Here is a 72,089-nt window from a genome sequence, read left to right as displayed (position 1 = left end):
CAAAGAAGAGTTAGTTTTTCTGTTCCATCTACAAAGAAAGGAAATTTGGTCGATCTTGTTTATTCAGATGTGTGTGGCCCCATGGAAGTCGAGTCACTTGGAAGAAATAAATATTTTGTTACTTATAGTGATGATGCTTCACAAAGTATCTGGGTGTTTTTATTGAAATCCAAAGACCAGGTGTTTCAGACATTCCAAGAGTTTCATGCCATGGTGGAGAGGGAAACCGGGAAACCTCTCAAGTGCCTTCGTAGCGACAACGGCGGCGAGTACACATCTCACCAGTTTAGAGAGTATTGTGTGAAACATGGCATACGTCATCAGAAGATAGTTCTTGGAACTCCATTACATAACGGTGTTGTTGAAAGAATAAACCAAACCATCATGAAGAAAGTCAGGTGTATACTGAGGACTACAAAGTTATTTAAACAGTTCTGGGGTGAAGCTGTAAGGACAACCTGCTATTTGATCAATCGATCTCTATCAATACCATTAGGTCTTAATGTTCCAGAGAGAGTATGAACTGGTAATGATGTGTCTTACTCTCATCTAAAGGTGTTTGGCTTCAAAGCTTTTGTGCATTTTCCTAAAGAGCAAGGATCGAAGTTAGACTACAAAGCTACACCGTGCATCTTTCTTGGTTATGGCAGTGAAGATTATGGTTACAGATTATGGGACCCATACCAGAAGAAGTTTATCAAAAGTAGAGATGTGATCTTTTATAAAGATCAAACAATTAGGGATTCGGATAAATAGGCACAACCATATGGCGTAGTCAGAGGAGTTGATCCATTAGCTTCAGATGAAAAAAGTCACGGTGACTTCCCTAAAGCAGCTGCCAATGAAGTGCCTGCAGAACCATATATTGTTGATAAAGGGGAGCCTGATTAAGATGAGCCAGACCATGAAATTGCTAATCAGGGGGGAGCTTGAATAGCAAATTCAAAGAGAACCCAATCAAGGGGAACCTCCAACCCCGCAAAAGAATGAAGACCAAGTCAGAAGATCCAACAGAAGTCAAAGACTGTCTACCAAGTATTCTTTATCAGAGTATATCATGTTCACTAATTATGGAGAACCCGAAACTTATGAGGATGCAAGAGCTCATAACGACAGTGACAGATGGATTATGGCAATGGAGTCAGAAATGGATTCCTTATTAAAGAATGATACCTATGAGCTGGTAGAGCTTCCAAAGGGTAGAAAAGCATTGAAAAACAAGTGGGTGTTCAAATTTAAAAGAGACGACAACATGACAAGGTACAAGGCTCGTTTGGTTGTCAAAGGTTTTGGTCAAACGAAAGGAGTTGACTTTGATGAGATTTTCTCACCGGTGGTGAAGATGACTTCTATTCAAGTTATCCTTGGTAAGGCAGCAAGCATGGATCTTGAGCTCGAGCAGTTAGACGTTAAAACTGCATTTCTCCATGAAAATTTAGAAGATGAGATATACATGGAGCAACCCAAAGGCTTTGAAGTCAAAGGTAAAGAAAATTTGGTGTGCAAGCTGAAGAAAAGCTTATATGGTCTTAAGCAGACTCAAAGACAGTGGAATAAGAAGTTTAACTCATTCATAGTGAGTAATGGGTACAAGAGAACTCATGCTGACTCTTGTGTCCATATCAAACAATTTTTTGGAGGTAAATTCATCATTTTATTGCTTTATGTTGATAACATGTTGATTGTCGGTCAAGATGCTTTTATGATTAAAAACTTAAAGAAGAGTTATCTAAGTCATTTGACATGAAAGACTTAGGGCCAGCAAAACAAATTTTGGGCATAGAGATAATTCGTGACAGAAAATCCAAGAAGTTATGGTTGTCATAAGAAAAGTATGTTGAACGGGTGCTTGAAAGGTTCAACATGAAAGCAGTCAAACCAGTAAGCTCACTTTAGCCAATCTTATCAAGTTAAGCAAAGAGTCGTGTCCGTATCATGTATGCAATGGTGTGCACACGACCAGATATTACTCATGCAGTAGGTGTGGTGAGCATGTTTCTCTCTAATCTAGGGAAAGACCACTGGAATCTATTAAGTGGATTCTCAGATATTTGAAGGAGACTTCTAAGATGTGCTTGTGCTCTAGCGGTTCCAAACCAATCTTGGAAGGATTTACAGATGTTGACATGGGAGGTGACTTCGACAGTAGAAAATCTAAGTCTGGGTACTTGTTTACTTTTGCAGGGGGAGCCGTCTCATGGCAATCCAAGCTGCAAAAGTGTGTTGCTTTGTCCACAACCGAGGTTGAATATATAGCCGTTACAGAAGCATGCAAGGAGTTGTTGTGGCTGAAGCGGTTTCTCCAAGAGTTGGGTTTGAAGCAAAGTAACTATGGCGTTTATTGTGATAGTCAAAGTGCTCTGAAGCAAGAACACTGCAGATCATTCATGCACCAAGCACATTGATATTCGTTATCACTCAATTAGAGATGTTATCGAGAACAAGTTGCTACAGCTGAAGAAGATTCATACAGATAATAATTCCTCAGACATGTTGATAAAGGCAGTTACAAAATCAAAGTTGGAATTTTGCATTAAAGCTGCTGGGATGGACTCCAAGTAACTTAAAGTCATGATCGGAATTCCTCCCTTATGGACTGGAGGGGGAGATTATTGGTATACCATGGGTCCAGCCCATGATGAAGGACATTAAAGGTCCAGCCCATTATAAAGGATGGATGCTAGAAAATTCTAGCATCTTATATAAGCAAACCAAGTGCCAAGGAAATTTGGTCAAAATATGCATGTCGGTGGAGTGCATGCTATGCTAGAAAGTTCTAGCAGTTTGTATAATTGTGTGGCTATCATTTCTAGTCAAAGTCGGTGTGCAATGGGTATGACGGCAAAAACCCACGTACAATTAGGTGTGTTGGTGTTGCTAGCAAATAAGAGAGTAGAAAAGGATCAAGTCCAAAGCTAGAGTTCCACTCCAAGAGTGAGAGTGAAAGTGTTCCACTACACATTATGTGAGTGAAGTTTAGAGTGATAGAAAGTGTGTGTTATACTTTCTTGTATCCATCAAGTCTACCTTTGGCTTGGTAAGACTACTCTTGTTGTACTCATCATTTTCATATAGTGAAGATTGATCGTTGTTCCATGGACGTAGGCATAAATTGCCGAACTATGTAAATTCTTGGTGTCCATTTTCTACTTTACTTTGTGTATTCTCTATCTTGTAGTATTGACATTCCTAACAATAACTGCTGGCGAGTATGGATTCTTGGCGAGCTGGGAGATTTTTATCGGGGAGCCGAGAGAGATCAGATGAGTGAGAGAATGAAGATCCAGTTAGGAAAAAAAAGAAGAGGGAGAGAAGGGTGAATATGTGAGCAAGAAATGAAGAAAGAAGAGGGAGAAAAGAACAAGAAAGAATAAGGATAGAATAGTGAGGCAGTTGGGGTGAAAGAAAAGAAGAGGGAGAAAGATGTTAGGTTTAAATTTGTTAAAGGTTTCCAACACATTAATCTAGCTTAAAAGTTTGGCAACATTGGGCTTATAAGTTAGGTTTAGAAAATAATATCCAAAACAAATAAATAAATAAAAATACTATATTATTTTAATATAATTAATTCAGTTTGATTTGGTTTACAAACTATTGAATCTGAAACTGGACCAAAAGTTTTTGTACTAACATTTTTTAATATCAAACTCAATAAAATAAAAATCAAATAAATGTTCTTGAAACAAAAATAAAAATAAAAGGAGACAATTATGATTGGAAAAATGTAGGAACCATTTCAACAATGTAATATATCAATTTCAATTTGGTTAATCTAGTGGTATGGGCGAGTAGGGTCATGTGTTGAAATAGGCTAAAGATTCGGAGTTTGAACTCCACTTTTGGAACCTAAAAAAGCAATATTTCAACTTAAGGAGAAATAGAGCCAATGTCTCCCCTCAAATGTAGGATGTCAAAATAGGGTTTTGTTCTTACCTCTCGGAGCTGAAATTTTCCATAAGCACTCTATTTTTGCCAAGGAACACCCATTACGGAAATACACTTAAATTTTCATACCAACTCTATATAAGGATCTTCAATGTTTATTCTTTGAATCGACAGCTCTCTTTTGATTTCATTTGTTTCACACTCGTGCACAACCAAACACACACTCACAAAATCAAGATGGAACATTCTAGGCGTTTGTTTTCAACTGTCTTCATCCTCCTCCTCCTTCTGGTGACTATTGGTATCTTTCTCTTTCCTCATCTTAACTTCATCTTTATGCCTAACAAAGAAATAAAATTTATATATATTGAAAGAAGTTTTGAGTTTGAATACTCATTCTCCCGGTGATGAAAAAGAAAACCAAGATTTTATGGGTTGATATAGAGATGCATGTTTTGGCAGGAACGGGTCCAATGGTTGCTGAGGGGAAGACAAAAGAAAAGTCATCGAAGAATGAGAAGTCGTCGAAGATCTGTGAGTCTCCAAGCCATAAATTCCATGGAATTTGCTTCAGGTCAAGCAATTGTGCAACTACATGCAAAAAAGAGGGATTTATGGGAGGCAAATGTACTGGCTTTCGGATGAGATGTGTATGCACTAAAAAATGTTAAGTCATACAAAAATTAACATACGTATTTGGATGCATGCATGTGAACAAATGACCTTTTTTTTGTTTTGTTTTTTTGAAAAAGAATAAATGAATGAACTCTAATCTACTATAAGGGTTTCTATCCTTGTCTTGTTTTTGTGCGTTAACCGCACATGAGTTGTTTTGCAATATAAAATATCTTCGTAATAAAAAGATCATTGCATTAGTGAATGCATTGCACTGGTACCTTTTTTTTAAATATAAAATCTGCTTTTTAGTTCATATTTTTAGAATAAATATAGTTAAATCATATTTTAACTAATTCTATAAAATCTTAAGTTAATTAAATAAAATATTTGTTAACGAAAAAATAGTATAACAACTTCTAAACTTTAAAATACGATTCCAATTCCAACTTCAACCAGAGACAAGTTTAAGTTGATTGTGATTTTAAACATAAGGGTGTATATAATGATAAAATTGACATATTGTGGCCAATTTTGAAAACCACGTTTACACTTTGCAGAGATATTTTTCCAAGTGACGAGTATTCAAGTGGTATTTAACATGTCATAATACAAGAAAATGATATACTATTATGTCTTTCCACTTATTTATAACACGTGAAGTGACTGCTTAAATACCAGACACTTGAAGGCAAAAATAATTAACAATTTTCATATTAAAAATAAGGGTTAATCTCAGTTTACTATCCTAGAGTTTCTTGGTTTTGAACATTCGGTACATGAAGTTTTTTTCGTCCCAGAGTGGTACCTAAAGTCATAATTTTGGGACACTTTCATACATCCGTTAAGGTTTCTATTAAATATGTCGTTAAATGGTGACGTGACATCCATGTGGACAATGATTGGGCGCCACGAGTCAATATGGGCCCACCTAAATATTAAAAAAAAAATTAAATAGAAAAAATTAAAAAATAATTGGCTAATCTTTATCCTGCCCCTCACCCACTCCACCTTCCTCATCCTTGATACCCACCCGCCACCATCCCTTTTCCCTGTCCCCTTCCACAAAAACCCCCAAACAACCCTCCATCCCTTCTCTCTTTGTGGCCAACACCCAGAATGCGAACCTGGATCAGGAAACCCGGTTTGCCACAAGCTCTTGTTCGAGCCATCACTTACGCCGCTGTCTCTCCAGAGAAGATGATGGAGTTTCTCGATCTGGATGAGAGCTTGGCGCACGCACAGGCCGACCCATCGTTAGAGAAGTTGATTTCATAATGCAGCCAATGATCGACGAAATCGAGAGGCTGTTTGATCCCTATTCTTCCACGTGCTCATCTGGGTTCAAGATTGCAATTTTTTCTACAGAGATTTCTTTCTGGTGTTCGTGCATCCCACCTATTTGATCCAATGTATAAGTCAAGATCTTTTCCTGAGGATATAAGTTTCTCTGAAGATTTTCTTGTCTCTTTTCTGCTTATTTGGTGATTTGGTGAAATGGGTTATAGTGGAATTTTTGTTGAGAATAATGATTGTTACAGTGAAATGGGTTATGGTGGTTCGGCAAAAAAAAAAGGTTATGGTGGAATTTTGAATGGAGAGAGAATGGAGGGAGGATTGTTTGGGGGTTTTGGGGAAGGGGACAAGGAAAAGGGATGGTGGCGGGTGGGTATCAGGGAAGGGGAATCCCACCATCTTCCTTTTCATTTTAAATGGACAACTTCTTTAATTCTTTTAATATGGTCCCACCATCGTTATTTTAGTTTTTGCATGGTTTCTTTTCAATGGTCCCGCTATCGTTTCTTTTATTTTTATATTCCCTCATATCTTTTCTCTCTTAACCCATATTTTATCTAATTTTTGCTTTGTCTTATTATTCTTTTTTTATATAATTATGTATTTACACCTTTAACAATACACACACACATACAAATTATTTTTTCCAAAAATAACATATTATTTAGTTAACGTATATAATATATAATAAATTTATTTAAATCCATCTAGTCTACCTAAGACCTCCTCGTCTAGTCCACCCAGACCCCGTCTAGGCGCTAGGCCCCAGTATACCGCCAAACTAGCGCCTAGTATCATTTAGAACCTTGATCGTAAACAACTAGATCTTAAGCAACAAGAAGTTGCTTCCCATTCATTAACTTCTCATTTGAGGGAAACACAAATCCTTCTTCAAAAAAATTTCACTGAGTGTGGGATTTAAAGATTGCCTTCATCTTGATGCACCAAATCTCATAGTTGATGTCATTGAAGACTAAAGCTCGAAACTCAGCACCAAATCCAGACATCTTGCAGCTCGATTCACTTGAGTTCTTCATTTAAAACTCAGAGAACCTTTCACAAATCCACCCCTTTATATTCAACTTAAACCAAGTTGTGAAGCCATATTAGTGTTTGTAGTGATTTTTGGGTTAACTTGGTATAGTTTTTGTATGAATTTCACCAAGAAATTGAAAAGCTCAGTGAGCTGAGATTTTGCACATAACTCAAAGAACCAAAAATGGAGTACATTGTTCCTTAGTGGTGCGTTTGGTACGCGGGACGGGACGGAACAGAGTGGAACGAGGCGTTCCGTCCCACGTTTGGTGCGCTAAAATGAGTGGAGTGCCTCGTTCCACGGGACAAGTTTTTGATGATTTTTTGTTCCAGCTCCCCCCCCCCCGTGGAACGGCTTGTTCCACGTCCGTGGGACAGATATTTACAACATTTTAAGACAAAAATGCCCCTTGTCTTTTTCAAAATTTACATCATCAAAATCATACAACAAACCCTAAAAACTATCTTATCTTCTTCTCAGCCGTTGTGAACCTACCTCTGCATCTCCCCTTCGTAACCTTCTTCCTCATCTTCTTATGTGTATTCTTCCGTCTAGCCTCTTCACCTCTGCATCTTCCTTTTGCAACCTTCCTCCTCGTCCTCTTCCATGTAGCAACTATGAATCTCCCTTTTGCAACTCTTCCGTGTAGCAGCTCTGCGAACCTTCCTCCTCATCCTCTTCCGTAGCATCTTCAGCTTTGCATTTAGACTTTTGGGTATTCATTGCATATCAATAATTCTTCAAATTTGCAGCCCTTAATATTTTAAACATGTGGTTTGCAATGTTTGTTGGTGTCATGGAATTGTTTTCATTTGATGTTATTATCTTTTGTATCAAGAGGTAGTTCGTTCTCTGTTTCATTGTTTATGTGCGAACTTCTGACTTTAACATTGTCTAGGGATATATGTGAGTTGAGAACACATTACTAATGGGGGTTTTTTAGAGGTTGGTTCTCTTTTGTTTGATGATTGTCCGATATTTCTTTACTTTATGTGGAAATTGATGCTAAATTGAGAGAGGGTGCGTGCTATGGATTGCTGTCATTGGCATTTTTGCATTGTAGAATGTTTCATTATGAGGTTGCAGATGCATGAAGGTCTGGTGTTAGGCACTTTTAGGGTAGAAATTCTAGTAATACTTGATGAGTGATGCAAGGGAATCTATATTTTGAGGATGTTTAGCAAGTTAATATAATTTGATTGGGAATATAATGTTTTGTGTGGTTTTATGTTGATGGTAGATTACATGCTTATTGAAACAGAAACAGAAATTGGGTTTGGTCTAGAAATTATGAAAATGCATGCAAGTCTTTACCAAGTTGCTTCAAAACAACAGTTATTTATGAGCTACTTGGATAAACTCGAGCACAATGGCATAAGTGATGATGCTAGAATTGTGTGTTATGGAATTGTCATATGCTTTTGATGTTCTCTGTGTAGTCTTGTATCTTGCTTCTGCATTGTATTTGGATCCGGTTGAGCAAAAACGCAATAACTTTTTGAGATAAACACCCATGTAACATTTTTGTAAACCTTTCTCTATCTCTCTCATTACATGATATGGGAGAGACGAGCATACATGGGATTTGCAAGTTTTTTCCCAACTTTTTGTCACTTGGAATCCTGTCATTACTTCCCAGGAGACCCGTGATTGTTTTATGAGCTTCTAGGTGGGGTTAGTAGTTATGAATGTGAAAGCTTAAAACATCAAAGGGTACTAAAAATGGAGTTCCAATTTTATGTCTTGGAGCCTTAATGATGCTTTATTCTTATATATTGGTTTCAAAGGCACTTGTGAACACAATCTTGATGACTAATAGATTTCCTTGTTGGTGAATTTCTTGAAGTTACACCTTTCACATCCTAAACATAACAATCACAGCGGCCGTCCATTTTGGTTATCCTATTTTGATTTTGATTTTTCTTTTTCTATTTCTTTTTCTTGTTCTTGCTTGCAACATATATTGTTCTTGTGATCATAACCAAGCAAAATCTCACGTATGTTGTTTCTCATTCTTTCTGCAGCACTCTTAATGCGTCAAGGGGTTAATGTGAAGGGTCTGTTGAAAGTTGATCCTGTAAAAGAAGAACTTCAACCATACATTTTGCACAGGAAACTTGCAGGTGCTGTATATCGGTATTTATTGCACTTTTTGTTCTTTCTCATATTTTTCTGGTAACCATTCTTATGTAGCAGTGGTAGTACTTGTTTGCTAGTTCAACTCTTTCTGGAAATGTTTCCTTTGAACCAAGAACCTCTTTTGTTAACACAAACTCCACAAAGTTGGTTGACTGTACTCTTTTTTTGGCTTTCTTTTCAAAATTGTTAAAAAGGAAGACATAAAAGTTATCTATGTATATGAGGAAGCTATAAAAGAAGAAGGCTTCAGAATCAATTCATAAATTGTATGGAAATACCACTAACTTGGTTAGAAAGCCTAATATTTAGTTTTGAATTCTAAGGGGTTGTAACATTCTACAAGAACCATCTCTGACTCATCACAAATGAGGTCTCAAGGAAACATGAACATTCATTTGGAAATTTTATGTTTTGCTTTTGGTGTAGTTCCATATTACTGTTGCTATATTTATTCATTATTTAGAAATGATTTTTAGGTTTTGAGAAGTGCATATTTGATTAATCGTAAAACCTTAACCCCACGCAGAAGGAACTGAGCTAGATATGTGAATATAAATCTCATGTCAACTTTTTGGTTATGCAATCAGTATCTTATTTATTCTCTTTTGTGTAAGATGTTACTTGTTCTCAGAAACTTAGTTTGTTATCTATAACAGGCTTATCAAGAGTCAACCAAAGAAAAGCGGCGTGCTTAAATTGCTCAAGGTTTCACTCCATCTCCCTTCTATTTTCTTCCTTTCCATACATGGGTACTTTTTATTTGTTATAAATACCGGCACAGTTTGGGTTTGGAATGCTATACATGTTTAGGATGGGGTCATGCAGGGTTGTACAGATATGAATTGCCCCAGTTATGTTTCCCTCGTTATATACACCCATGATTCCTGTGTTCCAACTAAAGCTCAGTTATCAATTCCCTTTTCCAAGTTAATGTTCTTTGCGGCCAGCACTGCTTTTAATTCATTTTATGCCTGTAAAATTAATATACACCTATTCTATCTTGTAGTTTGCATGAACTGGGTTGCTTATTACTAAATCTTTTAATAGTTGCTGGTTTATGTGTTCTAATCTGTCTGCTATAGAAGACAGATAAGTAGTAGGTTGCATTTATACAGCTTACTATGGCATTCCCATTTCTTGTTTTGATCAAAATTTTATTATCGATTTTATTTGTTCATAATTATTTAGATGGATGGAAAAGTGAATAGAAATTGAAGTTAGAGAAAATTTGATATGTTGTTGAGTAGACCATTACCCTTGCAAAAAGTGTGGGACCTTGTTGTCAAATTTCTCACTGAGCATGTGAGTTCATGATGATCATATAGCTCAATGGTTTAAAGCTAAGAAAGCAACGTCCATAAACATTATATATTATTACTTCCTTTAATTTCAATGACTTACTTCATTAGTCTAAACCAAACCCTCCAAGTGAACTATTTTGAATTGTATAGGTTGTTGGGCCTTGCCTTTTATTATACATTATATTATCATTATTACCTCCACAATTTGATGAGTCTTCAATAGACTAACGTTTAGCCTGCGTGATTGATTCTTTCCTGCATGATTGATTCTTTCTTAAAATCACTTTCAAGTTTATATACCTGCTGTGCTTTGCTCTGTGATGGTTTCTAGGGTTTTTTTCATGTTGAAGCTCTTGTTTGTGTTTGCTTAATTTTACCAAGTCCAAGTATGTAAAATGAATTTAGCGTATGTTGATGCTCCATTCATTCCTGTGTTGGTTTTTTGCATGTGAAGGTATGGATGAATATGAGACTCAATTCTTTGTTCTTTTGAACATTTGGATTATAATGGCATAAGTCTTTACTATGAATGCACAATTGTTGAGGTATAGACAACAACAAAGGAGACAACAGGAAATAGCTAGTTTAGAGCAGAGGACATTTGTTAGACTTCATGTTAGGAGAGAGGAAATAAACCGTATCACGCGATTGAGTGATACTCAATGCTTGTGGGAGCTGTGAATGGATAGGAATGCATTTCCAGTTTTATGTGATTTACTACAAACTCGTGGTGGATTGGTAGATGATGGTCATGTTACAATAGAGGAGATAGTAGCTACTTTTGTTAACATATTAGCCCACCACAATAAAAATAGGTCAATGCAAGTTAGATTCATTAGGTCTGGTGAAACGTATTGCATGCGTTGCTCAGTTTGCAAGATGTGTTGTTTGCAAAACCAACCCCTATCCCAGAGGATTGCACGGAATCGAGATAGAAATGCTTTAAGGTAATCATCATAGTAAAATCATTAATAACATTATTATTTGTAGTTGCTAATTAAAATAAGTTTTTCTTTTGTCTAGGGTTACTTAGGAGCGCTAGATGGAACATACATAGGGGTCACTGTGCCTGATGTTGATAGACCAAGATATAGAACAAGGAAAGGTCATATAGCAACTAATGTGTTAGGCGTATGCACACATGACCTCAAATTCGTATATGTGTTATCCAGTTGGGAGGGATCAACTATTGATTCGAGAGTTCTTGGTGACGCTGTTACTAGAGTTAATGGCCTCAAGGTCCCAACTCGTAAGATAGACAAGCACCTAGTATCTTTCCTTACCTTTGTTGGCCAACAACTAAAATTTATTATCAACTAATATAGGTGCATACTATTTGGTTGATTTGGGATATACTAATGGTGAGGGTTTTCTAGCACTGTATAGAGGCACTAGATACCATTTGCAAGAGTGGGAAGACAATTCACGTGCACCTAGAAATCATGAAGAATATTTTAATATGAAACACTCACGTGCTAGGAATGTTATTGAGAGATGTTTTTGTCTCCTCAAACGACGTTGGGCTATCTTACGAAGTCATTCCCACTATCCAATCAAGATTCAGGGACAAATGATCACCGCATGTAGTTTACTTCATAATTTTATCAGAATGTATATGGTGGTTGATCCTGAGGAAAATGAAAGGCTTGCATTTGATGAATTACCTATAGGGGAAGATTTACCAGAAGTATTAGCCTACATTGAAACCGTTGAGTCAAGCCAGATATGGACTCAATGGAGGGATGATCTTGCAAGAGAAATATATGATGAGTGGAGAGGAATGAGGGCTTGAAAATTGGTTGACATGGTAGTTGTTGTAATTGTCTTTTATTGAGATGTGGACTCAATGTAGTTGTTGTAATTGGCTTGAAAATTCGTAACATCAAGACTATTGAGATGTTTGTTATTGTAATGTGGTAATTGGGAGTTATTTGGATGTTATGGCTTCTTTGATATGTTTATTTGTGTTACTAAATTTTAATAAATTTTAAAATTAGGGTGTAGTTAGTTAGGATTTTATAAGACCTTTGAGGATTTTATGGCTTCCTGCATTCCTCAAAAGGTATGCATTTTTAGGGACATAGATCTATGCATTTTTAGGGAAATTTGAGAAAGCTGGAAGCTTTTCTGCAAAACCCCATTCGTTAATTTGGTGGCTTTCAATTTGTACAGCTAATAAATAATTTTGATTTGGTAATTGATTAGTACAACTAATATAAATTTAGTCATTGTCATTTGATTGTGTTTCTAATTTAAAGATTTCAATGGAAACAACAATACATGAATGTGGTTTTCTATTCATTATAGCTATGTTTATTTGTGTTACTTATGTAATATATGGCTTCTTTGATAGATTATATGGCCACCTCACGTAATTGGATTGATCATGAGGAGGATGTACTACTTACCATCCTCGAGAAGATGGTTGCTGATGGTGTTGGGTGTGAGATCGGCAGTTTTAAGGCTGGTACTTTTGTAATGGTTGCCTCCAAGATGAGGGAACAGATTCCTGGCATTAATATAGAGCCGAAGGATATACAAAACAAATTGAAGCGTCTGAAAGAAAAGTATTCATCTGCATATGACATGATGAATACATCTGGATTTGGTTGGGATGATGAGAAAAAATGTGTTGTTGTGGATAATGACGAAATACTACAAGATTGGGTGAAGGTAAATTTTTTTTCTTATTCTTTATCAATTAGATGCTTTGAAAGTATTAACCTTGATTTCTTTGGGTTCTTATTGTAAAAACATCCCAATGCATCTTGCAAACCAAATAAGCCATTCCCGTTGTATCCTCAGTTATATACGATGTTTGGGAGAGACCGAGCCACAGGTAGTATGGCTGAATCAGCTGCAGATGCAATTGAAAATATGGGTTTGGAAAGTGAGGATTGTGAGACTTCCGAGATGCCTCCACATTCACCTACCCTATCTCCTTCTGTTGCTACATCTAGCGCATCTCAACTTGTTAGGAAGAGGAAGAGGAAGAGGAGTAGGAATGATGGTGATGCAAACATTGTATCTGTTATCAGTGAAGGTTGGAATAAAGTTGTTACTGAAATGAAGAAATTAGGTGAAAGTTTTACTTTCAGAGAAGCGAAAGCTAGACTACCTTCAGAGCTTCAGGCCATGGGTCTTCCATATGATCAGGTGCTAAGAATTTCAATGAAGTTAGTGAAAGATACCGATCTGATGGGTATTTGGACTACCTTGGATGACTCACAGAAGCCAGATTTCATTAAAGTGTTTATGGAAAGCCTTTGAGCATTTGGGGTTTTAGTATTTGTGGTTTTAGTATGATGAACTTTATCAACTTCTAGTGTTTTCATTATTGCTTTAGCAAGACATTATTTGTTTTTTAAGTCGGGACGAATGTTTGATTTCGGATATTTCATGTTTAAGTTATGCATATTTCATTTTCTTTGTTTAAGTTCTGAATGATTAAACCCTAAAACGTTTACGATATGCATGATCATTAAACTTATATATTTTTCAACATTTCTCATGTGCGTGTTGTTTGCCACGCAATGCAATGGGGAAAATTTAGAGGGGTGTCCTTCGAAACACGGCCAATTCTAATGTTTGCAGAACCTCAACTCCCACAACAACAACCCACAATTGAAAGGACCAAAATTAGGGACTAAAAATTGATTTGGGGTGTGGGTTTTGCAATTTGCATAATAAAATTTGATGGGTTTGTGCTGAAAATTCGAATGGAGCTGTAGCAAAATATCATGGAAGATTCATAACTGCCAGCAGGCTGTAAGACTGACCACCAAAGCATAACAGCAACAATAGTTTACATACCAAGTAACAAAAGTTTCATTGAGCATGCCTATACAAATAGACATGCAAGAGTAAGATACCTATATTAATAGACAAATTGAGACATGGTAAGGTCAGGACGGGACTACACCTTACAATCCATCTGATACACGACCTTTGGTTCATCAGTCGCTTTCAAAGTCACTCTCTACACTTCTCGATGCTATATAAGCTTTATTATCTCTCATCAAGTTTGCCAACTCTTGTATTAAGCAAGAAATGCTTTGTTCCATCTTACTTGCAAGTATCTCAATATGGTCGAGGAGCCCTAAACCCCTACTCCGGTTACTTAGCATCTCAACAGTAGAAAAGTATGGTGGTATACCTTCATCAATCATTATCTCAAAGTATTTACAAGCCTCCTCTAGTTTACGTTTCTTCTTGCATAAGCCATGAATCATGACAGAGTATGTTGAAACATAAGGATAAAATCCTCTCTTCCTCATACTATCCCAAACTTCAGTTGCCCTATCAAATCTTCCTATCCTGATTAGCAACTTAAGCACCATATTGTAAGTATGTCGATCGGGCATGCAGTTGTCTTTTTCCATTCTAGATAACAGCCTGAAAGACCCATTAACCTCGCAGTGATCACAATGATAAGCCTGGATTGCATTGTAACTCCATGTATCCGGCATAACACCCCTCTCAATCATTTCATCCAAAAGTTGGTAAGCCTCTTCCACCTTTTCGTTCTTACACAATTTCTTGATAACACAATTGTAAGTATACACATTGGGCAAAATATTATATCTCCTCATCCTATCAAGCACCCTAAAAACTGAATGAATATCATCCACCTCACAATAAGTACGAATGAAAATCGAATAGGTACAAGCATCCGGTTCAACTCCATTCGAACCCATCTCCTGAAATATCTTATACGCCTCGTCAACTTTCCCACCTTTACATAGAGCCTCCAAATAACTATCATACGCAGGCACATCAACCAAACATCCTCGTTCAGTCATTTCATCAAACAACTTACGTGCTTCATCTGAATCACCAACGTCTCCCCAATCTCTCATAAAAAAATACTATAAGTTTTCGCATTCAACTGAAACCCAATCTTAACTTTATCAAAAAATTCATGGGTATACTTGACATGCTTTCTTTTACATAATTTGTAAAGAAGCTGATCAAGATCATGAACACTGGGCTTAATAAACTCAACCATTCGATTTAAAGCTCGAATGCCATCGCGAGGCAAATTAGCTCTACTATAAACCTGAAAAATAAGCCAAAAAATTTCCGGGCCAATATCACAACACTTGGATTCTCTCACTTCTATGAGGAAATCCCACAACACAGCATATTGCTTGCTACTTCCTAAAATGTCAATCAAAATGTGATAGCTTTCAGCACTATGTCGAAAACTCGGAATTGTTTTAGCCCAAAGAATGAACCTGTGTGCAGAAAGCCCAAGATTTTTGCGGCGTTTCAGAACTTGCTCAACCAAGTCTGTGGAGATTTGGGTAGACAGAGCGTTGAGGGAGAGCTCCAAGTCGTGGTGAGAGTTCCTATGGTCGCTGAGGATGCGAGAGAACTCACTTACCAGGTGCGGTGATGGTGGAGATGGCGGGTTGTGGTGGGTGAGAGAAGAGAAAGGGTGGCGATGAATGTTGGGTTTGGAGGGTGAGAGAAGAGAGTGGAAGATAAAGAAGAAGAAGTAGCAATGGCGATCTTCTGTGTTGCCGTAAGAAGGGTTTTGGGTATTTTAGTCATTTTAATCTTTTGGTTCCTTTCCGTCCATGCGCTACCAAACGCATGACGAAACAGCCATCTTGTTCCATCTTGCGCGTACCAAACATAACACAGAACATCTGTTCCGTCCCGTCCCGTTCCGTCTGCATACCAAACGCTACCTAGATTCACGTTGGATTCAATTACAAAATTCAAGGCATGAAAGCCGAACATTATAGCCGTTGCCCACACAAGCAACGTGACTATGGTCACGTGCAGGGCACACGAACATCTTAAACTCTAACAAACTAAACACGTGGTAAGTTACACACCGGTTAGATTATATAATCTTGACCGTTGATTACAAAACTTAACACTTTCAACAATTAAACAAACCCCTGCAGAATTGAACTTCATCTTCATGCATTTCTGGGATTTTAATCGTGCAGCAATGCTTACTTGTCAACAGGTGGATCAGGTGGCTTATATATGATTTCTTTTCCTTTAGCTATCTCTTTGATTTAGCTTGATTTAATGTTTTAGAATATGTATTTGGGTTACGAGTTATGTTTTTAATTCTTTTTAGTGACTAATCGATCCTTGCTGACGGAAAGCTATGGTTCTTGAAATCTGTTATACTTTCTTAAATTTCTTGATACTGATTTGCTGCAAAAAATCTTGCAGCTGCTGCTAATGGTGGTAGATATGGTAATAGGAAAAATTATGAGGTGACCAATCAAAACCGAACACGTTTTAATTCTAGTGAATTCTTAACACCATGTCACTATCCCACGTCGTATGGTCACCTTCACGCACAATAATTTTTGTGGAGTTTGGCTGCCAACTGATACGAGTATATTCCAATTGAGCTCCTGCACTACCTAGGGTAAAGTAGCCTAGAATTCCTAATCCTTGTGGATTAAGAAATCCTTATTCTACTTCGGCATACTTACTTTTCCTATTAAGTTTAAGACTACTGCATAAATCCTTTGCCTATTAAGTTTAAGACTAATTTTCCCCATCAAGAAGCGAATTTTTAGTGTTTTAAGATTATCAATGCGAATTTTAAATTGAGAATTTATTCGAGATGAGCTCTGTTAATCAAACAACTAGCAGAACTAATTAGATTTTGCACTTGTTTGGGTTAAAACTTGAACTTTGGGCACAAGCAGGAGTTGGCCCAAAAGGAGGTCTGAAAAAAAAGGAAAAGCCCGAAGCCCAGCCAAAGCCCAGAGGGCAGAAAAGGCCTTTCCCGACTAGGTGCATATCATTTGCACCACTTGCTCACCTGCCTAGAGACCAAGTGGTATAGACCAACCAACTAATCAGCCCAAAAGCACTTTACAGTGGCAGTACAAGTAAATAGCTGATGAGTCATTACCCTTCAAGCTGCATTCAGGCAAGATTACTGCTACAGGAGGCCAAACCGAAGTGTCTATAAAAGAAGAAAGAGAAATCAGAGATAAGGACACTCAATCAAACAAACAAATACAAGCACAAACTTGGCTCAAAAGCCAGATTTGCTTTTAAACGAAGCAGTAGTCAGCCCAAGCCTTCATCCCTTTCGGGACCTTGTCCTAAGCTTGCTGTAGTATTGATTTCTTTCTGCAAACTCAACTCCTTACCTCCTTTTCTAAAGCTCTCAAACCCCTTGATAAACCACAAAGATAGAAAGTTGCAAGACTATCAGCCTTGCCCGACCCTCTTTGTTTTTGTCTTTTCATTCATTAGCCTAGCAATATGTTATATACTTCCAATTGTATTCAAGTTATTTCTAGTAAGATGATGATTAAAAGACTCTCTCAGTTCTTGAATCCGATTTGAATATGTCTTCACGGTTCAAACCAGATCTAAGTTCTAAGCTTTCGGGCATGTAAGATTGATCATTCAAAAGTCCTTGGCCTCAAGGCATAAAAAAAGAACCTTATGTGGACTTAACCCATCCACGTCAAGCTTTGATAACAAGAAGTCCGAAGTTACTTGGGGCGCAAGTAATCGATCTATCTCTTAGTTTTATTTCTATTATATTATGATTATAGTAGAACGTTTGAGTATAGAATGAATTCTGATGGGAAACCTCAAGGCCTATATCTAAGGCCCTGCAAAGGCACCTATTTGGGTTCATTCTGCTCTGCGGGCTCAGATAATCAGAAGTATAATGGTTATAACACTTCTGCAAACAATAAAACAGACATCGTATATTCGAGTATTGGGTTAGTTCTTAATCGGAAGCCTCAAGGCCTACACCTAAGGCCCCATAAAGGCACCTGTCATAACTAACATGGCCTCTCGGGTATATGTACAACTAAAACTCAACATCCATTTTACATCTGCCGTGTTAAAGATGGCAGTGGCATGCCTGAGCACTTAAAAGTTAATTTTGATTGTGAGCCTCAAGGCTTATACCTAAGGCCCCACAAAGGCACTTTTCAAAGTTAACTCTGTCCTTCTCTTTCAGCCTTGCTCGACAAGCCCGCCAGTGAAGCAAAAGCCCGACAGAAAGCATTAACCGGTGCCAACCTCTCGGGGAGCTGTGTGCTCGTCGGCTAGGAGACATCCCCAACGGAAATCCTAGCCACGAACATAGTTTCAGCACGACCGGTGGGATACATTTGATCAAAAGAAATATGTCAAAACGACCAGAAGATCTACAAACTGCTTTGTTGCAAATGCTACAAAGACTGGAGAACGCCTCCGCAGGTTTCAGGCGGGAAGCCGACCTGGTTATAAAACCAACTATTCCTATATCTTTACCTCAACTGGGGGAAAAAGATGATAGGGAAAAAGAGAGACTTAAAACCAACCAGCCAAAGGAAGCAGTGATGGATAAACATACAGTCCCTTCTTATAGGCCCCTATAAATATGATCAGTATGGCCTGGGCTGAGAAGGGGAAAGAAAAGGTCACAAGGGAAGAAGAAAGAAGATTGGTTGACAAACTCACAAAAGGGGTGGTCAACTTGCCCGAATATCCAAGAGCAGTCATAATCAAAGGGATGGTTTTATGCAGTAAATGCCAATGCGAGTATGAGATCGAAATACCACCCGCAGGAGCCCTCATGGATCATGGACTGATCAGGAGGAATGAAGAAGAAAAAAGAAAAGAGGCACATGAGAAAGATAGGCGGACTGCGGGAAGGGATACTTCCCGAAGCGTTTTTCAACGGTTAGAAGGCGATTCCCAACCTAGGGTTTTGTCAGAGATATTTCGCAATCATGAAGTTTCTGAGGAGGCAGAAGATAAAGATGCCAAGAAGCTGAAAGAGAGAGGTGTAAAGCACTCTCAGTACGACCATATGGGAAGAAAAGTCAAGAGGAATGAGAGGATAACAAATCCTGTCAAAAAAAGATAACCCTGCCCGTCTCGGGCAAAAATGGTACGTGGTTGGGAAAAATGGATAGCCCGTTAAACAAATGGGAGCCTCCATGGTCAGAAGGGTTCAAAGGCAACACAAAGCCTACATGAACTCCTTAAAAACCCCTGCGACGTCGGAAACATCCAAGAATCAAAAGTTGGAGAAAACGTCATCTGGGGGGAGTAGTCAGCTCCGCTGGATGAGTAAAAAAAAGGTGGAAAAGGCTATTAGAAAGACTGAAAGCGAGGGAAACCATGTGCCGCAAAGCCTACACCTTGGGAAATATAGGATCTTGAGGAGAGCTCAAGAAGATATGATCATGGTACCAACTCCCGGATGGAAGACAAAGCCCATTTGTTTCGAAACTGTTTCGCCTGAAAGAAAATCACCTTTTCTATCATTAGTGGATCCTTTCGGCGAAGTTCCAAAGCAAACACCGTATTCGAGCATGAATCAACAGGATGGGGCACCAGAACCACTACTCCCAGCAGATGCGATGGCTTAGTTAGATGAGTTGATGGACCAGATCGGGAGCAAGAAAGAAGAACTGCCAGAGCCTAGCAATTTTCATATCAACATGGCGTATGTGCTATCCGCCATGTTTAGTGCCAGACCTAATCAGCCTGCCACGATGGAAGGTGACTATATGACAACTGAGTCAATGATGGCCCATGTCAGTGTTGAGGTAGCTGAAGAGGGAGAGTCGGGAAGAGCTAAGTCATCCGAAGCATCTAAGGATGGTCCTTTAAGGATCTATACAGATAAGATGGTGTTCAGCCGCCCAAACATTTCGATTGCCAATCATCTTAAGCCAATATACGTTACAGCCCATTTGGAAGGAGTGCCTTTCAAAAGAATTTTAATTGATGGAAGAGCGGCTGTTAACGTACTGCCAGCCAAACAAATGAAAAAGTTGGGGAGAGGCACAGAAGATCTTATTCCTACAGACCTCATGGTTTCTAGCTTCTCGGGCGCTATCACCAAGACTCATGGGATATTGCCTTTAGAAGTGGATTTGGGGTCTAAACAAATCATGCTGGCATTCTTTGTGGTGGATTGCACTTCCACCTATGGAGCCTTACTTGGAAGAGATTAGATCCACCAAAGTCTTTCCATACCCTCCACTTTACATCAACAAGTGGCTGTTTATCATGAGGCAGACGCAGAGGGACTAGGTTTTTAGGAGATGATAGAGGCTGAAAGGGTAATTAAGTTGGCTATTTCCTAGCAAATGTAAAGAGTCTGTAAGTTGGCTATTTCCTAGTCTTAGGATTAATTATAACTTGCAAAGGTTGGAGCTTGTGTTAAATGAGGAGCATGATTGACCAATATTACACGGCAAAGTTTTTTTTCTGGTAAGAATCATTTGCATTCATATAGGATTTGTGTTCCCTATTAAACATTGATTTGGTGTGGGATTCTAGGAGTCTATTCAAATCTACAGTCTTAAATAAGGAAGAGGTTTAAATAAGGCCAATCTCTTTGATTATTAGGAAAAAGAGTTAACCTAGTATATAAGGGGTTGTGTTGGGAGTTTTACAGTAGACCTTTTGCACGCTAAAGATATTTGTGAGATTGTTTTATAAGGTCAAGGGGGAGGAACAAAAGACTGTTAGATTCTTAGCTTTATCTAGGTGAGAGTTTGAGAGCATAACACATCATTCATTCATCATGGAACTTAGTGTAAGCTTTTCCTGTGAGGAAGATCATCAACCTACGTGAATCGGTGTTCATCCAAGAGAAGGTGAAGAGGACGTGGTCTACAAGACAAGAGTATTTGATCAAGCTTCTGTTGTAGTATAAGAAAGTATCAATTGAGTCTTGTATTATGTCCTTGAGTTTTTAGTGAAATTGGCTGTGTGCCTTGAGGTTTTTCTCTCCTGTGTGGAGGGTTTTTTCCTCGTGCGAGATTTCGTACAAATCCTTTGGCTTCGTTTATTTACTCTTTTGATTTTTGTTGTGAAAAAATCAGGATTGAAACATATTTCAATCCTGCATATTGCATTTAACCTTGATCCATCCAGATTTACAATTTCAGAGGCCGAATCACGGCCATTTCTCCCTACAACCAGTGTTGCAGAAGCAAGTTTCTACAATCCCAACGTAGGAATTTTGAAGTGTTCAGGAGCAAATGAGAACGGCCGCCCTACCAAGGTGACGGCCCAAAAGTTTCTAGAACAAGGAATGTTCCTTACTAGAGAGGAGTGGGATAGACCTTGTATTATCCCAACGCCCCTACATCGTCAATGAAAGAACAAAAAGGGAAGGATCAGGTAATGGCAGTCAGATCCTTGATTAAAAGATTGTTGGTGTATGGGAAATGAAGAAGGCAAGAAAGGGAGCTCTTAGATAGAGAAAAGCAGGAATGGCAGGTAGGAGCTTCGACCAGCCAGGATGAAAGTATGGAGGAATCTTGTAGAGAATAATTGGAGAGGGCCATCCAAATGGCCAAGTGCATATATAACCTAGATGGGCCAGACAACCTGCCCTAGAGCCCGGAGCTAGTCGAATTTTTTTGTGCAGAACCTGATAAGCCACCACCAAAAGTTCATGATCCTCTGGAAGTTATTGATCTAGGGACAGAGGAAGATCCAAGATCAGTACAAATCAGTGGTTTATTGGAGATTGATGATTGGGCAAAGAGTATCTATCTTTTGCAAGAATTTAAAGATTGTTTTGCTTGGCATTATACTGAGATGCCAGGTTTAGAATCAACCTTGGTGGAACACAGAATGCCCATCAAGGAGGGATATAAACCTGTTAAGCAAGCACCGCAAAAGATGTCAAATGAGATAGAAGAGAAGGTCAAAAAAGAGATTGAGAGGCTAGTAAAAGCTGGATTTATCAGGCCAACCAAATATGTAGAGTGGTTAGCCAACATTGTACCCGTTTTAAAGGCCATAACAAAAGCAGTACGATGTTGTGTTGATTACAGAAATGTTAATGGCGCTACACCAAAAGATGAGTATCCTATGCCTATGGCAGATCTATCCATAGATGCAGTAGCAAAACACAAAGTCTTATCTTTTATGGATGGAAATGTCGGGTATAATCAGATAAAGATGGCTCTGGATGATATACATAAAACAGCTTTTAGGTGTCCTGGGCATGTAGGGGCATATGAATATCTGGTCATGCCATTCGGGCTCAAGAATGCTGGTACAACCTACCAAAGGGCAATGAATGTCATCTTTCATGATCTGATTGGCCATAATATGGAGGTGTATATTGATGACATCATGGTGAAATCCAAGACAGAAGAGTAGCATCTGATAGACCTCAGGCAAGCATTGACAAGAATGAGGATCCACAAATTGAAGATGAATCCAAAGAAATGTGTGTTTGGAGTGAGAGCGGGCAACTTCTTGGGATTCCTGGTTCATCAAAGAGGTGTAGAAGTGGACAAGAACAAATCGCGGGCAATAATGGAGTCGCTTTCACCCATCAACAAAGTGCGCAACTCCAGAGGCTGCTAGGCAAAATTAATTTCTTGAGAAGATTCATTACCAATTTAGCGGGCAAGATCCAGCCGCTGACTCCTTTGCTAAAACTGAAGGATAAGGAGAATTTCGAGTAGGGACCACCACACCAAAGGGCTTTCGACAATATCAAAGCTTATTTGACTTCTCCACCAGTGTTGGTACCACCTTAAAGGGAAAAACCCTTAAAGCTATATATCTCTGCTTCAGATAAATCAATCGGGAGTTTGCTAGCTCAAAATAATAAAGGCAGGAAAGAGCAGGCAGTGTACTACCTCAGTAGAATTCTGATCGAGGTAGAAACAAGATATTCCCCAATAGAGAGATTGTGCTTAGCTCTGTATTTTACTGCCAGTAAGCTGAGGCATTACATGTTACCTTGTCACGTGCACATCATCGCCAAGATAGATGTGATAAAGTACATGTTGTCAAAGCCAATGCTAACAGGAAGGATTGGGAAGTGGATTCTAGCATTATCAGAATTCAGATTTCAATATATACCCCAAAGGGCAGTTAAAGGCCAAGCAATTGCTGACTTCTTGGCGGAGCATCAAGAGTCTCAAGATGAGATAATCAATATCCTAGGAACCCTGGAAGTTACTAGTGTTTGGATCCCACCAAGCAAAGGTATCTCGGGCAAAGAGTAGTAGGTCCAGCAAGAGATAAGAAGAGGGACTGGTCTATGGATTACTTCTTGGAAGCTATATTTTGAATGTTCCTACACTCAGAAGGCTTCAGGATCTGGGATTGTAATTATCAACCTTCAAGAGGTGTATCATTATTATTCATTTCTCCTAGATTACCAAGGGAACACCAATAATTGGGCAGAATATGAGGCCTTAATAATTGGTTTGGAAATCTTGATGGATCTGGGGGCAGTGAAGGTAGAGGTGTTTGGTGATTCAGAATTGGTAATAAACCAGCTAAATGGGGAGTTCAAGTGCAGACATATCACCATGGCCGGATATTACTTGGCAGCCACACAGTTGCTGAGTTATTGGGATTCTGAGATATCGGTTAGTCATGTTCCCAGAGGATCCAACCTAGTGGCCAACGAGATGGCGCAATTAGCCTCAGGCATGCCAATACAGGAAAGGAAATATGGGGTAGATGTCGAGATTCAAAGAAGAAACCTTCCTTCTATCTTGTAAAGAGGATTTAGTTTGGATGTAATGGTTCTAGAAATGGAGATGGAAGATTGGAGGTCGCCCATCATTCATTATTTAAGGGATCCCTCTTCACCCACTAGCAAGAAGAATAGACAGCAAGCAACTAAGTATGTCTTATGGGCGAAAGACCTGCTAAGGAAAACTCCAGACGGGTTAATATTGAAATGCTTAGGCCAAGAGGAATCCATGAGAGTAATGGCTGAAGTACATGAAGGAGTATGCGGAGCACATCAGGCTGGAACGAAGATGAGATGGTTGCTTAGAAGGTATGGTTATTTCTGGCCCGACATGGAAAAAGATTGCAAGTCCTATGCCCGAGGATGTGAAGAATGTCAAAGGCACGGTCCTCTCCAACATGTACCCTCAGTACCTTTAAATCCAGTGGTCAAGCCTTGGCCCTTCAGAGGATGGGCAATGGACTTAATTGGGCAAATCTATCCGGCTTCTAGCAAGGGGCACACTTTCATAATTGTAGCAACGGATTACTTCACCAAATGGGTAGAAGTCTCGGTCGTAAAATCCATAACTTCAACTACAGTAAAAAAATTTATTGAAACCAAGATTCTGTATAGATTTGGGGTGCCCGAAACCATAGTAACGGATCGTGGACCATCTTTTATTTCAAAAGAAGTTGAAGAGTTTGCAAGCAAATACAAAATAAAGATGATCCAGTCCAGTCCTTACTACCCACAGTCAAATGGCCAGGCAGAATCCAGCAACAAGATTTTGGTAAACATTATCAAAAGAATGGTGACAGATAGTCCGGAAAAATGGCATGAAAAGCTGGGAAATACTCTGTGGGCATACAGAACTTCCAAGAGGGCAGGAAAATGGACAACTCTTTATGCTTTAACTTTCGGGCAAGATGCAGTGCTTCCCATGGAGATCAATGTAAGTTCTGTCAGAATTCAAAATCAGTTTGGGTTACACAGTGAAGAGTATATCGAAGCCATGTGTCAAGGGATTGAAGACTTAGATGTAGCCCAAATTGAAGCCTTGAACCAGATTCAGGAAGGGAAGAAAGTTGTTGCCCGAGCTTATAACAAAAAGGTGAAGATAAAGTCTTTCAAGGAAGGAGATTTGGTGTGGAAGACAGTCCTTCCTCTAGGAGCCCAGCTTAGGGGCTTCAGAAAATGGAGTCCGACATAGGAAAGTCCTTTCATGATTAGTCGAGTATTAGACAAATGAGGATACTACTTGGCGGACCTCGAAGGAAATTGGCAGAAACATCCCATTAATGTTAAATTCTTGAAAAAATATTGTCCTACATTATCGGATGTTAGAGATTGTTATATTGAAGAGGATGCAAGGTAAAGTAAGCTTCGGGATACTAAAGTGCAGTGTATGTTCATCAATCATTCAAGAAGACAGAAAGACACAAAGCTGCTTAAATAATGTTTATTTCATTTCGACAAATTGGTGAAATTTACAACAGATTCAATTCCGATGTGCTACGTTCGATTCCTTCTGGGTGCAATGGTGTCTCAGCTGGTTTTTCGATGTCTTCATGGATAGAATCCGATCAGGTGATTGGATTGTGCGGCCAATATGAGCTTGGTAGAGGATCCTCAGGCAGAGCCATTACCATACATGATGGTGAAGCCTAACTTATCATGACAACGAGCAAGGAGGCAAGTCTTCATGAGGAAACCACCTAACCAAGGGTGTTGGAAATAGCAGGGTGTTTGACCAAAGGTGTTGGAGATAGTGGTTATCTGATGAAAACTTTTTTTCTCACGAAAAGGAAGTTTTAGGAAACCCCACTTGAATCCTGAAAAACTCATTTCACAGTTTTGGGAAGAAAATTACGGAGGCAAAAACGCTCAGGGTTGATAACAGAGGAGGTTGAAGATGATTTAAGCAGGAATTTATAGGAATATTAGAAGGTAGTTCAAGAGTCATGGGAAGGTCAAAAGACTCCGGGTTGTGTTGATCTTAACCAGAAGATACAAGTTCCAAGAACTAGGGTACAGGTGCATGCAGCTATTCAATCAATATTGGTGCTTGGAGTTCCAGTCTGAATATTGATTGAAGGGGGCACTGTTTGGGTTAAAACTTGAACTTTGGGCACAAGCAGGAGTTGGCCCAAAAGGAGGTCTGAAAAAAAAAAAGGAAAAGCCCGAAGCGCAGCCAAAGCTCATAGGGCAAAAAAGACCTTTCCCGACTAGGTGCATATCATTTACACCACTTGCTCACCTGCCTAGAGACCAAGTGGTATAGACCAGCCAACTAATCAGCCCAAAAGCACTTTACAGTGGCAGTACAAGTAAATAGCTGATAAGTCATTACCCTTCAAGCTGCATTCGGGCAAGATTACTGCTACAAGAGGCCAAACTGAAGTGTTTATAAAAGAAGAAAGAGAAATCAAAGATAAGGACACTCAATCAAACAAACAAATACAAGCACAAACTCTGCTCAAAAGCCAGATTCGCTTTCAAACGAAGCTGTAGTCAGCCCAAGCCTTCATCCCTTTCGGGATAAACCCTCACCAAAAGCCTTTGTAATAGCTCTGCTACCTTGTCCTAAGCTTGTTGTAGTATTGATTTCTTTCTGCAAACTCAACTCCCTACCTCATTTTCTAAAGCTTTCAAACCCCTTGATAAACCACAAAGATAGGAAGTTGCAAGACAATCAGCCTTGCCCGACAAGGTTAAACCTTGCCCGACCCTCTTCGTTTTTGTCTTTTCATTCATTAGCCTAGCAATATGTTATATACTTCCAATTGTATTCAAGTTATTTCTAGTAAGATGATGATTAAAAGACTCTCTTAGTTCTTGAATCCGATTTGAATATGTCTTCACAGTTCAAACCAGATCTAAGTTCTAAGCTTTCGGGCATGTAAGATTGATCATTCAAAAGTCCTTGGCCTCAAGGCATAAAAAAAGAACCTTATGTGGACTTAACCCATCCACGACAAGCTTTGATAACAAGAAGTCCGAAGTTACTTGGGGCGCAAGTAATCGATCTATCTCTTAGTTTTATTTCTATTATATTATGATTATAGTAGAACGTATGAGTATAGAATGAATTCTGATGGGAAGCCTCAAAGCCTATATCTAAGGCCCTACAAAGGCACCTATTTGGGTTCATTCTGCTCTGCGAGCTCGGATAATCAGAAGTATAATGGCTATAACACTTCTGCAAACAATAAAACAGACATCGTATATTCGAGTACTGGGTTAGTTCTTGATCGGAAGCCTTAAGGCCTACACCTAAGGCCCCACAAAGGCACCTGTCATAACTAACACGGCCTCTCGGGTATATGTACAACTAAAACTCAACATCCATTTTACATCTGCCATGCTAAAGATGGCAGTGGCACGCCTGAACACTTAAAAGTTAATTTTGATTGTGAGCCTCAAGGCCTATACCTAAGGCCCCACAAGGGCACCTTTCAAAGTTAACTCTGTCCTTCCCTTTCAGCCTTGCCCGACAAGCCCGCCAGTGAAGCAGAAGCCCGACAGAAAGCATCAACCGGCGCCAACCTCTCGGGGAGCTGTGTGCTCGTCGGCTAGGAGACATCCCCAACGGAAATCCTGGCCACGAACAGCACTAGGTTTCTTTTTCGACTTTCTCGGGTTTTCTTGGCATCCAAGCAAAAAGGAAGAAAAGAAAAAAACTTGATACGGTGAGCAATTGATGGCATGTGGAGGAAACTGTGTGACTATTGAGAATTTGAGATTATGAAGGCTTATAATCTTTTTTGCATTCACAAAATGGCATGCAGAAAGCAATATAAATCAAAATCGCTGATATTGTGTTGATCACTTGAGCTTTCACGTATGCTTGAGATTTCGTGTTCGATTCCTCTATATTGACTTGAAGCGTCATTTGCAGAAAAAAGTTCTAAAGGGCCTGTAAACAATTTTAGATAATTGAGAGAAATTGGCAAAACAATTTATTGCTCCACTTAACCTTCTAAGCCCAATTTTCCAAATTTAATAAGGGTATTTTCTTTTATTTGTTTTGTTGTTCTTTGATTTGATTTGAGCATGGACATAGCTTAAACTTTTGAAAATGGTTGACAAAAAGGGTTTTCATAATAAATAGTATATATTGAAAAAAGGGTAAAATGCTGTTTAACCTCCTGAATTATTACTCCAGTTGAAATTGACCCCCTAAATTATTTTTTTGGTAAATTAACCCCCTGAAATATTTAAAATTAGCCAATCAGCCATTTGCAATTAGGTTCTGTCCACCATTCCATCAAATTCAAGGGCAAATTAGTCATTCCGTTATCAATTCTTACTTGTCAATGATAACTACCAATAAAATTAAAACACATGAACACAAAATAATGTGTAAAACATATAGCATAATAAGAAAACATAAGAAAACCGAACGTTTACATAAAGGACCATTTCACATTGTTATTACAAATTATTTTGTGTCCATATGTCATAAATTTATTGGTGGTTATAGTTGACAAGTAAGAATTTATGATGAAAAGACTAATTTGCCCTTGAATTTGATGAAATAGTGGATGGAATCTACCGACAAGGGCTAATTGGCTAATTTCAAATAGTTCAAGGGGTTAATTTACCAAAAAAAATTGTTCAGGAGGTCAATTTCAATTGGGGTAATAGTTCAAATGGTCAAATAGCAGTTTACCCTTGAAAACAATACCACTAAATTAAAAAAAAAAAACTAATAAAAAAGACTTTCAAATTTTGAATTTTAACCAAAATTCATGTATTAATTTTATTTAATGGTTAGAATAAAACTCAATATCAAACCAAGCCAATAAAAATGACCCAAGAAAAATAATCTATCCAACTTCCGATTTTACCCCTAACATTAAGTCTTGGCCATTCATTTGGTTTGTTTGCTCCAGATGGAGAGAGAAAAGGTCTATAACCTCTGATTAATTTCTCTCTCCAAGTGTCTTTTAACTTTCTCATTCCATCAGCCCATCATCTGATCTTCTTCACCGTCAAACTCTGAAAATAGCGATGGAAATCCTGATGGATGTGAATCACCATCAATTTGAAAAATCTGCAAACATACCCAAACCAAATTTTCAGACCACTAAAAGAACAATAAAAAAATGTCAGGCTACCCACACCTTCCTCCCGGCTCCGGCTACGGAAGCACTCTGCCAGGTCAACCCTACGGCGCTCCCCCCCCCCCCCCCAAGGGCAGCACCAGCACCAGACAGCTCAACCCTACGGTGCTCCGTCTGCACCGTACGGCGCCCCACCCTCCGCACCATACGGCGCACCCTATGCTCCAGAGAAGCCGTACAAGCCAGACAAGCCGTACAATCCAGACAAGCCTCACAAGAATCAAGGCGGCGGCGGAGGATATCCGGCGCCTGGTCCGGGTTACGGCAGCCCGTTCGCGGCTTTGGTTCCGTCGGTGTTCCCGCCTGGCACGGACCCGAACGTCATAGCTTGCTTTTAGCTGGCGGATCAGGACAGCAACGGCTTCATCGATGACAAGGAGATGCAGAGAGCTCTGTCGTCGTACAATCAGAGCTTCAGCTTGAGGACTGTTCATCTTCTCATGTACCTTTTCACCCAGACCAACACGAGGAAGATTGGTAACAATTTACAAGCCTCATTACTCCATGTATGCATATCTTTGTAATTTTTTTATCGACGCACTAAACGGTGTTGCCTGCGCCGAGTCAGTGATCGGACACTGAGTCGCGTTAGAAACTTAGAATCAATGCGAAATGTCTATCATGCCCTTAACGCCTAACGGATATAATCCGTAGAATGCGAATGTGGTAGTCATGGTCAGTTGACCGTTGAATCTTTATGGCATCACGCGTTATGCTTATCCACAAAAAGATAATATGAGACTAAATTTTGGTTTACAAAAGTTCGGAAATTTGGTCTTCTTAGTATTTAGCTTTTCCAAAATTACTGAGATGAAAACAGATCATTGCCGTCTTGGCAATTTAGTCCATCATGTCATGGTTACGTTTTTTTATTTATATAGCATGACATTTTATTAGTGGACTGGACACCGCTATCACGGTAAAACCGTTATATGCAAGTTGCTTTCGAGTCTTTGCAAGCATCATCATTGCTAATTTGGTACAGTTTATTTTTGTACATAATGATATTTATTGTGTGTCTGGGTAAATTGTGATAACATGGCCCAAGGAATTCGCTGCACTGTTCTACAGTCTTCAAAGTTGGGCGGTAATCCCAATAATTCTTTTTTTGTCCTTTTTTTATAAAGGAAAACTAATGAGAAGTGTTTGAAAACTTTGAGTTTTAATGATAAGGACAAAATAAAGGGTAAAGTGCATAGTACCAAGATTGATTTTTTAGTGTAAAAATGTGGTTTTTCGTTAAAATGAACAGTACCAGGTGTTTTTCGTTAAAGTTCCCTTTTTATAATCATTTCGTTTTTAATCTTAATTTTCTTTTAAAAGTTGAAATCTTATTTGGTTTCATTTTTTGATTCTTAGTTTTCATTTTTTTTTTTTTGAAAATTGAAAACAAAATATTGCAGTAACCAAATAAGATTTCAATTTTTAGTTTAAAAAATCAAAAATTAAAAATGAAAATAAAATGGTTATGAAACGCCCCATAAGATTTTGTCTTTTAATTTTTGTGAGAAATTAACTGTTTTGTAATTGGTGTGGTTGATCAGGGAGTGTTTGAGAGGTTCGACCGGGACAGAAGTGGGTTCATTGATGCAAATGAGTTGAGAGATGCACTGCTAAGTCTGGGATTTGCTGTCTCACCTGTAGTTTTAGAACTGCTGGTCTCTAAATTCGACAAGACTGGAGGCAAAAAGAGGGCCATTGAATATGACAATTTCATCGAGTATGTTTCCTTTTCCTTTTTTCTATCATTCTTTTTTGGGATTGGTTTGAGGATCAAATTCTTACGCATTAGATACTTACAGCATTTCATTGTGGTATATTTTATATTATGTTTTCTTATCGATATCTGATTATTCCTTGTTCGTTTGTTTTGATTAAATGCAGGTGCTGTCTGACTGTTAAGGTGAGTTCGATTTTCCCTAAAGCTTATATTTTGTGCACTTAATTTATAGTGTTAATTGGGGAACTTCAACCTAGCGTTGGCTTGAAAGTTGATTCTGATTTATGCATAGTTTGTACGGTTGAGTATTCAAAACTCTAAGTTATTGCTGCAGTTAGTTGACAAGCATATCAAAAAGAGAACGAACAACCCTTTATTTCGTTGCTTAATTTCTTGGCTGGGAAACCATAAAATCATTGTTCATCACTGAATCATATAGTTTCCACAAAAAATGGATTTTCATTATCTCAAGAGGACAACCTGTGGGTTAACCGCTGAACTGTCGATACTTAAGAGAGTGTTTTCTTTTGTGATGCTTGTGTCTTGCAGGGATTAACCGAGAAGTTTAAGGAGAAGGACAAAGCGTACAATGGTATGGGAACTTTCAGTTACGAGGAGTTCATGTTGACTGTCCTGCCATTCCTCATTGCGTAGGTTGTGTGTTGCTAAAGGCTTTATGAATTCGGTTCCGCGTCTTCCAGTGTTTTGTAATATCTAGTTCTTTCTTTCTTGTTTCTTAGTGGAGTGGAGTGCAATAACTGTATTTTCTCACTGTATAGCTTTCATGTAACTCCGCCTGGGTAAGTTTATCTTACATTGCCGGTCCCAAGCCCGGGTAAAGGAGGAGAGGGAGGGCGTCAGGTAGTCGACAGCCGGCACTCCACAGTTACGTCGAATCCTTATGAAAATGAATCCAGAACGAAATTGCGCTAAAGCTAGGGCGTCACCCGTAAGTGGCGCGTTGTGTGGCCTGAGCACAGTGATAAGTGAGCAAGGGTCGCTGTATCTCCATCGGCACCCGGATGCAGTGTTAAATGAGCAAGGGGGCCATAAAAACTTCTTTTCGAACGACTCCACTCAAAGTTGTTTGGGAGCATATGCTCCTATCAACTTTACACAAGACACACAAAAGAAGTACTTTGATTCTATTGGACATGGGAGGGTGAAGAAGCTAGGACAGAAGGGTAGAGTTCAAGAGAGCATAATGCGTTTAGGAACGTGGAATATAGGAACCTTAACGGGAAAATATATGGAAGTAGTGGAAGTTATGGTGAGGAGAAGGATAAATATTATGTGCCTACAAGAAACTAAGTGGGTTGGTCTTAAGGCAAAGGATCTAGAAAACTCAGGGTTTAAACTTTGGTATTCAAGCACAAATAGAACGAGAAACGGTGTTGGCATCATCATGGACAAGACCTTGACACAAGATGTTGTAGATGTCAAGAGGGTAGGAGATAGAATCATGGCAATCAAGCTTGTAATATGACAAGAACTCATCAATGTGATTAGTGCGTACGCACCTTAAGTAGGGTTGGATACGAGTTCGAAGGAGAAATTTTGGGAAGACCTTGGAGACTTTGTGCAAGGAATTGCCCAGACGGAGAAGTTATTTATAAAATGAGATTTAAATGGACACGTGGACAGGGAGACAGGCAACTATGGAGGTTTTCATGGTGGCCATGGTTTTGGGGAGAGAAACGAGGATGGTGAAGCTATCTTGGATTTTGCAATGGCATATGATCTCTTCTTAGCCAACACCTTCTTTAAGAAGAGAGAAGAACATGTGATCACCTACAAGAGTGGGTCGTCAAAAACACAAATAGATTTTCTTCTAATGAGAAAAGGGGATCGTATAACTTGTAAGGATTGCAAAGTTATACCGGGAGAGAGCTTGGCTAATCAACATCGCTTGTTGGTGATGGATGTACATATCAAAAGAGTGAGAAAAAAGAACAAGACTTGGAAGTGCCCAAGGACTAGATGGTGGAATCTAAAAGGAGAAAAACAAGCCATTTTCAAAGAGAAAGTAATCACCCAGTGTGGGAGGGATAGAGAGGGGGAAGCTAGCCAAAGGTGGGATTCCATGGCTAGTTGTATCCGAAAAGTAGCAAAAGAGGTATTAGGAGAGTCCAAGGGCTTTGCTCCACACCAAAAGGAATCTTGGTGGTGGAATGAAGAGGTACAAACAAAGGTGAAGGCTAAGAAGGAATGTTGTAAAGCCTTATACAAGGACAGGACCGATGAAAATGGTGAAAGGTATAGAAGAGCGAAGCAAGAGGCGAAGAAAGCTGTGAGAGAAGCTAAGTTAGCGGCTTATGACGATATGTATAAGCGACTAGATACCAAAGAAGGAGAGTTGGATATCTATAAACTAGCTAGAGCAAGGGAAAATAAGACAAGGGACCTAAACTAAGTGAGGTGCATCAAGGATGAGGATGGAAAGGTTCTTGCTACAGAGAACGCGGTCAAAGACAGATGGAGAGGTTATTTTCATAATCTTTTCAATGAAGGACATGAAAGGAGTACTTCTTTAGGGGAGTTGAGTAACTCAGAAGAGTGTAGAAACTACTCCTTTTATCGTCGAATTAGGAAGGAAGAAGTGGTTGTAGCTTTGAAGAAGATAAATCATAGAAAAGCAGTGGGCCCAGACGATATACCGATCGAAGTGTGGAAAGTTTTGGGAGAGACAGGTATAGCATGGCTCACTGACCTTTTCAATAGGATTTTGAAAACGAAGAAGATGCCAAATGAGTGGCGAAATAGCACTTTGGTGCCTATCTACAAGAATAAGGGCGACGTACAAAATTGCATGAACTACAGGGGTATTAAGCTAATGAGTCATACAATGAAGCTCTGGGAGAGAGTCATTGAGCATAGATTGAGGCAAGAGACATGGGTTTCGGACAACCAATTCGGGTTCATGCCAAGGCGCTCAACCATAGAGGCAATCTATCTCTTACGAAGATTGATGGAAAGATATAGAGATGGAAAAAAGGATTTACACATGGTCTTTATAGATTTGGAAAAAGCGTATGATAGGGTCCCAAGAGACATTCTTTGGAGGATTTTAGAGAAGAAAGGAGTACGAGTAGCATATATCCAAGCTATAAAGGATATGTATGAAGGAGCAAAGACTGCCGTAAGAACTTATGAAGGACAAACCGAAAGCTTCCCCATAACTGTAGGATTACATCAAGGCTCATCCTTAAGTCCTTACCTTTTTGCGTTGGTAATGGATGAGTCAACAGGACATATTCAAGATGATATTCCTTGGTGTATGCTTTTCGCAGACGATATAGTGTTGATAGATGAAACTCAGGAAGGGGTAAATGCGAAGCTTAACCTTTGGAGAGAAGTGTTGGAATCTAAAGGTCTTCGCCTAAGCCGATCAAAGACAGAATATATGGAGTGCAAGTTCAGTGCAAATGGAGGCCAAAATGAGTTAGGGGTGAGGATCGGAGATCAGGAAATACCAAAGAGCGATCGTTTTCGCTACTTAGGATCTATCTTGCAAAAGAACGGAGAATTAGATGGAGATCTCAACCATAGAATACAAGCTGGATGGATGAAGCGGAAGAGTGCATCCGGCGTGTTGTGTAACCGTCGTATGCCACTGAAGCTCAAGGGAAAATTTTATAGGACGGCAATAAGGCCGGCGATGCTGTATGGCACAGAATGTTGGGCGGTGAAGCATCAACACGTACACAAAATAGGTGTAGCGGAGATGAGGATGCTTCTTTGGATGTGTGGGCACACGAGAAAGGATAAGATTAGGAATGAGGATATCCGAGGTAAAGTAGGAGTAGCCAAAATTGTAGGAAAGTTGAGAGAAAATCGGTTACGGTGGTTTGGACATGTGCAAAGAAGGCCTACTGACGCTCCGGTTAGAAGATGCGACTACGGGACAGAGGTTCAGGGCCGAAAGGGTAGAGGAAGACCTAGGAAAACTTTGGAAGAGACTCTAAGAAAAGACTTAGAGTATTTGGATCTAACGGAGGACATGACACATGATCGAGCACAATGGCGCTCTAAGATTCATATAGCCAACTCCACTCAATGAAGAAGGCTTTGGTGTATTTAACACAATACGTTGGAAATGAAGTAAAGCTTATTTATTGATATCTCCGATAAGTTACAAATATGTACATATACATGAGTCAAAATAAACAAACAAGAGGAAGCCTTCACAAAGGTTGCTTAGGAGAAGTCTCAGCAGTCGGTAGAGCCCCATAAAGAGAAGGCATCGGAGGGGGATCATTCGGAGCCTCAGTACTGGACAGAACCCTAAAATGATGAGGCATCGGAGGTTGATCATTTGGAGCTTCATTATGCGGTACAGCCCCAAAAGACGAAGGCAATAAATGCCTTTGGAACAAACCCATAAACCGCTGATGATCAAGTAAAACCTGACCATCAGATTCCTTCATCTGGTCAAGCTTCCTCTTCATGTTTGTAGCACAGTTATGTGCGAGCCGGTGCAACTGTTTATTCTCATGCTTGAGCCCTCTAATCTCCTGTTTGAGACTAATCACTTCAGCCGCCAATGATTCAACTTGGCGGGTTTGAGCAAATAGGCGTTGGGCCATATTAGACACAGAACCTGCACACTGAATACTCAAAGCCAGAGAATCCTTAACAGCCAATTCATCAGACCGTTTGGAAAGTAGTCTGTTATCTTTGGGAGTGAGAAGGTTCCTGGCCACCACCGCAGCGGTCATATCATTATTCATCACGGAATCCCCAACGGTAAGATGACCAGTAGGGGATAAGAAGGATGGGCGCCATATGTTGTCTGGAGAAGGCGTGGTTGCCTCTTCAACAAGGTTCAAGTCAAAACGACGGTCAGAGGGGCCAGACATTTTCAAAGGTGTTGAAGAGAGAAGAGGTCGAACAAATCAAGATCTTAGAAGTACAAGAAGGGAGCTTCTACTGGTGAAGATTCAAGTGTGCTTTGAAACTTAATGCCAGCCTTTATAAAAATCTGCACTCGATGGAGCTTCAGAAATCGAAGAGGCGTCTGCCCAGAAATCGAAGAGGCGTTTGCTTTCTCAAAAGCTGGGCTGCTCAGAGACCACGAGGGCCGATCTCAGAAATTGAAGAGGCGTTTGCTTTCTCAAAAGCTGAGCTGCTCAAAGACCACGAAGACCGATCTCAGAAATCGAAGAGGCTTGCTTTCTCAAAAGCTGGGCTGCTCAGAGACCACGAAGGCCGATCTCAGAAATCGAAGAGGCACCTGTTTTTTTCAGCCTTGTCAGCACCTGTCACATGCACACTCAGCTTTGCTGAAATTACGGGCATTCTGTTGAAGATTTCTGGTGAAGTAGAAAGCACGTGAATCTTACTGTTCAATCATCCACTTTTCACACGTACCATCACCTCAGGGGTACCACAGATAACTTTACCAAAGATCTCTGACAAAGTTTAGACACGTGAAGCTTGCAGCTCCCACTACATCGCTATGACCAAGAAGGGTAAAAGAATAGCAAAGAAACAGCACTAACAAAGTTTAAACACATAAATTTTGAAGGTCTAGCTACCATATTATTACCCACAAGGGTAAATGAACAGCACCACTGCTGGATAATTGGAAAGTCCCTGTGTGTCAACCTCTGTGCTTCGTGGCAAGGTAGACTAGCAAACATGCCTTACCTTTACTTATATTCGAGAAAACACTCCCAACAAGATTGCTTGCTCTAAAATCGAAAAGGCACCGTTCTCCGAATCTCGAGAGCCAGACTCCCAACATGATTAATTTCTCAAAAATCGAAGAGACACCGCTCTTCAAATCTCGAGAGCCAGATTCCCAACAGGATTGCTCTCTCAAAAATTGAAGAGGCACCGTTCTCCAAATCTCGAGAGCCAGATCCCCGATAGGATTGCTTGTTCGAAAACCGAAGAGGCACCGCTTTCTCAACTTCGAGAGCCAGATCTCCTTGGATAAAGCTTGTCTGTAATCTTCACACGCAACATCAGCTTTCCAGATACCACAGATCACTTTTTCAAAGTGCTCTGACACACGTGAAGCTGGCAGCTCCCACTACCGTGCTATGACCAAGCAGGGTAAAGGAATAACATTACTACTTGTTGTTAGGGAGACTCTTATATATGTCGACCTCCATCCTCAACGGACAGGCAGACCTGCAAAGATGCTCAACCCTTCATCATATCTGAGAGGGCACTCCCAACGAAGCCTCTCGAAATACTCAGCTTTCTTTCCCCCCGGTAATACCTCTGCAAACAAGCTACACCAGAGCAAGAATATCTCATATCATCAGGGTTAAAAGCAAGAGTATCCCATATCATGCTTTTTCCCTGTCTTTTCCTTTGGCATTGTTCTTACCTGCAAGACAAGGAGAAAGAGAGCAATCAGTCAGCACTTGGAATCAAGCTTCCAGTCAGGAACTGACTGCCGGGAACCCCTTACCTGATTACTTACCTGGCATTGCTCTCGAGTACTCATCTTCAACATCTTATGCTTCTAAAGAAGATACCACATCTGCCTGAGGAACCGATAGGGAAAGTGATAAGGATACAAGGAAGCATGTGGAGACAAGCGTAACAGAACGCGTGCCGATACATCCACTACTTTGTCAACAGCAAAAGTATCCCATATCAGCAGGGTCGAACGTACTCTAGATTTGATGGACTTGTTTTGACCCTCAAATTCTTCAGTCGGCCTTATACTCTAGAGGAAACCAGAAAACCCTCCAGCCCAGTTCAAGAATAAGCCTGTGGAAAGTTACTTCTTCAAAAGCAAAAGTATCTCATATCATCTATTCTCATTTTCTTCTCTTTATCCTTCATGCTGCCTACAAGATAGGGAGAATGAGAACAATCAGCCGGAACTCGAAATCAAACTTCTGATCTGGGACTGATTGCTTGGAGCTCTGATTGTTTACCTTGTCTATCACCTCTTTCAGCAGATCCCCTAGCTCGGCGACTTGGGGGACTCCTACTACATGGTTTGTATCGCGCTTGACCAAGCCTGAAACTACAAGTAAGCTTCAAGTGAAATTGATACATTACCTTTTGCATCTCCACCAGTTAAAGATACCACCCTTGGATGGAGGAAGAGTACTTCCAGAAAAGATGCCACATCTACCTATGAGACAGATAAGGTAAGTGAAGACGATACCACACTTCGGTACTTAGAAGTTTAATGATTACAAGATCATTCTCCCACACTAATGACCAGAGCAATAACTTAATAATTTCTGTTGTACCAAAGTCCTCACTGATTTTGTGCATCAACAATCCTTAAGTCCTTACCCTTTTGCGTTGGTAATGGATGAGTTAACAGAACATATTCAAGATGATATTCCTTGGTGTATGCTTCTCGCAAATGATATAGTGTTGATAGATGAAACTCATGAGGGGTAAATGCGAAGCTTAACCTTTGGAGAGAAGTGTTGGAATCTAAAGGTCTTCGCCTAAGCCGATCAAAGACAGAATATATGGAGTGCAAGCTCAGTGTAAATGGAGGCCAAAATGAGTTAGGGGCGAGGATCGGAGATCAAGTAATACTAAAGAGCGACCGTTTTCGCTACCTAGGATCTATCTTGCAAACGAACAGAGAATTAGATGGAGATCTCAACCATAGAATACAAGCTGGATGGATGAAGTGAAAGAGTGCATCCGGCGTGTTGTGTGACCGTCGTAGGCCACTGAAGCTCAAGGGAAAATTTTATAGGACGGCAATAAGGCCGGCGATGATGTATGGCACAGAATGTTGGGCGATGAAGCATCAACACGTGCACAAAATGGGTTTAGACATGTGCAAAACCGAGCGCAATGGCATTCTAGGATTCATATAGCCAACCCCACTTAGTGGGAAAATGCTTTGTTGTTGTTGTTGTATAGCTTTCATGTAACAAGGCTTCAGAGTCTGGTTTTACCATGTTTTTAACTTTTGCATCATTTTCCTATTAAAGGTTGGTGTCGTTGGAAATAAAATTTTCGGAAATTTTATTTAAATCCATCTAACATATTTATACACCCAACTTACTCTTTACATCCATTTGATTTTTAACTAAACTATTAATATATGCATTTATTTTTACACCCATTGAATTTTTAACTCAAAAGCTGCCACTGTGCCACTTGACTTTTGATAGTAAAGGGTTTACCTCCTCCTTAAACTTCTCCTCCTTCTCTTTGTAACTGGACAAAGCAACTACTTCTACCTTCATATTAACAAATGAAGTACCAGAGACAATAAGCTTTGATTAATAAGAACATTATACAAAGCAAACATGACCAGAGAGTAGAGAAGAATAACTTATATTCTTAGTCCTAGTATTGAGGAAACAACTAAGCAAGATAATGCAAAGGAATCATGGTTACTGGGTCCTTTCACACTGGACATTTTTTCATCATACGTAAACAGTAATTCAAAAGCAGGTTTAATGTATAAACATATGGGAAGAAGGATTGGTAGGATATTCTGCAGACCACTAGGGTTGGACTTGAAAGCAAGAAATCACTAGAATTTTAGTATTGATTCTGGAATTTGGGGCAGCAACTGCTTCATAATATTTTTTTTGTCATGGCGATTAAGCCAAAGGCTATCAACAAAATCTGAGGAGTAAACATGTGCTTTCATTGTTGTTTGTTTTAGCTGGAAGGTAGGATGCTTTCGTTGTATTTGTTGAAAAAAAATTACAGTAAAGTAACTTCTACACTCTAAAAAATTGAAATCAAACGAACAAAAAATTCATAAATTGAGTCATACCTTGGTTGGAGGATTCAAAACTTCAAAATCACCATTCAATAAAAAAAACTTTTTTTTCTCTATGAGAGCTATTAGGGTTTTAGTCAAAATGAACGTAGGATAAACAAAGAGTGATCGTAGGGTTTAATTGTCACATCCCGGCCCGGGGCAGACCACTTCCTGGGCCCATTCCACCGCCGTAGCATGATATTGTCCGCTTTGAGCTTACCATTCCCTCATGGTTTTGTTTTTGGGAACTCACGAGCAACTTCCTAGTGGATCACCCATTTTGGGAGTGCTCTAGCCACCTTCTCGCTTAACTTCGGAGTTCCGACAGAACCCAAAGCCAATGAGCTCCCAAAAGGCCTCGTGCTAAGTAGGGATGGGAATATACATTTAAGGATCACTTCCCTGGGCGATGTGAGATGTTACATTAATAGTAATTATGCAATAGGATAAAATAGACAATTATGCTAGGTAGGCCTTGTACTTAATAGTAATTATGCAATAGGATAAAATAGACAATTAACATTTGAAATTTAAATTAGATGTAAAAAGAAGTTAAATGGGTTTAAATAAAATTTCCCCAAAATTTTCTTTGGCTAAGAAGTGAGATGACTTTGACATCATTTTCCTATGTAATTTTTTTATTTTAGCAAAAAAAAAAATAATAATAAATAAAGTGGACTTCTCCACATTTATTTTAGGGGTCAATAATTCCAAAACGAAAGCCTTTAATCCAGGCAGGCACATAGTATCTTCTAAATTTATTATGCAGTGACCATTGTTTTTCCTATTAAATTGTTTTCCATGTCAACAAGGCACGTTACCAAATTTATGCATCGAATGTATGTCATCAATCGAATTTATTTGGTGTAAAATATGACACATCAATTAAGTTATAGGGTGTAGATGGGTCACATTATTTGGTGCACAAATTTCGTGCACGAATTTGGTGTATGTAGCACCATCCAACACAATAAGTTTTACATCTCCAAGGGAGTTAGCAAATTTTATATGTGAAAGTGTTATTTGCTAACTACGTGGTACTTATATGCTACTATCAATTTTTTTCTTCCAATTACTTTTAACCCAACTCTTCAAATTTTATTCTCTATCTTGAAATATTAGGATTAAGTACTTAAAACCTGAACCTTGTATTGTCATGCCAAATTAGTCTCAACATTTTTAAACATTCCAAATAAGTACCCGATCTATTGGAAGTCATATATGTTAAGTCTCAGTTAATTTTTTCGTTAAATGTACACATGACAACAATGGATCCCATTGATTTGCTTATTTGGACACTAAAATAATAACAAAAGTAACTTCAAAAAAAGACATGAAGATGCATAAAAAATAAAAATAAAAAATTCACAAATAAAATGGAAAACAAAAATGAAGATTGAGAAATCTCCTAACAAAGAAGAGGTTAAGAATTCATATAAGGTTTCAATGAGCTTATTTCTACTTATGTGATTTCCTCATTCGTCAATTTTTTGCTAGTAAAGCCTCGAGTTCTTCTTTATGGGTGGTGAAGATGGTGGGGGCCTCATCATGGCAATCCATACCGTTTCAGCAACCTCCATGACCTTCTTCTAGATATTGGCCGCTTGAGTTGTAGGGTAAAGTTTGTGGTGGTGCACTAGGTTTAGAGGTAAGTGGTGGTGACTGTTACTTGATGGAGGACATGCTTCCATAACCTTCTATTGATGTTGGAGACAAAGTAAACCCTAATTAATTTAACAAAAAAAAATTAATTAGGTCTTGATGGATGTGACATTTTCAATAAATTAGGTACTTGTTTGGAATGTTTAAAAAGGTTGAGCCCAATTTGGAATAACACTAAAAAGTTGGAGAGTTTTAGGTACTTAATCCAAAATATTATTATATCATGTTTGTTTTTTGGGGCCCGAATTTGGAATATATCGCTGAACACGATTTACTAGTTGAAGAAGTAGCAAGTAATCTTGTAAATATACAAGATCAATTGCTACTTATTAATTTACTAATTAGGTTGCTACCTCTGTTGAAGATGCATGTTTCCTACTTGAGGTAGCAAATTTAACTTTGCTACTCAATTGCTACCTCTCTTAGAACATTTTCAACCCTTGGGTTAAAACCAAAACTTTTTAACCCAGAAAATGTAGGTTTTAACACATAAATAGTTTTTGTCACATCCCGTCCCGGGCCCCCACCACATCCCAGGCTTGACTCCGCCATAACACGATATTGTCCACTTTGGGCCCCGACCACGTCCTCACGGTTTTGTTTCTAGGAACTCACACGAGAACTTCCCATTGGTTCACCCATCATGGGATTGCTCTCACGTGAACTCGCTTAACTTCGGAGTTCAAATAGAACCCGAAACCAATAAGCACTCAAAAGGTCTCATGCTAGGTAGAGATGACAATATACATATAAGGCTTATATGATCCACTCCCTTAGGCGATGTGGGATATAACAATCCACCCCCTCTTAGGGGCCCAACGTCCTCGTCGGCACACTTCTGGCCAAGGATTGGCTCTGATACCAAATTGTCACATCCCGATCCGGGCCCCATGGTTTGTAGCATCCCACATCGCCTAGGGGATTGGATCCTGTAAGCATTATATGTATATTCCCCTACCTAGCACGAGGCCTTTTGGGAGCTCACTGGCTTCGTGTTCCATCGGAACTCCAAAGTTAAGCGAGTTCGCACGAGAGTAATCCCATGATAGGTGACCCACTGGGAAGTTCTCGTGTGAGTTCCCAGAAACAAAGCCGTGAGGGCATGGTCTGGGCCTAAAGCGGACAATATCGTGCTACAGCGGAGTTGAGCCTGGGATGTGGTAGGGGCCCGGGCCGGGATGTGACAATTTGGTATCAAAGCCAATCCCTGGCCGGAAGTGTGCCGACGAGGATGTTGGGCCCCTAAGGGGGGATGGATTGTAGCATCCCACATCGCCCAGGGGAGTAGATCCTGTAAGACTTATATGTATATTCCCATCTCTACCTAGCACGAGGCCTTTTAGGAGCTCACTAGCTTTGGGTTCCATTGGAAATCCGAAGTTCAGCGAGTTCATGCGAGAGCAATCCCATAATAGGTGACCTACTAGGAAGTTCTCGTGTGAGTTCCCAGAAACAAAACCGTGAGGGCGTGCTCGGGGCCCAAAGCAGACAACATCATGCTACGGCGGAGTTGAGCCTAGGATGTGGTGAGGGCCCGGGCCAGGATGTGACAGTTTTTTTGCTCTAATAATTATGGGTTAAAATTTTACCATGAGATTAATAAAGAATGAATTTAAGCTAATTTTATTTTCTGTAACTTTTTTTCTAAACCAAAATTATGTGGATTATCATAATTTATTTTTATGAACATTTTAATCTAAAAATAATTAGAATTTGAGAAAAGTTGAAAATTAACTAAACCGACCTTATGAAACATGTATTTATAGAGTTTTTTTTGTTGAATTTTGATTTAAATATTATTTTAATTGTTTTTTACACACCTTGACCCAGAATGTCCACTTTGACTCCCAATCAAGCTGTGCTGGTCAACACCAGGAGGGTGATGAAGCCATAAAGAGTAGTGATGTGGAAAATGTGAGTAACTTTAAACCTAAAAGTGCCTAAATGCAAGAGTGCGCATATGAGTGGGAATGAACCCATTTCACACGTGATGTCAGATCATAAGTAAAGTATAGTGAAATTAGAATAAGAACTATACCATCGGAATTAGTATCCGATATCAGCGTTTGCTAAAAATCATCGTCGACACGAACACTACCACTAAATCCTGGAGGGACGAAAAACAAGGGTGAGTGGGCCCAAAAACAAAACTTTATAAAAACCTTTTTGAAAATGTAATAAACCATCGCCGGAAAACATTTATAGTTTCCAAATATAACATAATGCGTATAGTATGAAATTACTTATCATAGTCTACCGAACGAACAAAACGCAACATGTACACTAAGGTCTGGATAGTTAGTTCAGATTGGCCGTTAGTCTGAGGGTGAAATGGTACTGGACAAAAACTGACAACTCATAGCCTTTAAGAAGGCTTCCAGAGACTTAGAAGTAAATCATGCATCACAGTGAGATACAGTAATGATGTGTACACCATGTAGCTGAACAATGCAGTTCACAACGCTTTAGCGAGCAGATTCATATTGAATTTCTCTTGGATTTAGCGAAAAACTATGTCGATAAGGCTAAAAGAACACTCAGGAATTTGAGGGTCAAAACAAGTCCATCAAATCTAGAATACAAGGTAATTGGAATGAATGCATGAAATCTCGCTGCAATGGTAGCTTCCAGAAGATTCAATCACCAATAGTAAAGATTCGTTTAGTAAAGTATTTGTTGGGTGATTAAGACGTTGGTGGTCACAACTAAAATTTCAATGTCAGTGATTCTTCTAGACAATCTATTTGCCTCAGAAACAATACGAAGTGCAATAAGGTAGACACGTACCCAAAATTGACTAGGATGTCTTCTAGTACAAGCAGGTGACTATGGAATCACGATCAAGTAGATGTCAATCAAAACGCCAGAAAATCTAAAATGTTTTTAAGAATATTAATTTTGCCAAGTGGTCTAAAACGTAGTCCCTCTGGACCAACGGAAAGTGAGTTGATAGTTGGTCAATGATCACCAAAACGTCATCATAATCTCCACATGTACAAGATACCACGTACCGGGAGCTTATGGTGATATTCCCCATCTCTATTTAAATATAGAAAGTGATTATAACCACTCGAACGATTTCTTGATGATTCGTAAGTAACATCATATCAATACTTGTGAATTCCAGCTAAAATGGGATAGGATAGGCTAAAAGTGTTCAAGGGTAGATATGTCTTTCGTTGCGGTAAACAATGATTACGTTTGCACAACCGTGGTAATACACAATAGTGCGATCGTAGATGTTGGTTTTGTTTCTCTATCACCACTGTCAGAAATTTAGTTCCTTTCAAATGAAGATGCATTTCTGAAGTCTAAGGTTGGTAAAGATTTTGGACAAGTTTCTCCACAGAGAAGTGTCATCCGATTTTCAAGTAAATATGACAACTGTTGGCTCTAAGTCATGAGTAAGATGGTTTATTTGGTATGGTTCTAACTGTTGGGAAACATAACCAATACTCCGTCATGCTGCATCAACACGAAAATTTAAAATTGCCCAAATTTTAGGTTTTAACCCAAAATTTATTTTACACCCAACTATTGAAGAAGAATAATGTTAGTTTAAAATCTAAATTTTGATGGGCCGACTTTTTAACCCTGGCCTAAATTCTAGGTTAACAATTGGCCCAAATTTTAGATTTTAACCTAAAACTACTTTGGACCCAACCATTTGAGAATTATTGGATTATTTAAAACCTAAATTTTATGTTTTAACCCAAAGTGTTCGAGATAGTCTTAGAGATGCTCTTAACCCACTACAAAAGAAAATAAAACCTTCACATTTGAAATCAAAGTAATTATAAAAATTAATAAAAAGTCCTCTCGAAAGTGTTATGTATTCAAAAAAATTTAGACAATTATTTATCATCAAGGGCACCTCTTCTTATTATTAAGGATATTTTTTTATTCGTAAGAAAAATATTTTTAATTCATGGAAGTGAGACCCTTTTTTTTATCCTTATTTTTATTATTAGAAAGCCATAACTCTACTTCGAGTCACAAGGCTTCACAAAAGAATAATGGGACAAAAAGTCCCTAAAACAATAAAATTCAAAACTCGCCGAAAATAATACAAACAAATTCAGAGAGATAATTTTGTCATAAAATGCAAAATTTGAAAAAAAAAATTGGATTAAGTAGACTTGGCAAGTTTTTACACAACACGTTATCGGGTCACACAATAAAAATCTGTTAATAACAGGTCTTTAACAAGTTTACAAGAGTGTGACATGGGTAACCCGTTTCGAGACGTTAAGAAAAAAGTCATTTTGATAATTTTAATTTTTTTAACTACTAAAAAAACTTACCATAAAATACAATAGCCATAGTGTATATGTATATATTGTATATTACTATATCATTGTATTATTATTTTATATAAATTTCAAAATTTAGGTTTTGTTAATTTATTTATTTTTATATTATACTATGGACAAAGAGTGAGATTAAAAAATTATAAAAATCATTAAAAATAAAAATATCAAGTAATTTAAAAATATTAAACACATTAAAAATAAAAATATCAAGTAATTTAAAAATATCAAACACATTTGAATGATTTACAATGTTTGATTTTTTATGCTTAGTTTATGTGGAAGAGTGCTAATGTGGAAAGCATTAATGATAACATTGTCTACAATTCTTGAAGACAGTATATCAAGCTAAAGTTCTAATACCATTTCGCTTGGTGATTGATGAAAATTGAAGGGTTTTATTGTAAAAAACGTCCAATGTTTCTCAACTTTGAAATGCAAACTCCTTTCATTTTGCACATCCTTGAACATTTGATATTTTTTTAGTAATGTACTAATGTTTTTTCATTAGGCTCTTATTTTGGGATATATAATACTTGAAAGACAAATGTTTTTTTTATTTTTTATTTTTTATTTATTTTTTAATGTTTTGAAGTAATATTTATGTAACAACTTGGTATGCATATACTAAGTATTATGTTTTCCATTTTTTTGGGGTCAAATTATGCTTTTTCATTTTCATTATTTATTGATTTAAAATATATTTTCTTTAACGGGTAACGAATCAGGTCATATTACCTAATAATATTAACGGTCGATTTAGGTTCAGGTCGATTTAGGATTGGGTCATGTTACCCGTTCATTTTAATGGGTGTTACACGACACGACCTGTTAAGATATCGGTTATGTCACGAACATAGAAAACACGACACGAAAATCAAGTCTAGGAGTAAGTACCTAAAACCCCAATATTTTAGTGTCATTCAAAATTGGTCTCAACATTTTTAAACATTCCAAACAAATACCCAACCTCTTAAAAGCCGCATTTGTTAAGCCCCAATTAAATTTCTGTCAAATTAAGGCTTATTTTGTATCCAACACCAATAGAAGGTCATGAAAGTATGACTTCCACCAAGTAATGGTCACCATCACTGTCTACAGGTCATCACCTCCAAACCCATGCACAACCACAAACTCCACCCTACAACTCAAGTTGCCAACATCAAGGAAAATGTCATGGAGGTTGCTGAAATGATATGGACCGCCATTATGCAGCCACCACCATCTTCACCACTCACAAAAAAAAAAACTAGAAACTTTACTAGGCGAAAATGGTATGGACCGCCATTATTCCTGAATTTGTTTATTTATTTTTAACTTTTCATCTTCATATCATTTTTTGATATTATTATTTTAGTGTCCAAGTAAGCAAATAAGTGAGACTCATTGTTGCCACATGTACATTCAACGGAAAATTTAAAGGAAACCCAATGAAAATTCCAAAAAACTTTAGTTTTAATGAAAAATGACAAATAAAAGTGTAATGAATAGTACCAAAGAAATGTAAAAATGTGGTTTTTCGTTAAAAATGAACAGTACCGGGAGTGTTTCGTTAAAACTCCTCAAATTTAACTTAGAACTTAACATATGTGACACTTTCAAAAGATTGAGAACTTGTTTGAAATGTCAAAAGGTTGAGTACTTGTTCGGAATGTTTAAAAAGGTTGAGACCGATTTGAAATGACACTAAAAATTGGGGAATTGTAGGTACTTAATCCTAAAATAATAATAAAAGCAGTTTTATTCCCACTGTCGGGCGAGAAGAAGCTGCATACTGGAAAGTAAAAGAATTTGTGACGTTGTCTCACACAATTGAAAATCAGTGGACGGTTTTACATTCACTTGTGTTGATGCACAAAACCGGATGGTACAACGTAAATCCAACCGTGAATCTGCAAGAAATGTAAATAACACAAGATATATCATGGTTCACCCCAAGGTTTGGGCTACGTCCACACTGATTATGTATTTATTTGAAAGGTGAGAGGAGTGAGGGAGCTCTGTAATGTGAGAGCTTTGAAAGGATGAAGGAGCCTTAAGAAATGGCCATGTGCTTCCTTTGTTCTCCTCCCACCAACATTTATAGCCTCCTCTTGAGCATAGGGCCAGGCTTTCCACCGATGGAGGTGCGGAGAAGGAGATGGCTTCGATGCTCACACCGATATCGGGTCATCTAAAATCTACAAACAAGTCCACAAGATTTCCACCCCCCAAGTAGTTTTGCATGACGCTGACACGTAGCGTATGGCTCCCTGCCACGCAGACCACCTTCACGTGGACCCAAAGTATGAACGTTCGCTGCGTTGCGATGGGTGTGGCGGTGACGTGGGCGAAAGTGACATCGACAGCTGAGGCGAAAGCGCGTTGTCAACTAGCGTTGCGTGGAGTACAGTACTTGTTGGCGGAGCCGTCTCTGAAGAAGGGGTCGAGGGTTAGGTTGTACCTGCGATTGGAGTGGGGGCCAGTTTTGGGCTATTCCTTGGAGTTGCTTGCCATTGTTAGTTTGTGGAGAATGTTTCAGGCAAAAGTGGGACGACGGAGGTGGGGCCCACACCTTGCTGACATGGTACGATGGTCGAAGTGACGATGGAACCTCAGGAGGGGTCGGGACTGGAGCTGGAACGTGGGAGAATGAAATGGCTAGATACATGGTGATACCCTAGTCTTTCTTAGCATGGTGGAGATTGGTGTGGCATATTCCATAGTACATAATCTTTTATGGCCACATCGTTGATCCTATTTTCTCTTCGCTCGAAGACGAAATGAGTAATCTTGCCTGAGGAATCGTGAGCAGCCCACCCAGGAATTGTCTGTGTGTAAAGATGCAGTCTTCGGTGCCAAAGCTGATGAACTTTCTATCATTTTTTCTTGTTCTTCACTAACAGAGAGAGAGAAAGGGAGATTAGATGAGACTGGTTTCTTGGGTTTTTCTGGGAAAGCTTTGGGTTGTTGGGTTTTTGCAGATTCACGGCGGAGGTGAAAAATTGAGAGAGAACCGACATAACTTTTCGTGTCGATTCCCATAGACGGCGCCAAACGTTGATGCACAAAACCGAAGGCCTTGGAATAACGTAAATCCAACCGTGAATCTGCAAGTAATGTAAATAACACAAGATGTATCGTGGTTCACCCCAAGGTTTGGGCTACGTCCACACTGATATTGTATTTCTGAGAGGGAGAGAGAGTTTGTGAGGTGAGAGTGAAGCCTCTGGGGGTGAGGAGGCTTCCTCTGAATATGAGAGACCTCAGGCCTAGGAAATGGCCCCCCCTAATTGTGAGGGTGATGGGTCCTTTTATAGAATAAGGACTCCTCACTTATTACATATTTGCCCATTCCTTTATCACATAATTACATTTAAGTCCCTCGAGTATTTGTAAGAGATCTAAATACGAGGCCCTAAATATGGTATAAACAGTAGTCCCCCCAAGTCTTCAGTCAAGAAAGTCTTTTGGTTGGAGACTTGAAATTCAGTCCATGTGTGGGCCGAAGTAACTAGATGTCGTCTTGAACTGGTACTTGATATAAGGCGGTGCTCAAAGTGAAATGATGCTCAACTATAAGTAGCACATGTTGCGAGGATGCTCGGCTTGTGGCTTATGTTGCCTTGGTTGGCTCGGTTTGTGACGTTTGAAAGTGAGGGAGTCCTTTTTATAGAATAAGGGCTCGCTCCTCAATACATAAATGATAGGCTAGAGTTGATGCTCGCAGTGATGCGGTTGCTCAGTAGGCGACGATGCTCTCTAATGAAGGTGAGGGAGTCCTTTTTATAGAATAAGGGCTCGCTCTTCAATACATAAGTGATAGGTTAGGAGTGATGCTATAGGCGAGGCAGTTGCTCAGCTGGCGGCGTTGCTCTCTAATGAAGGTGAGGGAGTCCCTTTTATAGAATAAGGGCTCGCTCCTCAATACATAAGTGATGGGCTAGGAGTGATGCTCGCGGCGAGACGGTTGCTTAGCTGGCGGCGTTGCTCTCTAATGAAGGTAAGGGAGTCCCTTTTATAAAATAAGGGATCGCTCTTTAATACATAAATAATGGGCTAAGTCCCCCAAGTATTTTTCATGGCCCAGTTGAGGCCCAATATATGGTACATAATGTAGTCCCCCAAGTCTTCGGTCAATATAGTCTGTTGGCTGGAGACTTCAAATTGAATCCATGTATAGGACGAAGTGGCGGTTGTTCAGAGGCGGTATTTGTATACCCTGCACTAAAGCTTTTCAAGTGAAGCTTTGAAGCTAGAGCTCTGTAAATGAAGCTTTCGAAGCTGAAGCTTTTGTAAATGAAGCTTTTGAAGCTGATTGACATGAGTGATGCTCATGAATGTTTGATTGACATGAGTAATGTTCATGGATGTTGACATGAGTGATACTCATGAATGTTAACATGAGTGATGCTCATGAATGTTTATGTATGATTGATATGAATGATGCTCATGACATGAGTAATGCTCATGTATAATATGAAGTGTTGGGCGTACTTTTGATCACCTGGTTGGTGGCATGAATGAGAGTACGGGTTGTACATTTCATCACCTGGTTGGTGGCATGAATGGCTAGTTGCCAAATGATATTAGAGTACGGGTTGTACATTTCATCACCTGGTTGGTGGTAATAGCGGTAGGTTGCCGAATAATTTTGGAGTACTGGGCGTACTTTTGATCACCTGGTTGGTGGTAATAGCGGCGGGTTGTCGAATAATTGTGGAGTAATGGGCGTACTTTTGATCACCTGGTTGATGGTAATAGTGGCGGGTTGCCGAATAATTGTGGAGTATTTGGCGTACTTTTGATGACCTAGTTGGTGCTATTTCGGGCTTATGGGCATTCGCCCTCCACAACATGCCAACCCATTTGTTTTGGGCTTTGCCGTTTTTTTTTTTTTTACCCTCTGATGGGGTTTATACAGATGTCTCCAAAAGATAAAAAAAAATAAATTACATCATTTTGATGGGGTGTTTATTCTTTGCTTTGGCTTTTCTCTTTTCTTTTCTGTTTTTGTAATTATCTCAGTGGGTAGCCATGTTTTCTGCTTTGCTCTTTTCCACCGCAGATCTCATGTTGAAAGGGTAGCCATGCTTTCTGCTTTTTTTTTTTTCTCCCCGCTCTTCCTCTTTTTCTTTTTCTGAAACATTCTCTCAACAACATCATGATTTTTTTTCTTTTCTATTATGTTCCAAGCCCACTTGATAGAAGATTGCACGTTACTCTCCAGCTCTTTCCTCTTTCTTTTATTCCACTTTTGCTTTCTCAGAGCTGGTTGATGATTTTCTTGCTTCTATGCATTAAAGGCAATGATTAAAGGAGACAAGAAAACTTGGTGGGCATCTTCTTATCTTATTCATGAGTGCTTCTCGTGGGTTTTTGCAGAAATCTTATTCTGCTCGGCATCTGATCGCTTTCAAATCCGGGGCGGACGCCGGGTCGGGACCGAAACTTTTGTCCCCGTATACTGAAACTGAGTTTGGGATCAGAGACCAAGTCCTTCAGCTTGGCAGTCCTGGGATGATGCAGCCACATGCTGCCATCCATGAACTGTACACCGTTGGATTCCCACGCTTCCAGTGTCTGATCAAGCTCACTCACATCCAGAGTCGTTGGCTTTTCCAAAAGCAAATGCTTCTTTTTTCGAGCAGCCAACACCGCCCAGTGTAGGCGAAGACTTGTAGGCAGGGGCATGTATACCACATCTCCACATGGATCGTCGAGCAGCTGATTGTAGCTCCCGTAGATCTTGACGGCTCCGGAGAGTCCACTGTCGACTACGAATTTTCAAGCTTTGTCGATCAAATGGCTTGCGATAGCGTAAAGGGTGGCTTTGGGTGCGAGCTTTATGGCTCGAGCTCATTTTCTGGTTATGTCGGCGTATCGTGTTATGCCAAAACGTATCGCTACTGGATTTTCTGCCTTTTTTTTTTTATTTTAGAAACCCACAAGACGCATACGATGGATTGGGTGTCAAAGCCACAGGAACAATGAACGATAACTTTATCTGGAAGTGTTTTAACAAATTGCTCCGCCCCAAACTTCCAATCCGCAGCAGTTCCCCTAATTCCATGGACCATAACGACAAGATGATCAGCAGAGGAAGATTCTGACTCCTTCGAGCTCCAGACGTCGCGATTCCCGTTAGCCAACTTCGAGGAGCAGACTCTGTTCTCTACGATGCCGTTTTCCATAGTTGCTATTGACCGTCGTTCGGCTACGGGCATTGACTGAGACGAATGGTGGCGGGAAGCAGAAAACAGGAAGCGATTGGGGAGATTGGAGAGAGGGTGAGATCTGGCCTTTGACGCATGCTGAGAGATCTTGATCTTTTCTGCTTCTACCGATCATGACAACACCGAACAGCTGCTCTCGTTTTGGGGCCTCTGACGAAGGGGTTTCCACGACTTGGAAGGCCGCTGGCTTCGAATCTTGGGCCCGGCCTCTGGTTCGGGAGGTTGAAAGTCGACCTCGACGACCACGGCTTGATCAGAATCGGGAATGTGGGTCATCGTAAAGAGCAAGAAGACAGCTTGTGGGAAGAAAAGGATGAGAGAGACGGACAGCTAAAATGGGTTGCCAGAGTTTGAAGGTTTTGCGAGATTTTGCAATGGGTTGCGAATGAAAAGCATAACGAAACTGTTGCAGTTGTAGAGGCTGCCATTGTTGCCGTTTTGTTTCAGAGCTCACTCACTACTCGCACTCTGTTTTGCAGTTTGGGGGACTTTGGTTTGGGAGTGGAAAAAGCCTCAAAGTTTTCTAAGGGAAATTACTGCAGTGTTAAAGTGAGAAGATTAAACAAGCAACACAGAGAGAGAGATCTGCGAAGGTTTTTTTTTTTTGAAACAACCCAAGGAGGGAGGTTCTGGATTTCTGCAGATTCACGACGGAGGTGAAAAAATGAAAGAGAACCGACATAGCTTTTCGTGTCGGTTCCCACAGACGGCGCCGAATGTTGATGTACAAAACCAGAGGCCTTGGAACAACGTAAATCCGACTGTGAATCTGCAAGTAATGTAAATAACACAAGATATATTGTGGTTCACCCCAAGGTTTGGGCTATGTCCATACTGATATTGTATTTCTGAGAGTGAGAAAGAGTTTGTGAAGTGAGAGTGAAGCCTCTGGGGGTGAGGAGGCTTCCTCTGAATATGAGAGACCTCAGGCCTAGGAAATGGCCCTCCCTAATTGTGAGGGTGAGGGGTCCTTTTATAGAATAAGGACTCCTCACTTATTACATATTTGCTCCTTCCTTTATCACATAATTACATTTAAGTCCCCCGAGTATTTAAACGAGATCTAAATATGAGGCCCTAAATATGGTATAAACAACTTGCATAATGGATTACGGATACAATAACTGCTCCTCTCTTTTTCAGAATCTCATAACGCACCAACTCTCTGAAGAATCAAAGGTCGACTATCACTTCTTTTGGAATCTGATCTTTTAAGATGCTTGAAGGTTTTGATTACTTTACTTGGCCACGACTTCTGTTCTTGAAGAAAAAATGCTTGGTAGGTAAGAATTTTTAATGTTTCTTTTATTCATGGGACTCCCATGATGGGAGCAAGCAATTTGAAAGCGGAAGCGAATGTTTTGCACGAAGAATTTGTTTTGCACAAGGAATCAGAAAGATATAAAACACGGTGAGAAAATTGTTTCTGCAAAAGGAAGAAATCAGGATCCAAAATCGATCAGAATCGAATGTTTGAGTGTGTTAGTGGTTTAATCACCATCTACAGGTTTGAGAGTTTGTATTCCTAACAATTTTGAAAATTCATCTTCTCTTTTATAGGTTTTCAGCTGGATAATAAAAGTGGAATCATTTTATTCTCGAATGGTTTCTTGACTTGTGCTTACTAATTTGTATGGTAGATTGGCAATATTAGTTATTTAGATTTAGTGAATTTTGTAACGAATTGGAATGTGCATGATTTCTTTGTTCACGTCATGGGTGCAATAAACTCTACTTTACAACGCGTTACGCGTTACGTAAAGAAGAGCTTGAATATATTTTTAGTTGTCAATTCAGTCATCATTCTGTCTATTTCCAAATAAAAATGCAAAACATAAAATAAAATTCTATATGCTGCGCGTAACGTGCCATGGTTAAAAAAAAATCTTTCGCAGCGTGTAGGAAAACTGGTAATATAAAAATGCTTTGATTATAGAAAGGTTGTCCAAGTATTTTTGATAAAAAAAGGGTTTTGTGAAGATTTGTCAGGATACTAAGAAGATGTTGACGAGGCATATATTCTAAAAACTAGAAAGTGCCGGTAATTACCTCGCCTTTCCAGATCCGAGCTTGAATATAAATATCCATCCCGATCAGTTTCAAATTGTGCACACTCCTAAACCAAATTTTCAGATCTTCTACAAGAACTAAAGAGAATGTCAAGCTACTCACACTCTCCTCCCGGCTATGGCTATGGCTACGGCCACAGCTACGGCAGCGCTTCACCTCCAGGTCAACCCTACGGTGCACCGCCGCAAGGGCAGCACCAATACGACCATAAAGCCCGAGCCTACGGTGCTCCAGCTAAGCCTCACAAGAATCAAGCCCACGGAGGCGGATACCCCGCGCCTGCTCCAAGTTACGGCAGCCTGTTCGCGGCTTTGGTTCCGTCGGTGTTCCCGCCGGGCACGGATCCGGAAATCATAGAATGCTTTCAGCTGGCAGATCAGGACGGCAGCGGCTTCATCGACGACAAGGAGATGCAGAGAGCTCTGTCGTCGTACAATCAGAGCTTCAGCTTGAGGACTGTTCATCTTCTCATGTACCTTTTCACCCAGACCAACACCAGGAAGATCGGTAACAATTTACAAACCCTAACACTCCATGCATGCATATCTGTGATTTTCTCGTTGAATTTGAAATTTATCCTCACCACCTTATTTATTACTGTTGGATAAGTTTAATCTTTGATATTTGTATCTATCAACTGCTCAATCTCAAAATGTAAACTCATTATGATAAATAGAGTGATGAACATCACTATCACTTGAGAGTGGTGAGTAAAAATATTCTCTTTTCGGAGAATTACTTATTTAAAAAGAGACTAGATCATCATGGTTACTTAGTTCATCATGTCATGTATAATTTTTTCGTTACATTAGTAGATCAAGACGCCACTATCATGGTGAAGTCGTTGTATGCAAGTTGTGTGTGGGGGTTAATTTGCTACAATTTATCTTTGTAGCTTTCAGTGTAGCTCAATTCACTATTAATGAAATAGTCGATGATAATAATATTTATTGTGTGTGCGGGTAAATTGTGAAAACAGGACCCAAGGAATTCGCTGCACTGTTCTACAGTCTTCAAAGTTGGAGGGTAATCCCCCGAATTCCCTTCTCTTTTTATTTTTTTATTTTTTTTATTTTTTAATGGATCGTTTGATAATCATTTTATTCTCATTTTTCAGTTTTTATTTTTACTTTTTAAAAATAAAAAATTGAAATGTATATAGTACTTCTTTCAGTTTTCAGTTTTCAGAAAATGAAAAATTGAAAATTACTTTTTTGATCATTTTTCAAAATTTTAGCATTGAGTTTTCATTTTTTTTTTTTTTTTTTTTTTGAAAGCTGGAAATAGTTACCAAACAAAATTTCAGTTTTTTGTTTAAAAAAAAATCAAAACAAAAAACTAAAAATGAATGGTTATCAAAAGTCCCCTAAAATTTTGTCTTTTAATTGTTGTGTGAAATTAACAGTTTTGTAATTGGTGTGGTTGATCAGGGAGTGTTTGAGAGGTTCGACCGGGACAGAAGTGGGTTCATTGATACAAAAGAGTTGAGAGATGCACTGCTGGGTCTGGGATTTGCTGTCTCACCTGTAGTTTTAGAACTGCTGGTCTATAAATTCGGCAAGACTGGAGGCAAAAAGAGGGCCATTGAATATGACAATTTCATCGAGTATGTTTCCTTTTCCTTTTTTCTATCATTCTTTTCTGGGATTGGCTTGAGGATCAAATTCTTATGAATTAGATACTTACTTCATTTCATTTTTTATATTTTATATTACGTTTTCTTATCGAAATCTGATTACTCCTTGTTCGTTTATTTTGGTTAAATGCAGGTGCTGTATGACTGTTAAGGTGAGTTCGATGTTCACTGAAGCTTATATTTTGTGCACTTAATTTATAGTTTAACTGGGGAACTTCTACTCAGTCCTTCGGCTTTAGATTTTACTCCTACTTTGATAATTGAGATTTATTAATCTGTTCTTGCTGTCTACGTATCTTAAAAGCATCGGTGTGCAAGTTTATTCGGATTTGTGTGTAGTTTGTGTGATTGAGTATTCAAAAATTTAAATTAGTGGGTTAACCGATAAACTTTCAATACTTAATGGAGCGTGTTCTTTTGTGATTCTTGTGTCTTCAGGGATTAACTGAGAAGTTTAAGGAGAAGGACAAAGCGTACACTGGTATGGGAACTTTCACTTATGAGGAGTTCATGTTGACTGTCCTGCCATTCCTCATTGCGTAGGTTGTGTTTAAGGCTTTATGAATTCGGTTCGTGGTTTTACAGTGTATTGTAATATCTAGCTCTTTCTTTCCTGTGTCTTAGCGGAGTGGAGTGCAGTAGCTGTATTTTCTCACTACATAGCTTTCATATAATAAGGCTTAATCGCCTGGTTTTACCATGCCTTTAACTTTTGCATCATTTTCCAATTAAAGGTTGTTGTCGTTGGAAATAAAATTTTCTTTGGCTAAGAAGTGAGATGACTTTGACATCATTTTCCTATGTAATTTTTTTATTTTAGGAAAAACATGAAATAAATAATAAATAAAGGGGATTTCTGACACACCCCGACTGAGGTCAAGGCATGCTGGCCGTCACGTGAGAGTGACGTAGCCATGTGCACAGTGCGGAAGCGATAAAGATAGCAATTATACGAATAATTAAAAACCACATTTCTAGAGTGCACTACTAAACAGAAAGTGATAGGAGTTAGTTACAACTGTGAACACTCCTAATCAGAGCATAAAGTCTAGGTGCAGTCCAGTAGGACAAGTACTAGTTATACAGTACCAGGAATGTCCTACTATTATTTATATAAATCAGAACAGCCGACGTCCTTGAGCCACAAACAGCAAGCTTACTTAAAACCTGGAGGGCGCGCAAAACAGAAAACGTGATTAGGCAAAAACAAATGTTTTACAAAATCATTTCATTTATCAATATACTAACCCCTCGCTGTAAAACATGTATAATTTTCCCAGAATCAAGATATAAGCATATACATATATATATCTGAAATCATATCAATTCAGTTCATGCTTCACATAATCATATTCATAGGTATATATGCCATGCCAAGATATAATAGAGTAAACAATTCAGGTAAGAATAATTTCATAGAAATGTGATATGTTAGCCGAAACTCCTGTGGTAGTCTGTACGGCTGAATTCATAGCTCAAACTCAATCTAGCCGAAGTCACTACTATGACCTATACGGCAATATACTGCACATAACTTGGAACCACTAAAAAGGGTCTGTATGACAAGATTGTGTGAAATATAATTATGTTCAATTCTATTCTCTTATAATAGCCGGGCGATAAATCGCTAGTCACCTACGAGTCGGAACCATAATAAGGTCTGTACGACAAGACTGTGCACTTAAGTTTGATCCAATATGAGCATATAGTGCGGGAGGTGACGCAAATAAACAGACATGTACTTCATATCTTTGGCTAATTCACAATCACCCTAGGTGCAGCTTTATGAGCTCAACATTACTTAATCACATATCACATATCACATCATCGATGATTCACACAACTAAACATAACTTACCTGAACTCACATGTGCCTCCACAGCACCACATTTATATATATATATGCAAACATGCAATGCATATTCAAAATATAGAAGCATTTGGCATATTATTTCAAAGCATACTTTCTTTAAAATGCATTTCTAGGAAATATATTAAGTATATAAATATATACTGAAAACAAAAGCCCACTCAATGATATGTTGAAGGGTCGTAGCCCCTGAGTCGTCCGTGGATACGCTCGTCCTCGGGATAAGCCTCACATATATGCGGATTAACTATAAAAACGTTATTTTTAAAGCACATAGGCAATACTAGCTAATAACTTCTCATACATTGCTCAAAATAGGTATATGAATATACCACAGTGATTTACACAACCTCAGGATCATCCCCATATTTTTAGAAATATTTTTGGACCTTCCACGCACCACCACGCTCCAGCAAGGGCACGGCAAAACGCGCCCCCACGCGCGGCCCAAACCTGACGGATTCCCTAACCACCGTTAGGGAATATTCCATTAAACCTAACAGATTCCGTTACATTTGACTGACAACGTGAGAATATTTCGTCATACTTGATGGAATATTCCTTCACCTCCTACCTCCAGCTCCGGTGACCGTCACCGGCACCGGAAACTGGGCAAAACTTCAAACTCACTAATCTCCTTCGTTTCTTCACCATTTTTCATGCAATTGGTACCAAAATGAAGCTAATAACATGTAGAATCACGTTATACTACTTTTAAGCCTTGAATTCCACTAGAATCTACCTGAGGAAGCTCGATAATCTGGTCGACTTGAAAAGCTTCGATCTCGGCCCTCTGACGTCCAAACTCTTCCAACGAACTACCCCAAGGCTCGTGAAATGCAAGGTTTTATGTGTGCATGAACAGTGCACAAAATCGGGGTTAGTGTTTCTCGGGTTTCCGATGCATTCCTGTCCAAATAAGGGTATCAATAGACTCATGAGGTTACAATGAACTAGGACCTTACCTTTAAAGCTTCGATCCGTGCTCGAGGGTGAGCTTTGAGTCTTGTCCGTATTTAAGGGAAGGAGAGAGAGAGTCTGAGAGAGATGAGAGGATACGGGAGAGGAGAGAGAGAGTATTATGTGTGTGTGAGTTCCACATGGTCACTAACCAACCAAGGAAAAATATCAAGTCTCCAAAAGAAGTCACACACACATTACAGCTTTAACGTTCAAAGGTTAGAACCGTCATTTCGCACTGTCGAAAATCAATTATTCAGGACGGGCTGTGACAACATCTCCCCATTTAATTTTAAGAAAAACTAACGAAAAGTCCAATTTTTTTTTAGTTTTATTAAAAAAATGACAAATAAAGGTGTAGTGAATAGTAATCAGGAAAGGTAAAAATGTGGTTTTTCGTTAAAAATGAATAGTACCGAAAGTGTTTCGTTAAAACTCCCTTTATTTTAGGAGTCAAAAATTCCAATACGAAACCTTTAATCCAGGCAAGGCAAGCACATATATAGTATCTTCGAAATTTCTAATGATGTGACCATTGTTTTTCCTATTAAATTGTTTTCCAGTTAACAAGGCACGCGTACCAAATTTGTACATCGAATGATGTGTCATCAATTGAATTTAGAAAAATACTTAGGTACTAACTAATCAGTACCCAAGATACTGAACATATGAAGTGGCCCAATAAGAACAAAACACATGTAACAACTTTAATTTGATAAACTTGTAACTAAACACAGCGTTAACCACACATCCAAACATCCCCTTTCTCCCTCAAATCCTCACCATTCCAACCTCATTACTCCTTGCTTTTACCATGGTATCAACGCCAGAAACCTTGTCCTCCCCAACGCCTCTAGGAACCTTATCTTCTCCATTGGCCTCACCCACATCTAACCTTTTTGTGTCAACTTCGCCCCAAAACCCTCATATTCTTTATCGTGGAAGCCATAGCAACACCCCGTCGTTGTTCGTCGGACTTCTCCGTAGTGGAATCTTTGGCAGATCTGAACACCAACCTTCTCCCGAATTTCACTGTATAATTTCAACCTGCTTCATAATTTTTTCTTATAGATGAAATTTCCTTCTTAAGATTAGCAAGATGGATCTGAGCTTTCATGGGTTTCGTCAAATTTGAGAGGGTGAAGCTGCCATGGCTTCGAGAGAAAGGACAGGAGGTGGTTGGTGGAGATGTGGCAGTAGTGCTTATTTTGAGAGAGAAAATGGATGTTTGGATACTAGTACAAGAGATGAAATGGTGCGTTAGGTTAGAAAGATAGTAAGAGCTGGGAGAGGGTTTTATTTGACAGTTATTTTAAATTTAGTGGTCCAAATAGGATGGTCAGTAACTATGGTACTCCCTGTTGAGTACCCAAGCATTGTCCTTGAATTTATATGGTATATTGCACAAGTTTTGTGTATGTAGCACCACCCAACAAAATCAGTTTTATATCTTCAAGGGAGTTGGCAAATTTTATATGTAAAAGTGTTCTTTGGTAAACTACGTGGCACTTATATGCTATTATAAATTTTTGGGTCAAAGACTGTTTATTACCTTCATGTTTCGTGGTTTTCAACATTTTATACATCAAGTTTTCTTCATTTCAGAGTCATACCTAAAGTGTAAATTTTGGGACAGTCTCATACATCCGTTAGTCAAATTGTTAAGTCTCCCGTTAACTGTGACGTGGCGTCCATGTGGATAATGACTGGGCGCCACGTGTTATCCACGTGGAAATTAAAAATAAATTTTTTATAACATAATTTTTTTTTTCTTCTTCTTCCTCCTTCTTCTTCTTCTTCTTCTTCTTCTTCTTCTTCCTCCGAATCTGCAATTTTTTTTTCTACTTCCTTCCCCTTCTTCCTTCCTCTTCTTCTCCTTTTTCCTTCTTCTTCCTTCTTGCTCAGAATCTGGGGAAGATGAAGTTTTTTTTTTTCTTCTTCTTCCTCCTTCTTCCTTCTTCATTCCTTTTTTTCTTCTTCTTCCTCCTTCTTCCTTCTTCATTCCTCTTCTTCTTCTTCTTCCTCCGAATCTGGGTTGCAGATTCGATTTTGTTTTTTTTTTTTTTGTTCTTCTTCCTTCTCCTTCCTCATTCTTCCTTCTTCTTCTTCTTCTTTTGCAACTTTTTTTTTCTTCACCTTCTTCCTTCCTCCTTCTTCCTTCCCCTTCTTCTCCTTCTTCCTTCTTCTTCCTTCTCCTTCTTCTTCTTCTTTTCCTTCCTTCGAATCTGGGGAAAATGAAGTTATTTTTTTTCTTCTCCTTCTTCCTCCTTCTTCTTCCTTCTTCTTCTTCTTCTTCTTCTTCCTCCGAATTTGCAACTTTTTTTTTCTTCACCTTCTTCCTTCCTCTTTCTTCCTTCCCCTTCTTCTCCTTCTTCTTCTTCCTCCGAATCTGGGGAAGATGAAGTTTTTTTTTTCCTTCTTCCTTCTTCCTTCTCCTTCCTCCTCTTCTTCTTCTTTTTCTTCTTCTTCCTCCAAATCTGGGTTGCATATTCGGTTTTTTGTTTTTTGTTTTATTCTCCTTCTTCTTCCTTCTTCTTCCTCAGAATATGCAACTTTTTAACTTTTTTTTTTCTTCTTCCTCCTTCTTCCTTCTTCTTCTTGTTTTTCCTCCGAATCTGCAACTTTTTAACTTTTTTTTTTCTTCTTCCTTCTCCTTCTTCCTTCTCATTCTTCCTTCTTCCTTCTTCTTCATCTTCTTCTTCTTCTTCTTCCTCCGAATCTGGGGAAGATGAAGGTTTTTTTTTTCCTTCCTCCTTCTTCCTTCCCCTTCTTTTTCTTCTTCTTCTTCTTCCTTCGAATCTGGGGAAGATGAAGGTTTTTTTATTTTTTATTTTTAATATATATATATTTTTTTTATTTTATAAATAATTTATTTTTAAGTTTCACGTGGATGACACGTTGCACCCAGTCATTGTCCACATGGGCGCCACATCGCAGTTAACGGGAGACTTAACAGTTTGACTAATGGATGTATGAGACTGTCCCAAAATTTACACTTTAGGTATGACTCTGAGACGAAAAAAACTTGATGTACTAAATGTTGAAAACCATGAAACATGAAGGTAGTAAACAGTCTTTTACCCTAAATTTTTTCATTCCAACTTCTTTCCAACCAACTCTTCAAATTTTATTCTTCATCTTAAAATATTATTATTAGGTACCTAAAACTCCTCAATCTTTTTGTGTTATTCTATATTGATCTCAACTTTTTTAAACATTCCAAATAAGTAACCAACCTATTGAAAATGTCACATCCGTTAAGTCTCAATTAATCTTTTCGTTAAATGTACATGTGACAACAATAGGTCCTATTGATTTGCTTATTTGGACACTAAAATAATAATAAAAATAACTTTAAAAAAAGACATGAAGATGAAAAAAAAAAAAAAAACAAATTTACGAATAAAATTGAAAACAAAAATAAAGATCGGAAAATCTCCTAACAAGAAGAGGCTAATAATTCATATATGGTTTCAATGAGCTTGTTTCTACTCATGTGATTTCCTCATTTGCCAATTTTCAGCTAATAAAGCTTCAAGTTCTTCTTTGTGGGCAATGAAGATGGTGGTGGCCACATCATGACAGTCCATACCATTTCATCAACCTCTATGACCTTCATCTCAGTGTTGGTCGTTGAGTTGTTGGGTGAAGTTCATTGTTGCGCGTTGGGTTTGGAGGTAAAGGTCAGAAGGGGGTGGTGGTGACCATTACTTGGTGGAGACCATGCTTCCATAACATTCTATTGATGTTGGAAACAACATAAGCCCTAGTTAATTTAACAAAATAATGAATTGGCACTAGAAGAAAAAAGCACATCTATCACGGTCAATGCCTGTGGTAGATTACAATCCACCATGGACATTATGCCCGTTAGTAATCTGGATGTGATAAAACATCTCAATTTCTACCACAAGCTATACCCGTTGTTAAATTTGATATAAACACGAATTGTGCCCGTGGTAGACTAGGATCTATCACCATGTGCACTATGATTGTTGTGGATTACAAAATGACCACGACCTATGCCCGTTATAAACGAATTTCCAAAACTAAAAAAAAAATTAAAATTTTTTTTTTATTTAATAAATAAATATTTATATACAAGATTGTACATTTACTACAATATAATAATTACATAAAAAAATCACATTTAAAATCAATGAGCTATCCTAAGAGATATGAAACGATCTATCAAGTATGAAATACATCTCCATTTACAAACAAATTATATCACTTAAAAGACTTCACTTTTTCTTGAATTGTATGACAAAGATTTGTAATTTGATAACTGTCGCTGCCACTGCCACTGCCCATTCCTCCTAGTTGAATAATTCACCTAAACACATAAGGAAAAATAAGTTGATCAAACGATTACTTCTAAGAAAATAGATGCCTAGCAATTTGGTATATAACATTCAAAATTATGGCTATGCCAATAGACTCATTAGACTCATTAGGCTCATGAACAAAAATGATTTGATTCCATGAAAACCTTGACATCTAAATAACATCTTAGAAGAAAGAATATTGCAATGCAAGATTGATTCCGAGAATGATTGAGAAAAAGCATATTCTCTATCTCTACCACAAAAAATTTCTAAGATTTATGAAGGCAACACCACTTCCTTCCAGCAGCTACCAACATTAGGACAAACACAACTGTAAGTGCCACCTCCAGGATTTCACCCAACATCTCTGATACATCCCCTTACAGTCATGTTATTCTAACACATAGTATTTAAGAATTTCATCATGCAGTCATAGTGTGACATCATTAAATTTGCCACATTAAAGATGTTAATCATAAGGATAATGAAATTAAGCACTTACGTCTTCGAGCTGCTACTCCAGTGCTGTTTGGGCTCCACTTTCAATGTAAACTTGCCTTCCAGCTAAATGAATTGGAGATGCCTGCAGGGAACAGGAAAAAACACACTTTCAGGTCATACACACAGATCATCGCTTTATAAAAATAATGCTTTTTATGGAAGCTTAATAAAGTTTACTAAAATGTGCTAAACATCAAACTACAACAACAATGGACCAGCAATCCACATGATACACCCAAAAAAGGATAAAACTACAATCAAAACTATATTTTATATTAATATTATGCCCAAAGACAACATAACCTCCTAAAAAAGGTAATTGATTGAAGAAACAACAGGCCATCAATCCACATTAACAGAAAAAGAATGGAATGATCTTTAATTCTCGATACTAAATTCCATAGAGATTGTCTAATAATTGACCATAGCCAACAAAATATCCAAATTACACTAGCATTGAAATATTCAAACATCATATGCAACCAAATGACCTTAAAAACGCCACAACACCAAGCCCTACACATATTTAAGTATAGAAGTACAAATTACAAGCACAAGCCCAAAAAATTATTACAAAGTAAATACAAGGGCAGAACTCTCTAACAATTGAATACTCAAAGACAAATGCAATATGTCTTAAGAATCCGCAATAGATGCATAACTACATATGAGACCTGACAAAACTTTCAACAAATAACAAGAAATTTTCCTGAATCCAATGAACATTTTGAAACAAAAGCAAAAACTCCACAACTTATCACAAAAAAATCAAACCTTGAGTGCATTGTGAATGCCAGCAATGTCTTCATAGTCAACAAAAGCGTAGCAGACTCCAATTTCCTGCACGCACCAATTTCTACTTTAGCTTGATCCAGTTCATAGTTTTAAAGACAAACTCACCTTGACAGCCCTCATCATGTATAATTTGACCGAAGTTTTTAAACTTCTCCTCAATCTCATCTTCAGTAACCGTAGGAGGCAAATTTCTTATATTGGTTGTGCATAGAACTTTCAAAGAATAAATACCAAAACCTAGATTTTGAATTTCTTATAAGAGATTGAACAAAATAAATTTAGATTTTCGCAATTAAACAATTGGTTAGTAGAGAGAGAGTGAGATTACATACGAGAAGAACTTGAACAAAAGGAAAACAGGTAAGATTTAGAAATCAAAATACTATCAACTCGGAAATTACGAATCACTAACAACAACTTCAAATTATCGCTACGATTATTCATAATTTTAAAAATTAATTAAAAATAATTAGAGAGATTGAGAAAATGGAAGACCAGGTCATGGCTAATCGAACCATATGTGGACGACCTCGGCAAAGGGAATGTAGCACCATTATTGTATTCGCTTCCACTACAAATCAGTTCGTTCCCAGTTGTAGCGCCTCAGTTTCCGAAGCGACATGGTGGAGTGGAAGGGATGGTTTCCACTGTTGCGGTGAGGCTGCAGAGGAAAGCGCATGGAGGTTGTGTTGGGGTTGATTTGTTGGGTTGGTGATGTTGTTGCAGGAGGAGAGTGGGAGGTTTTTGATTGGGCGACATCATGGGGAAGAAATTGGTGGTTGTGGTGAGGTGAGGATTCATGGATGAAGAGAGGCAATGGGTGGAGAGAAGATAAAAAAAATGAGAGAAAAGTTTGTAAAAGAGAGGTAAAGTAATAGGAATGAATGATTTCACTTAAAATTTGAGAATTGCGGGAGTATAGTGAAATTTCAAAGATTTGAAATTTTGGGAAGTTTTTCAATCCCGCCTCCTAAATTTTTTTTAATAACGTGTGTAATTTAACCACATTGAATTTTTTTATTTACCACGAACATTAAATGTTGTTAAAAATAATATTACCACAATAAAGATCCGTGGTGGTTTAATATTTCGACAACGTGCTGATTAAGTCTGTGGTATTAAATTGTTTTATTATAACGGACCATTACTTGTCCGTTGTAAAATATTATTATCCACAACGTGCTGACTAAGCCCGTGATAAATGTTCACTTTTTATAACATGCGCATAAAGCCCGTGGTAAATTTGTTGTGGTAGGTGAGCTGCTGTCTAGTAGTGTAGGGTTTAACGTATGTGACATTTTCAACTGGTTGGGTAATTGTTTAGAATGTTTAAAAATATTGAGACCAATTTGGAATAACACTAAAAAGTTGGAGGGTTTTACGTACTTAATCCAAAATATTATTATATCATGTTTGTCTTATTTTTGTGGGGCCCGAATTTATGTTTTGGACACTTTAATAAACAATACATTTGATTAAAATAAGAACTTTAACGAAAAGCTCTCGGTACTGTTTACTTTAACAAAAAACCATATTTTTACACTAAAAAGTCAAATTGGTACTATTCCCTTTACCCTTTATTTTGTCCTTATTGTTAAAACTCAAAGTTTTCAAGCCCTTTTCATTAGTTTTCCTTAAAATTATATCGCCGAACACGATTTGCTAATTTGAAGAATTAGAAATTAGTCTTGTAAATATACAAGGTCATTTGCTACTTATTTAATTTACTAATTAGGTTGCTATGTCCGTTCAAGATGCATTTTCCTACTTGAGGTAGCGAATTTGATTTTGCTATTCAATTGCTACCTTGTTTAAACCAACTCCAACCTTTGGGTTAAAACCTAAACTTTGTAACCTAGAAACAATTTTTTTTGCTCCAATATGGGTTAAAATTTAGGCTAAAAATTTTTTCAGTAACTTTTTTCAAAATAAATTTATGTAGATTATCATAATTTATTTTTTAAAACATTTTAACCTAATATTTAGATTCCAAAATAAATGAGACAAGAACACGTGTACAAAATAATATTTTGTATTAATGATTTTGGGGTTACAATCTCTCTCAAATTTGATCATCTGATTCGATCTCCGTAAGGTGTTGATTTGTGGATGTGCGATTGATCCAAGGGTCGTCGAGGCTTGATCTTGGATGAACGATTGAAAGTTTCTTCAAGGGCCGTTGGGGCTTGATCTTGAAGAACAGTTGTGTGGATTTCTTCAAGAGCTTTTGGGCTTGATCTTGAAGGTAGATGGATGAACATGTCTTCAAGGGTTTTTGGGCTTGATCTTGAAGAATGGTGATGAACGGATCTTTAAGGAGCTTTTGGGCTTAATCTTGAATGAACGATTGAATGTGTGGATTTGTTGATGTTGTTGATCCAAAGGGCCGTTGGGGCTTGATCTTAGGATGAACGGACGATGGACGATGAACGATGAACACTTTCTTCAAGGACCGTCGGGGCTTGATCTTGAATTGGTGAAAGTTCCTCAAGGGCCGTCGGGGATTGATCTTGAAGGAGGATTTGACGAAGAATGAAGAGAGCTTTCTTGATCCTTCAGGATTTACTTGGGAGCTTTAGAGTTTCAAAGCTTCAAGGTTTTTGTGTGATGTGAATTGGTTATGAATTGGTCTTGACTTGTCCCCCCTAAAATAAATGCCTTGGCTTCCTATTTATAGAATTCCAAAACTTGATTTTTAGATTTAAATAATCAGATGAAATAAATCATTTCTGCCAAGTGTTGACACATGTCATGTTTGATGACTTTTCTAATGATTCTCGATTTTTCGTTGAGTCACATGCTATGTGTAAAATTTATGTGACACGTGAACATTGAAATTTTAATTATTGATCAACATTTATTTCACTAAAATTTCGATGCCTACAGACACCGCATAGGTTGTTTGGGTTTGTATAATACCAATGAAACTTGAATAGCATGACCTCCTTGTTTATGTACAACAATTGAACCACCTACAAGTTTCTCGAAGAAAAAACTATTTGTATTTTCCCTCGGGACAAAACTCCACTATTTTGAGTGCACATGGTTGCTTGCAAATCCAATAAATGTGTCGATCCCATCCAAATATTCATCACAAGTTCTATCCTACAACTTTATCCACACTTTGAAATTGCATTTTCTGTGTTGCGGTTTATGGTTCACGCTCTTGTCGATTATAAAATATCTGGGAACATCTCCCTAGAGTTCCCCAACTGCACAACATAGATATTATTAACAAATATCTAGTATGCACTTGAAAAATATTAGGGGGATACAACAAATTTTCCACGACCGAAACTTAGCCACGTTCACCACAAACCTTAAACACAGGCTAGTTCCGAACTGTCTGACCTGGAAAATTCAAGAATTAGTTAGACCGCAGAGACGCATACTTGCTTAAATATTTATGAAATTTCAACAAATTTCACACCGTCATTTTCTAATCTAATCCTGAAAAAATTAAATTCACCTAAGCTACATATGCTTCAATAATTCACAAACTCAAAAATGTCACATAACCCACAATTTCAACATACATATTACCATAATTAAATAAATTAAAATTTTTTACAAATGTTAAATTGAGAGACGAATACATACCTTTGTTTTAATTTTCTTCCAATTCAATTACAAACCTACAATAAAAAAAAATTAATTAATTACACAATTAAATAAAAAAACCTTAAATTAATTGGGAGGGGGAGAGGGAGAGATGGGTGATGAGGTGTGTTGAAACCAAATTCGCACACATCCACGAATGACGGCGAAATCCAGTCTAACCCATGATCTCATGCGAGAGAAGAATCACTACAAGAAAATAGCTAATTTACCACATCAATTTGACTATGGACATTATGTACCCATTATAAAAATGACCATTTACCACGGACTTAGTCGGCATCTTGTGAATAACAATATTTTACAACAGGCAAGTAATAGCCCGTTATAATAAAATAATTTACTACCACGCTTTTAATCAGCATGTTGTGATATTATTAGTAATCACACCACAATTTTTTATTTACGACGAACATTAAATGTGGTGCAATTACGCACACTATTTAAAAAAATAAAAATAAAAACTGGAAGGCGGGACTAGAAAATTTTCAAAAATTTCCCAAAATTTGAAATCTTTCAAATTTCACACTACTAAAAAACAGATGCAAGGAGTTACTCTCCCTCGCTACAAATAGACAGATCGACAGCCTCCTTCCGGTAGAAATCGAAACCGTCGTCAAAATCAAAGCCCTCAAAAAGGTTTTTTTTCTTCCCTTTTTAATTCTCATCTTTAATTCATGTTTCTGATGCATAAATTCCATCAGTTTTCCCTGTAATTCTCTTTTGGAACCCCCCCCCCAGCAGAGGAAACACTTTTACTTTCATCTTTCTCTTCGATCTTTAGGTATTACCGCATTTCCTCTCTCAATTGCTGATATAGTATTTCTTGAAATTATTAGATTTAGGGTTGGGTAAACTGATTCTAAGGATTTTGATTGTACCTTGTGTTCTGATTTTGTTTGAGATAGTCCCGTGTTTGGTTTAGATGTAAGGCCTGAAGCTTGTCGAGATGAATCTTATCCAAGGTGGACTTGAAAAGCATTTTGAGGTAAGATCGTTTGATTATTGTACTGATTGTTTGAGGTCTAATTCTAGAAATGATCATGAATTATATATATATATATATATATATATATATATATATATATATATATATATATAATTTTTTATGAAAACGATAGGAGATTAATAGGGTGAGGCCAAATCAGCCATAACCCAATCAGACAAAGTTTAGTTACAGTGTATCCTCAACAAGGAGGTCGAGAATAAAAGTAAGGCTAGTAAGCCATTCACATTGACTACCAACATTCAAACTAAACTTGGCTAAGCGGTGAGCAACATCATTGGCTTGACGTCGAACGTGGGTGCACCGGACTTCAGTGATTGCAGCAAGAGCACATTTCGTATCCTCCACAAGCTGTCCAACTGATGACAGGTTGATGGAAGGGTCAGATAAGGCTCCTGCAATCTGAAGTGAATCTCCCTGAATTTTAGATTTTTTTTGTTGGTGCCTTTTGAGGGTTTTGTGAGGGTGGGGGCAAAAATTCGATGTTACAGTTGGAATTTCTAAAGCTGGGATAATGGGTTTGGTTGATGTGTTTCTTTGGTGTGATAATCTCGGTCCTGGTATTGAATTTTGTTATATTTATGTGTTTACTGTTGTCGGAGAATTAACGATAATTACTTTACTGGATGTTGAACAAGAGTTGGTATGTAGTGTATCCGATGCTAAATGAAGTTTAAATGGTTACATTCCTTGACTTATCGGTCCTTATAATTCAGGTGCTGCTAGAGATTGGTTAGCAGTTACAACTATGCTAAATCAGTTGAAGAGTGGGGTTCGCTCTGCAATACACGCTAAAGGTTCACGGTTATTTTTCATGTCACAAAACTCTTTTACATTTTCACTGCTATTTTTCATTTCACAAAATTCTTTTAGTGAAAATGTCAATCTATGGCAGGTGGTTTGAAATAAAAAAGGAACCTTGAATTCGAGCGATCAATTATTTTCTACAGGCACCACGTACTCACTTGGATCATTATTGCTTGCCTTTTTGTGTAAATGACTTTGTGGATTTGAATTTTTCTGTATATGATGTTCTTGAGACATGAGTTTTTGATTTCTAAGCTTTATATTTTCCCTTGTTTATCTCATACGTGGTTGGTGGTTCAAATTCATGAGGGTTTACAATTCAAATATTTTACATTTATGAAGTGTGCATTGGCTTGTTGGAGGACCAAGTTTGGAACTAGGATTTAAGTTTTGCGAGTGTGAGACAAGGTATGTACATGTTTGGGTACATTCCAGCATAACTTAGTGGTTTGGTATTTCTTACTATAACTACTCATTTTGTCGTTAGCTTTAGTGTAATATTTGAAAATGTGAATTTTTATGAAGTAGATGTGCAATTTTCTATATAAACATCTTTATATATATATATATATATATATATATATATATATATATATATATATATATATATATATATATATATACATATGTATATGTATATGTACTTGTTTATTTATTGACTAATTTATAATTTTTTTTTATTATTTTTGAGAAAATTTTTATAACAACCAATTTGTAATCCACAATGGCCATAGCTCATGGTGTTAGATTCTGATCTACGCAAGGTATAAAAAATCGATAATATCGGCGATATTTCGCCAATATTATCGTTTTTTTGGGAGTCCGATATTTCTACACATAACCAATAGGTTTTCGTCCAAATATCGAGATAATATCGATAATATCGCGATATTAGCGATATTATCGCGACATTGCTTGAAGGCGACGCCGATGGAGTAGACGGCGACGGCATGAGGGCCTTGAGCATCTGGATGAAGGAGACGGAGAGGAAGATGTAGGCGGAGTTGGAGAGCCAGAGGGAGAGGGAGTAGAGAGTGTCGATGGGGACGACGGAGGAGAGGTAGAGGTCGCGGGACATGGTGACGGCCCAGGCTCGACGAGGAGGAAGGCGAGGGAGGAGCAGAGGGAAAGGAAGTAGAGGGTGCCGATGGGGATGACCGATTTCAGGTAGAGGTCACGGCACGGGAGATGGAGACGACGCTGACGAGGCGGAAGACACGGACGAGGAGGATCGAGAGATGGATCGAGAGATGATGTCTGTGTGTGTGTGGGAGAACTGGAGAAGGGAGAAGGGAAGGGCGAATACTCAGAAGAGAGAAGAAAGGGAGAAGACTCAGAACTCAGAAGAGATAATGAAGGATCGAGAGACTGAGCTCAGTCTCTGTGTACGTGTGTGGTGTGGGGGGTCTCAAATCTCGATCTCTGTGTGTGTGTGTGGTGGTGTGTAAGTGTGACTCACTCTCTGACTCTCTGTGTGTGTGGTGGCGTGTGAGAAAAAAAAGGCATCCAATGATCCAAAACCTGTCTCTAGCTCTCTGATCCAATGATCCAAATAACTTTTTGCAATTTCAAACCATGGACAACAAATAATAGTGCTTTCATAATGAAACCGTGTACCACTGTGAGTCCGTGATATTCTTTCACGTGCAAAACAATGTGCCATTGTCTGTTATATTCTTTCACCTTATCAAAGGTGGAGTATCAGAGGCATTCAGAGCATTTTCGTTTCTTCTTCTTCCCTTACCATTTTCAAAGCCATTTCAGATCCATTCCAAAGCTTGAACACAAAGGGTTCCATATTTAAGGTAAGTTTACAAACTTATATTTATATTATTGTAATTTATACAACAACAAATAAATTTGTGTGGACTCGTACGTTAAGTTTTTTAAGTAATTAATACTTGCATGTTAATTTTTGTAAGTAATTAAGTAATGTTAACAATTACATGTTCAATAATTTTAATATGTTTAATGTTATTTATTATTTTATTAATATTAGGTTTTATTATCAAATTGGATTATTATTCATTAACATTAGGTTTTTTTATTATCAAATTGGATTATTATTCATTAAATTGGATTATTATCAAATTGGATTATTATTCATTAAATTGGATTATTCATTAAATTGGATTATTATCAAATTGGATTATTATTCATTAATATTAGGTTTTATTATGAAATTGGATTATTTTTCATTAATATTAGGTTTTTTTTTTATCAAATTGGATTATTATTCATTAAATTGGATTATTATCAAATTGAATTATTCATTATATATAAATGATTATGGTGTGTTTAGACTTCTTTCATTAATTACTACATATTTTCTACACTCACAATGTTTGTCAGCTCGCTATATAATCAACTTGATAATGTTAAATTCATCATGCAATGCATTTCCTTCCAATTTTTTGTGATAAACTAATAGATAATTGACTAAATAAACATCCTGCAAAGTTTCAATAAAAATTTCCAAGTTTTTCTTACAATTTCTGTGGTTTCCATGTAATTTTTATCGATATCGATATTATCCCGATATTTCCATTGATATTTCCGCGTTTTCGGACTATCGATATTTCCGATATTTAATACCTTGGATCTATGACAAGCACAATCCGTGGTTATATTGCATTTGACAACGGACAAGACCCATGGTAGAAAATAAGACTCTTTATCACATCTAGATTACTAACGGGCACAGTGTTCGCGGTATATTGAAATCTATCACAGGCATTGATTGTGGTAGATGAGTTTTTTTTTTTGTTGATGAGGGGTGTGGTTGTATCTAGATTGGACTGCCTGCATATCTTCCAAAAGGAGAATCAAACAACGGATGTAGTTCTAAGAAAGAATAGTGTGATATACATGGGTATGAGAGATGGCGATGTGTATATATATGCCATTTTTAATTTAATTTTTAAGTTTTAAATAAACATGTTATTATTACATAATTATGAGGTTCATGTAAAAAACAGTAAATTTCGTGTTCATGTAATTACTATATTGCCCCCAATT

General features: G+C 38.3%; 4 protein-coding genes, 1 long non-coding RNA gene and 1 pseudogene across 5 annotated transcripts; 5 read left to right on the top strand and 1 right to left on the bottom strand.

Annotated features, from left to right (window-relative positions):
- The first annotated feature begins 4,046 nt into the window (after positions 1-4,046).
- On the top strand, positions 4,047-4,760 carry LOC103431000 (uncharacterized). The gene is made up of 2 exons (XR_528819.3): positions 4,047-4,186; positions 4,348-4,760. It is a non-coding gene; the product is annotated as an uncharacterized lncRNA (long non-coding RNA).
- Positions 4,761-14,015: 9,255 nt separating this feature from the next.
- On the bottom strand, positions 14,016-15,956 carry LOC103424334 (pentatricopeptide repeat-containing protein At1g52640, mitochondrial-like; annotated as a pseudogene).
- A 6,519-nt stretch (positions 15,957-22,475) lies between these two features.
- On the top strand, positions 22,476-23,771 carry LOC139191130 (uncharacterized). The gene is made up of 3 exons (XM_070811682.1): positions 22,476-22,593; positions 22,831-23,247; positions 23,419-23,771. The coding sequence occupies exons 1-3, from the start codon at positions 22,476-22,478 to the stop codon at positions 23,769-23,771; spliced, it is 888 nt and encodes a 295-aa protein (XP_070667783.1).
- Positions 23,772-26,812: 3,041 nt separating this feature from the next.
- On the top strand, positions 26,813-29,192 carry LOC114821117 (probable calcium-binding protein CML49). The gene is made up of 2 exons (XM_029093002.2): positions 26,813-26,967; positions 28,844-29,192. Exons 1-2 carry the CDS (start codon positions 26,813-26,815, stop codon positions 29,190-29,192), a joined length of 504 nt encoding a protein of 167 aa, XP_028948835.2.
- A 42-nt stretch (positions 29,193-29,234) lies between these two features.
- On the top strand, positions 29,235-38,548 carry LOC139191129 (calcium-binding protein CBP-like). The gene is made up of 6 exons (XM_070811681.1): positions 29,235-29,360; positions 29,903-29,941; positions 30,399-30,574; positions 30,739-30,757; positions 31,124-31,374; positions 38,457-38,548. Exons 1-5 carry the CDS (start codon positions 29,235-29,237, stop codon positions 31,226-31,228), a joined length of 465 nt encoding a protein of 154 aa, XP_070667782.1. The 3' UTR covers positions 31,229-31,374; positions 38,457-38,548.
- Positions 38,549-53,432: 14,884 nt separating this feature from the next.
- LOC103453267 (calcium-binding protein CBP-like) lies at positions 53,433-55,959 on the top strand. The gene is made up of 5 exons (XM_029093001.2): positions 53,433-54,057; positions 54,530-54,576; positions 54,981-55,156; positions 55,320-55,338; positions 55,625-55,959. Exons 1-5 carry the CDS (start codon positions 53,637-53,639, stop codon positions 55,727-55,729), a joined length of 768 nt encoding a protein of 255 aa, XP_028948834.1. The 5' UTR covers positions 53,433-53,636; the 3' UTR covers positions 55,730-55,959.
- Positions 55,960-72,089: the final 16,130 nt, after the last annotated feature.

The sequence above is a fragment of the Malus domestica genome, chromosome 14 (assembly GCF_042453785.1).
Source record: "Malus domestica chromosome 14, GDT2T_hap1".
In the NCBI taxonomy this organism is placed as follows: Eukaryota; Viridiplantae; Streptophyta; class Magnoliopsida; order Rosales; family Rosaceae; genus Malus; species Malus domestica.
Note: the sequence above shows the minus strand (reverse complement) of the source record. Positions and strands in the feature narration are given on the sequence as shown.

Excerpts from the sequence above, each read along its gene's own strand:
- LOC139191130 (XM_070811682.1), top strand. The coding sequence starts at position 22,476 with ATGTGTGTTTGGAGTGAGAGCGGGCAACTTCTTGGGATTCCTGGTTCA. Across the intron at positions 22,594-22,830 it reads CGCTTTCACCCATCAACAAA|ATAAATCAATCGGGAGTTTG; the intron begins GTGCGCAACTCC and ends TCTCTGCTTCAG. Across the intron at positions 23,248-23,418 it reads TTGGATCCCACCAAGCAAAG|ATTACCAAGGGAACACCAAT; the intron begins GTATCTCGGGCA and ends CATTTCTCCTAG.
- LOC114821117 (XM_029093002.2), top strand. The coding sequence starts at position 26,813 with ATGAATTCTGATGGGAAGCCTCAAAGCCTATATCTAAGGCCCTACAAA. Across the intron at positions 26,968-28,843 it reads ATCGTATATTCGAGTACTGG|GCTACCCACACCTTCCTCCC; the intron begins GTTAGTTCTTGA and ends AAAAAATGTCAG.
- LOC139191129 (XM_070811681.1), top strand. The coding sequence starts at position 29,235 with ATGCAGAGAGCTCTGTCGTCGTACAATCAGAGCTTCAGCTTGAGGACT. Across the intron at positions 29,361-29,902 it reads TACAAGCCTCATTACTCCAT|GAATTCGCTGCACTGTTCTA; the intron begins GTATGCATATCT and ends ACATGGCCCAAG. Across the intron at positions 29,942-30,398 it reads ACAGTCTTCAAAGTTGGGCG|GGAGTGTTTGAGAGGTTCGA; the intron begins GTAATCCCAATA and ends GTGGTTGATCAG.
- LOC103453267 (XM_029093001.2), top strand. The coding sequence starts at position 53,637 with ATGTCAAGCTACTCACACTCTCCTCCCGGCTATGGCTATGGCTACGGC. Across the intron at positions 54,058-54,529 it reads GACCAACACCAGGAAGATCG|GACCCAAGGAATTCGCTGCA; the intron begins GTAACAATTTAC and ends TTGTGAAAACAG. Across the intron at positions 54,577-54,980 it reads ACAGTCTTCAAAGTTGGAGG|GGAGTGTTTGAGAGGTTCGA; the intron begins GTAATCCCCCGA and ends GTGGTTGATCAG.